At 53.1% G+C, this 69,188-nt stretch overlaps 1 protein-coding gene across 2 annotated transcripts; it reads left to right on the forward strand.

Annotated features, from left to right (window-relative positions):
* Positions 1 to 15,930: 15,930 nt before the first annotated feature.
* On the forward strand, positions 15,931 to 28,179 carry TBX3 (T-box transcription factor 3). Of its 2 annotated transcripts, XM_033076208.1 has the most exons (8): positions 15,931 to 16,454; positions 17,066 to 17,510; positions 19,283 to 19,550; positions 20,781 to 20,927; positions 23,063 to 23,139; positions 24,449 to 24,606; positions 25,930 to 26,633; positions 27,383 to 28,179. In XM_033076208.1, the coding sequence occupies exons 2-8, from the start codon at positions 17,116 to 17,118 to the stop codon at positions 27,827 to 27,829; spliced, it is 2,196 nt and encodes a 731-aa protein (XP_032932099.1). In that variant the 5' UTR covers positions 15,931 to 16,454; positions 17,066 to 17,115; the 3' UTR covers positions 27,830 to 28,179. The 2 variants fall into 2 exon arrangements, with proteins under 2 accessions (XP_032932099.1, XP_032932100.1); XM_033076209.1 differs by lacking the exons at positions 15,931 to 16,454; positions 17,066 to 17,510 and adding an exon at positions 18,860 to 18,994.
* Positions 28,180 to 69,188: the final 41,009 nt, after the last annotated feature.

The raw sequence follows: 69,188 nt of genomic DNA on the forward strand, positions 1-69,188 counted from the left end.
CACGGCCTATTTTTCTAGCCAGGGACTAAAAACATAGCTATTAAGAGGAGACAAGCTGTGAAATCTCTGTCCAGGCATCTGAAGGAGCCTCAAGAGATTGTTAGAAGTGCCGAACCCTTAGATGTTCCCAAAGATTTTAGAGGAATCTCGAGTGCTTGCCTGTGGCTATAACCCCATTCCAGGGCTTGGGGCTGTCGCCATGAGCAGAGGTACCTGTTTGCAAATCCCCACACTTGCCTCATTTGGGACAGGTTCTCTACACTTTCCTAGCCTGGGGCAGTCAAGAGTCCTCCTGTGAGGCATTCCCAGTCTTTTCTGTTGAAACTGAGTCTGTGTAATTGGGAAATCATTGCTGCAATGAGCCTAATAGGGACATGACAAACCTCTGGCTTTTTTTTTTTTTTTTTTTTTTTTTGGAACTGATGGCTTTGGCTTCCTTGCCTGTTGCAGGAGGAGGAATCCAGCTGGAGATTTCCAGCAGAAAGTGGTGGTTAAAAAATTTCAAGTGCAAATGGTTAGAGCAGCTTAGGACCTTGTTTCTTCTCTGCCTGATGTCCCACCCTACACCTGAGCACTTTGCTGCCTGGGAGCTGTCCTGGGAACACGATGGGCATGTGGGCTCCTTCAGGACATCTCAGTTGTGCACTGCCATGTCATGGGGCTTTTCTGTTGGTCTCTTTGACTGGACCTTCAGGCCCCCATGCTGGAGCAGAGCCTCCCAAGGTGCTGCTCAGTGCTGTTTGATGAGGCTGAGTGATGAGATGTCGGGCTGTGGTGCTTGCTCACAAGATGCTTTTGGCTAGGGGCTACTGAAACATTGCAATCCTCTCCAGAGGACCCTCAGCAACACCCCCCTGGCTGCAGCCTTCCAGGCGTGCTGAACGCGGGGCTGAGTGCTCCTGGCTCCAGCAGCCCCACTCCAGAGCTGGCTTTGAGGAGGCTTTCAGCAGGCACTCGGAGGTGGCAACAGGCCCTTGGGGTGGGAGATGGAGAATGCAGCCTTTGTCCTCTCACGGATGAAGATGGCAGCTGGGTCCAGCCAGATTCCAGAGGCATCTGGACAGCCTCTGTCATCGAGGTGGGATGTTTGGGGGGAAACAGGGCATAGGGGGGTTATCTCCTCTCTGCCTTCTTGTCTGGGAGGGGACAGCTGAGAGCTGGAGGAGGTTACAGCAGGAGGCTGGAGTGTGGTGAATGCAGACCTTGGGCACCCTGTGCGACCGACGTGATGCTGAGAAGGGGCTCCCGGGGTCAGCGGGGATGTTCTGGGGGCACAGGGTGGCTGGGGGAGCCTGTCAGTCGGGTCCATCCCCCCGTGCTCCGTGTCGTGCCGTCAGAAGACAAGGGAAAGGGAGAAGGAAGCAGGAGGGGCAGCGGTGGCAGGGGGAGGACAGAGTGAAAAAGCTGCAAAAAAGCCGAGTGAACCTGCTGACTTCCCCAGACTCCGCGGCACCACTGGTCATTTCTGTAGGCTATAGGGGTTGTCAGAGTAGGCTGTAAGGACAGGTGTAAATCTGTCCTGTCATTCCACCCTTCCAACATCTTCTCACCTGAAGGGCTCCCATTTGTTGCAGAGAGCAAGCAAATAAACCCAACCATTGCTTTGACTCGCAGAGGGCATGAAAAGACACCCCGTGCCGCCGGTTAACCTCCGTCCCCTGCCTTTCCCCTCCCGTGTGGAGCTTTTACAGCCAGCCTGAAAGTAAATCCCCCCCTCCAGCTGTTTGTTAAAGCAAAGCAAATAAGGGCTATTACAGCTCAGACCAAAATCCACTTGTTTGCAGTCTGAATTTTAACTGCAGAGAGGGCAGGGGGAGGGCTGCAGGCTGGCCCCAGCCCAGGGCAAGAGGGGCCATTTGTCTGCCAGGAGGAGAGGGGTTTCGGCAGCTTCCAGGGCGCTCTGGGGCAGCCGGGGGGATGCTCCGGGGCTCTCTGAAGCGGGGGAACATCTGCGAAACGACCCCGAAGTGTGTGTCGGGTGGAGACGTGACCTCTGGCTGCGGCTTCACTGCTCAGCCAGGCGAGGCGGCTCCCTTCTCCCAACTCCTTCCCCTCTCTCTCTCCTTCCCCTTGCAAACCGTGCCGCTGATTTTTGTCCTCAGACCTGGAGCGAGGATTCCTCTCCCTCCTTAAGGAGCCATCCGCAGCATCGGTCTCCCCATGGTTTTCATTAAGGAGTGGATGGTGTGTTTCCCATCAAGAACAACTTTAATCTCGACCGAGTTCTGAAAGCTAAAGGTTTGCAGTTTTCTTCGGCCACCTTTGATTATTACTTCTTCTCGTTTTCCAACTCGATATTATAGATCCTCCCTCCTGGCTGAAGTCCTTAATGGCCCGGTCCATCCCCACTCCCCCAAGTACCCATTCCGTGGATGTAGCAAACTCTAATTAATTATAACTTATCTCATGACTTGTCAGCATCACATGTTTGATCCTGTTTAGAAACCATATTCCCAGGGGACGGAAAGACTCGGGAGTAGGTTGATGCTACTCAACAGTGATTTAATGGACGCATTAATGCCGAGACAGATAACTGTGTAGCCATGTTAAGTAATACATCAAGAATCTTTCCAGAGAGGCAACTTTACAGGTCACTGCAGAACTGCTAACTGATATTAACCCGCTTTGCATTGTGCTGTGCATATGGGCGCTGGGAGTTCACACACTTTCTTTTGTCTGTGGCTTTTTTCGAGCAGCCTCTTCCCATTCCCCCCTGGAAGCGATGGAGATATTAGACGCCTAATGACAATGTTTCACACGCGGGGGTGGGGTGAGGAGGACAACAGGCTCGTTAGCCGGCTTGATTTGAAGCACACCCAAGCGCTGGCCCGGAGGAGGCCGGGGCAGAGGCTGCTGCCCGCATGGATGCTCCGGGCTCTGCTGGGCTTCCCCGGGCTCTGCTGGGCTTTCCCGGCCCCGCGGCGACCGCCGCTGCTTCGGCACCTCCCGGGCACGGAGCGGGATGCGCTGCTTTAACAAACGCTCCTCTCCCAAAACCCAGCGGGTTTTGCCTTCCTCCTCCGCGGGAGAGCTTCCTGCGCCGGGGATGCCCTCGCAGCCATCGGGGAGCTGCGACTTCCCTTCTGCCAAGCTCCCAGCCGGGATGGGGGCACGCCGGGGACTTGCACCGGTGGCCCCGGAGGCCCGGGAGGTGGCCGGGAGCGCGGTAGCAGCGCCGGGAGCTGTGCCCCATTCCGGGCGGGCAGTTCGCGTCCCCGGAGGAGGGGTTAGGGCTAGGGTTAGGGTTAAGGAACTCACAGGACAGGGATCACCCTAACTACAGGTAGCAGCAGAGTGCCGCGGATTTTACCGTTCGGCAAGGTCCGTCTGTCCGTCCCTCGGGCTCTCCCAGCCCCACGCGGGACCTGGGACCGGGTTCCTCCCGGTCTGCCTCATCCTCCCGGGCCCGTCCCGCTCGGGCACACGGAGCGACCCCCGCGAGATCTCTCCAGGGGTCCCTCCCCACCTGCGAGCCCGCAAAGCGGCTCAGGGGGGACACCCACACCCAGCTGGGAGATCCCGTGGGCTGAGGGCTCCCCCTCTCTGCTCCCCTCGCTCCATCCCGGCTCTGCGCTGGTCCCGGCAGAACCGGGGAGCCTCAGCGTGCTGCTCCCCCCGCCTGGAGCAACATTCGCCTTCACTGCTGAAGGTTTTCCTCCCGTGGGGTCTCCTCTCCTGACACTGGAGGGAAGGTGCTGCCGGATCCCTCGCTCGTTCCCATCTCTTTCCCCGTGTCCCCTCTTCGGGGCAGGCGGAGAGAGGAGTGTGTCTGGGAATTCACCTTGCTGGGAACGAGGGGAAGCTCCCTGCCTCAGCCCGGGGACAGCCCGGCAGGGCTGCGCTGGCCTGGGGCCGCCGGGCTCCGCCGCCTGCCCGCGGGTGCCAAGCCGTGATTCCTTGAGGAGAGCAGGCCGGGAAGGGCAGAAGCAGCCGGCAGAGCCGGGCTGTCGGCAGCGCGGGCGGGCAGCGGGGACCGCCCCGTCCAGCGCCGCGGGGAGAGCTCGCTGCGGCCACGGGCCCGGCTCTGTGCGGGAAGCAGAACCCGAGGCACCGCGGACACCCAGCCCTTGCAGCCCCACGTGCCCGGCTGGGGACTCGCTGCGGGAGCTGCGCCACCGCCTCCCAGCTCGTGGGACGGTTTCAGCCGCCCGGGAAAGGGGGGTTCTGCTGGTTTTTTCTCTCGGGCCGTTCGCAGGGCGGAGGGAAGGGAAGGTGGTGCGGTTTGCCCAGGTTGCGAGAGGAGGATTGTGTGCCACTGTTGATTAAACGCTCTCCCCGAAAGATGGTATCCGACATGAGATAATGAGGCTCTGTGACCGGCCCCAGGTTCCCTTTAAGTTTTCCCATGGACTCGAGCTGTCGCCAGTTCACAAAACGACAGTGTAAGACAGCACCACGCTACTCAGATCCAATTTACGGCACACAAAAGCTGATCCCCAAATCCCCACTAACAAACCGGGACCCGCAGACAATTCCGATAATGTTTAGTTTTTATTCATTTCTCGACTAATTAACTGGAATCCCACCTCCTCTTCCCCCCTCTTGACAGTGCCCAATTAATCTGCAATGTATGTCAAAGGTCTGGAACCCACTGTAAACTGCTAAATCTTTGCAAAGATTTGTGTGTCTCTATATTGATCTGATTAGGACCGCGATGCTTTTTCCTCGCTATTACTGCGTGAAAAATAAAACTGTCGCGAGTTTGGGTTTTTTGTTTGGTTTGGTTTTTTATTTGTTTTTTATTGTCCCAAAAGCTTTACTTTCTCCAAGTCTAATAGGATTTCTCCAAGGCGCCTTCAAACCTTGTGTGTCCATGACTAACACTGGCTCCAAAGGGAATCAAGCGAAATAAAGTTATCTGCGAGACAGGAGTGGAGCGTGTGTGTGCTCGATGGGGGGGTGCTCGAGGGGGCGTAGACTCAATTTGGATGTGCTGCAAATTGGCTTGTCTTGAAAAATAAACAGGAGCGAGGAGGGATAGGAGTAGGGGAATTTTTTTAAATTTTACTTTTTTATATAAAGTTTTCTTTTTTTTTTTTTTTTTGTGCCAGCGGCTGGGTCGGTGGCGGGCTGGGAGCGCGGCTCCCCGGCGGAACGGAGCGATCCCCGCCGGCCGGGGCTGCCGCCCACCCCGCTCTGCTGTCGCTGGGGCTGGGGCAGCTCCTTTCTAATCTTCGGAGGGAGCGAATATAAAAGAGGAATTTATTAGCTTTCAGGCCATCAGAGGAATAAACATTGATTTTATTGACCTAATTATGGGCCAAATGACTCCTTCCATCGATCACGTAAAATACTTCATTTGGAGAAAACCAGGCGCAGGCGCCCGGAGGCGGGGAGGAGAGCGGGTGGATGTGCTGCAAGAGGGGGAAAAAAGCAAAAGCTCGAAAATGTATGGAGGGGTTTTAATGCAGTTAACGTGCCCGTCGCGCTGCAGCTCAAGCCCTGTCTCCCAGACGTTACAGTGCGGATGTTTTGCAAACTAAAGCTTTTATGTCGAATTCCAATCCGGCCAGTCAATTTGGCTAAAATAGCATTAAACAAATGGACAGCAGTTTATTTATATTCCCCACACACACGCTGTATTTTATAGACAGAAAAGAATTACTTGAAATGTATTTTACGAGCACAGGACAACACGTCGTTTCAGCCCGAGAGCAGCGATTTCTCGTAATTAGAGTAGGCTCGACACTAATAAAGAAGCAAACAGGCTCTTTTTTATGCTTAAACACAGCTACTGTCCCCAGCTTTGCAGTGCGGTGGGATCGTGGTTGGGTGCTGGCAGCGGGCGGTGGGCGCACCTGCCCTGGAAGGGGGCACCGAGGGGCGACCGGCTGGTCTGATAAGGAGGAGTATGGCTCATAAAACGCGATTTCATTTTTATTTTCTTCTTGGCTGGTGGGTGACAGCGATACGTGACTTTGGATTTATTTGCTCGAGCGTTTTGGGTTTTTTTTGGCGGGGGGTGGTCACTGTCTTTCGGGGGAGGAGGTGGTGAGGGATGAGAGATGCTTTTGGCAGGGTGTTTGCTCCCTTCTTATGTCACCTGAAATATTAGATCTCGTACACCTTCACCCAGCCTTCAGTCTGGAGGGGGAGGGTGGATATTTTTAGTCCAGCTGTTTTGAAGCACGGATCTTTCCCTCCCCGGTCTCTAAGTTTGGCTCAGCGCTTCTCTTGCCCCGCCGCGTTATTCCTCCCTCTTGGCGAGCTCAGGAGCTGCTGGTACTGGCGGCCAAACGCTGACAGCCAGCATCTGAACTTTCCCCCATCCCCTTCTCATCCTTCCTCACCACCCGCCGCCGGGACAGGTTATCCTGTGTCACCCGCGGGTCCCCGGAGCAGGAGCAGAGATGCTGTGCCCGTGGCTCGCGTTGTCTCTCAGCCCATAAACGCCAGGCTGTCACTTCTAAAAGCTCTTTTATTGCGATCCGTTCGGATGAGCGCTGCCACTGCTGCAGCCGCTGCCCCACTCCCCGGGCCGGGCCGGGGGAGCCGGGCTGCCCAGGTGAGCCCCGGGCCGCCCAGGTGAGCCCCGAGCCGCCCAGGTGAGCCCCGGCAGCCCAGGTGAGCCCCGAGCCGCCCAGGTGAGCCCCGGCAGCCCAGGTGAGCCCCGGCCGCCCAGGTGAGCCCCGGCAGCCCAGGTGAGCCCCGGCAGCCCAGGTGAGCCCCGCTCCGGCAGGTGAGCCCCGGCCGCCCAGGTGAGCCCCGAGCAGCCCAGGTGAGCCCCAGCCGCCCAGGTGAGCCCCGAGCCGCCCAGGTGAGCCCCGGCAGCCCAGGTGAGCCCCGCTCCGGCAGGTGAGCCCCGGCGGCCGCGGCGCCATCCCGTGGCCGGAGCCCAGGGAGGCTCCTCGGGACGAGCCCGGCCCTGGCGGGACCCCCGCGCCCCCTCCCCGCCCGCGCGGGGTTCAGCCCGCGTTCAGCCCTCCCTCCTTCCCCTCTCTCCGTCTCATTAAGATAGGGCTTTATGCAGAACATCTGTAAGCGAAGGCAAAATAAATGACAACACTTTTACACCACTTCCTACTTCTCTTTTTATGTGGCTGCTCCGGATTTTCCGACGCTTTGTACTGCTCGAATCTTGTTTGGATGTTTGTACATGTAATACTCTGCCTACTCCAGCTCTTGGGACGGGCTTGTCTTGTATGTTCTTTCTCTTTTCCCCCTCTCCCACCCCCGTCCCAGCGTGCACAGGCTTCACAGTTTGCTCTGCTTACTTCGCTGTCGGGGGACGAGCAGCAGGATTTGTGAGCCAGGGCAGGGGCAAACGGCTCCACAAGTGTCGGGCATTAATCACACCTTGTCTTTGCAGAAGGTGAGCTCCAGGCACTATGCACCCACTTATTCGCTCTTCAAATCCCCCCTTCTCCTTCCAAGCCGTCGCCTTCCTGTCTCCACTGAGCAGCATTTTTCCCTGACCCAGGGTCCGGACAATTGTCCTAATGGTATTTAAAGAAAACAAGGATTAAACATTCATTAATGCTTTTCCCCCTTATTTAAACTGTAACATCAGAAAGTTGAGTGCCCCGCGCACGGAGTGTGTGTCAAGCCTCACTCTAAGGAGAAAAAAAGCTGTTTGAGGGGGGTGGCTCCCACGGACCACGATGTGATTTGGGCTCCTGAATACTCGTGATGAACAAGGAACCAATTTTCGGGGGAAATTAGCGCTCCCAACAGCCGCGAGAACCGGTACCAAAAAGAGCAGAAAGCGGCTGTGCTCTGTGAGAGGGCATTTCCTTTCTTTTCCCGAGCATCAGGAGCGGTGTCCCGGCTCCCCGTGTGTTTTATCCTCCCCCATCTCCCATCTACCTGGAATCATTCCTTCCCTCCGCAGCTTTTTCCGAGATGGCTCGTGAGCATTTTTAGCTTCCCCTTAAGCCCATGCCATTAAAGAAGCGGCTGAAGCAACAGGTGAGCCGGGGGTTTCAGGGGTAGGAGGTGGCGGCCGGTGGCCCCGCGGGGGCAGCCGGCACCGAGCCGCCCAGGCGCGCATCGACCGCGGGGAAAGATGCTCCGAGCCCGGCGCCGGGCCGAGCCCGATGGCTCCCTGGCAAAATCTCCTGCGGGAAAACCAACTCCAAACCTTTCCCCTCTAACCCCAGATGGAGCGAGGGGAAGGAGCCGCTCCGGGAAGCGCAGCGAGAGCTGCACAAACGCAGTTTACACCTGCGACGAGGAGCTGGTTGTATTCTGCTCCGCTCGGCTTTAATTGGAAATCTTTTCCGTCTGCCCCAACTCCCGGATCATCTGGGTTTAATAAATATTCGCAACACTCCTGCTGCTCCAGAGAAACGCTGTGGCAGAAGCCGGCTCTGCCCGCGTTTCTGAATCCCAGCAGAACAGTAATTACCGTAGGAGCAAGAGTGGCCTGGGACTTGTTTTTGGGCCAGGGGAAAGGGTGGAGAGACGAGGAGAGAGAAACCTGGCCGAGAAATGGGGGCTGTAAAGCTTAGAGATGTATATACACACACGTACATATATGTACAGAAAAGCAAGGAGCAAGTGCAAGATCGAAAGCAGAGCCCGGCTTTGCTGCAGCCACGTGTGCCATTAAAAGCAAATAATTCAAAGTACTTTTAAACTATAAAAACATGGGATCTTTCCCCTTCTGTTACTTTTTTTTTGCGGGGGGCGGGGGGGGAGAAGGATACAGATCCCGTCTTCCCTTCTCAGATGACCTCGAAGGACCGGTTTTTTCACTTTCCCATGTGTGCGCATTTGCGCTCTCCGGAAATCAATCTGAAGTTTGTTCAAAATACTAAACTAAAATAAAACTGCGCTACAAAACCTCCCACGCCCCAGAGACAGAGAGGAGCCCCTGATTTATTTTTCTGCCCTTTTTTGTTTTTTTAATTATTGTTATTATTTATTTCCATCTTGTCGTGCTCCCCGCGGAGATGATCTCGGGAGGGTTTTGCTGGATCCTGTGCGGATGTGTGAGCGTGTAGAGGAGCTTTTTGCTGAAGCGCAGTGGGAGCCGGTGCCCCGACGGGCTGGGGACTGGTGGCGGAGCTGTAAGCATCCCCAAAGCAGGGGTGAGGGGCTGAACTACTGGGAAGGTGTCCTCTGGCAGTGGGGACACTTGGGAAGCGCTGGGGAAGGAGGAGAGGATTTTCTCCGTCCAGCACACCGTGTGGAGTGGCGCTCCGAGGGAGCCCGCAGCCCCCTGCCCTGCACGTCGGGTGACAGTTTCAGACTGACCGAAGCGGTCAAGTTCTTTAGAGAAATTTGCCGCTACCCAAAAGTTTCCCAGGGCTGAGCTGGCACATTTCGGCTGCCTTTTGCAGCTCCCGTTTGAAGGGAGGGCAGCTCCCGAGCCCTTCGCAGGCAGATGCCAAGGGTCAAACACACAGAGGGGCTCCAGGAGAGGAAAAAAAAAAACTTTCCCAGCCTCCCCCTCCCGCCCCGAACCTCCTAACTGGGACACTGGGGGAAAAATAAATAAATAAAGCTCTTCCTTCTTTCACAAAAAAAAATATTGGTGGAGTTTGTTAATTTTTTTTCAGATGGGGATAGTTTAGGATCTGCTTCACGAGAGAAGGGAACACTGAAATGAAGATGTTTGGGGACACGGTCACGCTGTGGGTGCCCCGAGCTGCTCTGCTGCCCAGATGCAGGGGAACATCCACCTTGAGCAGTTTTGAAGTCCCGCAGCCCGTGAGGGAGGCAGCGGTGCCGGTGCGGGGTCCCGCTCTGCCCGGCCCGGCCGCTCGGGGCCGGGGGGATTCGCTCGGGCACGTCCGAGGCTCGGGGCTGCCAGGAGTTGTCCGCTGCCTCCTCTTCCCTTTCATGTGTGCCCTGCCTTGGGGTGTGCGTGTCGGGGTTACAGCTCTTTAATTGAAACCTAGTAAGGAAAATAGTAATGGATACCAGGCTTCGATGGAGAATACGTGTCCGCGGCTGCATGATGAGTGTTAGTTCAGCAGACTTTAAGAAGCCGATTCTTCTTCCCTGTCATTTCTTTATTGACAGCAGCCCCTATTAGATTTACCATGTCCTTTCGCAACAGCTGGTCCTCCCCCCGCCCGAGGTATCAATCGATGACCGGGTGGCTTGGTGGCATCTTGAAGCAAACGGGAGCAAAGTGTGTGTCAGTGGCGGTGCCCGAGGCTCCCGGCTCCCCTCCTTGACCCGCAGCGCAGCCTCTGCCGTGTGCCCGCTGCTGCTGTGCCCCTGCCGGGCTGCGGCCCCGCTCCAGCCCCGCTCCAGCCCTGCTCCAACGCCGCTCCAGCCCCGCTCCAGCCCCGCTCCAGCCCCGCTCCAACCCCGCTCCCATCCCCAGCCCCGCTCCAGCCCCGCTCCATCCCCGCTCCCATCCCCGCTCCAGCCCCGCTCCAGCCCTGCTCCAGCCCCGCTCCAACCCCGCTCCAACCCCGCTCCAACCCCGCTCCAGCCCCGCTCCAGCCCTGCTCCAGCCCTGCTCCATCCCCGCTCCAGCCCCAGCCCTGCTCCAGCCCCGCTCCAGCTCCGCTCCAGCCCCAGCCCCGCTCCAGCCCCGCTCCATCCCCGCTCCAGCCCCGCTCCATCCCCGCTCCAGCCCCTCTCCCATTCCAGCTCCCATCCCCGCTCCATCCCCACTCCATCCCCGCTCCAACCCCGCTCCGTCCCCGCTCCCAACCCGCTCCAGCCTCGCTCCAGCCCTGCTCCCAGCCCCGCTCCAGCCCTGCTCCAGCTCCGCTCCAGCCCCGCTCCAGCCCTGGGGGAAGCTGTGCCCGCCCCGCGGGGCCGAGGGCGCGCAGGAGACGCCCGGGGGGAGAGTGTGGAGATGGGAAAGGCTCCGGTTCTGGGTTGTTAAAGAACACGGCTGATGGTCAAAGCAGATAAAATCGGTTTCTTGCCGAGTGCTCTCGAGTGCCTTGTTCTACTGGGTCTGTGGGGAAGGGGGGGGCAATGCCGCGTCTGGAGAGCTGCAGGGCTTCTGCGGGAGGAACCGGCGCTCCTTGGCCCTCTTGTTGTGTTGTGTGTGTGTTTAAATAATTGAATAAACGTATCCACTCATTCCCTCTTTCTCCCTCGCACGCAGAGACACAAAGACAGCATTGAAAAGATAGATCTGTTTGACTATAGGAAAGGACAATTAGTGCGACTTCCTGAGTGGCAAACTGGATGTATGGCCTGGGTATTTAAAAAAAAAAAAAAAAAGAAAGAAAAGGAAAAAAAAAGCCTTATCCAAATAGTGAACTCTGTTTAAAATTTCTGCTTGGCCAGCAGTGGTGGAAGCAGGAGGATGGGTGCAGAGAGGGCAAGGGAGGAAATAAGGCTTTCATTTTGCTTCTGCCAGCACCACATTGGTGAGAAGAACAAGACCGGGGGTGGAAAGGGTCACCAAATCTGTGGGTGCACAGGGTGTTGGTTTGTGGCAAGCAGAAGCTGATTGGTGCAAAAAAGGCTCAGAAAAGGTAAAAAGGGATGTGAGCTTGGGAGGGAAGAGGTCCAGCCCCAAACCTTGCTGTGCCCTGACATGCCCCGGTCGGTGAGGCTGGGCCTGGCCTGAGGCAGAGGGGAGAGCTGCAGCAGGCAGCTCTGGGTGCTCCTTTCTTTCCTTTCCCAGTCCAGGACAAAGTGGAGGCAACTGGAGAATGTCAGAGCAGCTGGGATGGGGACAAAGTGAACACAGGTCTTGTGGGGAGGTGAGGAATGGGGCCAGAGCTGAGCACGTGGAGCCCTGATGCTTGGGACTCCCAGCAGGATCCTGAGCAGGCTGTGGTGCCAGGAGGAGTGAGGAGAGCTGGCAGCTGTGAGGGGCTGCTCACAGCACTGCTGAGCCCGCAGGGGCTCTGCCACACTCAGTGCTGTGCTGCTCCACCAGCCTGGGCCACGAGCAGCTTTCCCTGAGGATTACATCCCAGTGAGAGGTGCTGGAGGAGAAACCTCTCCATCTGGTGCTTTTCTCTCTTTTTGTCCCCAGCATTCCAACAAGCAACACTGTCCCTGGGCTTTCCCCAGCCCTGCAGAGCCCTCACCTCGGCTGTGTTGGGAAGGGGGCCTGATCCCCTCGCTGGGGATCTTGTGTTCAGAGAGATGGGAACGGCCCCTTTGATTGCAGTGGGACACGATGGGGCTGAGCCTGCTCAGAGGGTGATATGGGGGATTTAATCCTTGATATCTTTACTGCCTGACAATGCTTTTTGAAACTCTGGCAGGTTATTTTTCAAAGTTTTTGGGCCGGGCTTTCCATGAAATCCAATTTGCAATTGGAGGAAGTGCTCTGCCAAAGGGCAAGGCAAAGAACTGCTGCAGTGATCCCCCTTCTCCTCACAGCAGTTTGTATAATCCAAGTGTATAGATGAGCTCCCTAAGGGACCTGCTCCATTACACTTGCGGCCTGCAGTGCCACTCGGGGATGGATCTGTGTCAGCACGGCCCCCATCTCCTGACACCTTTTGTGGGGCTGGGGAAGGGCCTGCCCAGGGCTGGGCACACTTTCCCTCGGCAGAAGCGTGTAATCACCGCTCCCCAGATGCCCCCCGTGCTCCAGCCAGTATTTACTGCAAACCTGCCAAAGTAAACCAGCCTGCTGCGTTTTATTTCGGATAAACACAGCGTGGCCACGCTGGGGTGTTGCCTTCTGAAGGGCTGGAGACAGAGCAGAGGCTGCATCGCCGTGGGAAAGGGAGGGAGGAGAGGGCTAAATCCTGCAGGATGCAGAGCTGCTGGCAGGCAGGATGGGTCTGGGCCCCTGGGGATGCTTGGAACAGGCGGCGCGATAAGGAAATGCATAGATAGGATGCAAAACCGCACTTAGGCTGTGCACGTTGGCCCTGCTCGCCATGCACCGAGGCTTGTTCTTTCCTGCAGAGCACCCAGCACATGGAGGGGGTGTCGGGGACACCTCAGGGGCTTCTGTCGGAGCAGGGATTGGCGGTGTGCTCCGGGGCACGAATCCCTCCCGGTGCCACACACCCACAGCGCATCTCCTCTCCGCAGAGGCCGTGGAGCACACACAGCCCCTCCACGCACGCACACACGCCTCGGAGCTGCTCCCGCAGGCCTGGGAGAGGACGTGTGGGCCCGAAAGCTGGGCTGCCTTTATTTTCCTCTTGCCTCCTTCCTCCAGCTGGCTCTTCAGGCCACCGGGAGAGAGCCAAAGCCTCTCTCCTCCCACACCTCCAACACATACGCACGGGGATGGCTCGCTGGAGCGCCGAGCTCTCGTGCAAACGCTAAAAGTTGCTTAGGAGGGTGAAATCCGAGGAAGCAGAGCTCTCCCAGCCGTTCAGCCACCACAGACCCGGGGAAAACCCATCGAGGTGCTGGCGATGGTGGAGTGAAGAGCTGGGGAGGGTGGGAGCCGCTCCCCCCGCCCTGGCCTTTAGCTCTTGTGCTCTGAGATTAGAGAGCCCCGGCCTGGCCGCTCTCCGGGGAGACAGCGGAGACCTTTCATGCCTCTTTGAAGAGCCAAGATAGTGTCGGCCTTGGTGCAAGCCCAGGCTGCAGACAGGCCGGGAGGCGCGGGGGCAGCCGGCTATCTCAGCGTGCTATCACCCTGGCTCCCCCCGCCACCAGCCCCATTCCCACCTCCACCCGCTCCCGGCACTTCACCGTCAGCCACCCTGATCTCTTTTTTTTTTTTTTTTTCCCCCCTCTCTTTACTCCCGTACCATCCCTTCGCTTTGTCATTCATTTCGGCGGGTCTCTTTATTTATTTACTTCTGCGCCTCGCTTATTTATTTCGGGCAAAGAGGAGGCTAACAAGTAGCTGGAAGCACTGGCCAATATTTAACTAAGATGGCTGGCCATCAGGTCCCTTTTGTTTGCTTGCAAATTAATCATCCAGCGCGCAGTCGGCGCCAGGGTAGATTTATCACACACAGAAGGGGGAATGAGGCGGCCGAAGGGAGACAAAGACTGTTCGCACCTTCCCGCTTTTGATCTTAGATTAGTGCAGCCTCCCTTCATAATACGAGTCTCCGGGGGGCTTCGTCGGGGAGGTCACTCGGAACTGGCGGAAGTTTGCACGCCATTAGCCAGACGCTGGAATTGGAAATCATAAGCGGCAAACATTTTATTTTGCTGCGCGGGTGGGTGCGGAGCGCGGCGCAAGGTGCGGGGCCGGCGCGGAGGGCGGCAGCGACTCCGCTTTGAGCCGCGGGGCCGAGGGCGCGCTCCGGAGGGGCGGGTGCGGGGCCCGGGGCGCGCCGGGGCCGGGGCTGGCAGCGCTTGTCCCGCGGGAGCCCGCGGGCACCTCCTGGTCGCCGTGAGAGAGCGGCGGCCCGGTTGGGGTAAATTGCAGCAAACTTCTTGAAGCCGCCGGGTGTTTGCTGTGGGCGCTGATAAAGGGAAGGCATAGGCTTTGGGGGTTTCCACCGCGGCAGGAGCTCGAGAACCGGTTCTGAGCAGAGGTTGGGAAGACTCGCTCTCTTGGTCGATAAGCAGCTGCACAGCGCAGCCGAGCGCTGCGCGGGTAACCAGGCTCCTGGCTTCGTGAAACACATCAGACGTCCCCCCCCTCATCCTCTTTGAACGCATTACTCCCGCTTCCTTTCCTCCCTCCTCCTCTTTTCACCCCCACCCCCGACCAAAGGGGAGATATTTTGGTGAATGCAAAGCGATCCTAGACGCTGGTTACTACAGGGACTTCACCAAGCTGGCGCCAAGCGCTCTTAACCATGTGCGTCAAAAATGCAATGTTAGAAGAGCTAATCACTTTAGAGGTTCCGCTCCCATCTGCGCGCAGCCAGCGCCGAGCCCCCGCGCTCCCCCGCTCCGCTCCCGGAGGATTATCCTCCCCTCTTTAAAGCAGGGTGGGGGGCGTCAGGAGACTCCCTCCCCAGGGCAGAGATTCGGCACCTCCCAGCGCTGGGACACCCTGCCTGACACGCGTGGGCGCTCCGTGCCCACAGTCACCAAGCCCCCTCTTGCTGCCCTGCACTGTCACACAGCCACAACCACACACACCCACCCCCAGAGGAATATATCTCCCCAGAAACTTCCCAGGAGGATCCTGCCCGGCTCTTCCCTCTCCGTGGGGTCGGGTCAGACCCACGCGTGACGCTTTTCCCGGGGGGTGGCTGGCTCCATGCGAGCCCGGGTTAACCCGGAGCTGGGCCCCCCCGCCCGGCGCTGCCCCGGCCCGGGCGCAGGGAAAGCCGCACTTCCCGTCTCCTCCCCGCGCACCTCGTGGAAGAGGAGGGGTGTGGGAGCGTAACCCTGTCGGCGCCGGTGCCAGCCGAGTGGCCTTAATCCGCAACGCCAAAGAAAGAAAGAAAGAAAAAAAGGAATAATAAACACATTAAAATCCCATTTTCCAGTGGCCTCCTCCCGCTTCCCTGCGCGCACCCGCGTCTATCAGCAGCCGCCGGGGCCGGAGCGGAGCCAGCAGCGGCCGCCGCCCGCCCGCCGCAGCCTCCAGCCGCCCACCACAACAATAACAGCGGCGGCCGCGGCCGCTGGAGCCGCCGGAGCCGAGCTCTGTGCGGGGGGAAGAGCCGCAGAGCCGCCCCAGATCCGCGGGGGGAAGGAAAGCGCCCGGCTCCCGGCCCGGAGGTGTCGTTTAAAGAAAGCAACTTTGCCGGGGAGGGGAGAAGCGGCGCGGGGGCGGCGGCAGGGGGGTGACACCGAGCCGGCGGCCGCGGGGACCGGCGGGGATGGGGTGCGGAGCGCCGGCTCCCGGGCCGGGGGACACAGGGGGTGCCCCCCTACGGTACCGGCGGCGCTCGGGGAAGGGGGGCTCGCAGCTTGGGACCCCCCCGGCCGGTGCTCGGGGAGCTCGTAGCGGGGAGAGCGGCCGGGCAGTGCCGGGGCTGCGGAGGCCGGGCCGGGGGCGAGGCGGCCCCAGCACCCCCCCAGAGGCGGGCGCTGCCGGCCCCTTCCCTCCGCCCGCCCTGCTCCCTCCCCTCTGATCATGTTGACATATTCACACGGCCCGAAGTACTAGTGATGCTTTGCTGCAGCGTTACAGTTTCCGACACCTTCTTTTTATAACTCGGCGCTGTCCCCCTCCACCCGAGCTGTCAGAACCCCGCCTATGGAGCCTCACAATTGGTCCGAAAGCGTCAAAGAGCCAATCAAGGCGGCTCCAGCTCCCCTGTAACCCACAACACATCCCTACGATCGGGTGCACGCAGAGCACAGACTCACAGGGAATTCTCAGAGCCGAGAGGCTCCTTCTCCCTCTCTCTTCTCTCTCTTTCTCTTTTCCTCTCTTTCTCCCTCCCCCCTTTTTTCTCTTCCTTTCTCTTTCCCTCTCACTTTCTCTCTTTTATGGAGACAACAGTATAATTCTCCCAGATTTTTTTTTAAAGCATAGCGAAAGAGAAAGAGAGGGGGAAAAATAAATTAAGGAAAAAAAAAAAAAAAAGGAAGAGGGTGAAAGAAGGAAGAGATCCTGATGGAAATCAGGGCACCCTGACCAGCTCCTGCTTGGGGAGCAAGGAAGGCGAGGCGGAAACGAGATTTCCCTACAAGTTTTTGCTGCTGAAGGTTGCTCAGGAGCCTTCCTCGGCCGGCGAGGGGGGGTGGGTTTGTTTGCTTCTTTCTGCTTTCCCTCCTTTCCCAGCCTCTGCTCTGCAGCCTGACCGTACGGAGGAAAGGTGGAGGGGTGGGGGGGAGGGGGAAGAGAGCCAGCCACCCAAAGAGAAAACCCAGCTTCGAGCCGTCACCCTCCGCCACGGAAGAAGAGAAGGGGCACTGGGACTAAGAGAAAAGAAGAAGAAGGAAAAAAAAGGATTTCGGCTTGTCCAGCCCTTCTGCGGCAACAGGAGCAGACAGCGAACCCGGTGGATTTTTTTTTCTTCCCTTCTTCGGCGTTTCTTTTCCAACGCAAGGACTTCCACTCAGGAAAAAAACGCAAACAACTAAAAGGCAAAACAAAACCTCAGAGACCGAACACGAGAAAAAGCAAGACTAATAATGAACAATCCTGTTAATCCGCTGTCCCGAGGGCTGGGGATGTGCCCCGGCTCGGGAAGTTGTAGGCTGTAGAAGTTCTGCCTCTCCCTCATGTACTGTGCTGTTTAGAGCTTGTTTCCCCCGACCCCTTTTTTTTTTTTTTTTTTTTTTTTTTTTTGGTGCTTTATTGCTGTTATTGTTATTATCTTAATTTTTCTTCTTCGTGATGTGCTGTTAGAAACCACTCCGGGACTACTCCAGCAGTAGGAAGACGGAGGAGTGGAGTGGATGAATTTACCGATGAGAGATCCAGTAATCCCTGGGACAAGCATGGCTTATCATCCTTTTTTACCGCACCGGGCACCGGACTTTGCCATGAGCGCTGTGTTGGGACATCAGCCTCCCTTCTTCCCGGCTCTGGCTTTGCCTCCCAACGGGGCAGCCGCCCTCTCCCTCCCCGGGGCTCTGGCTAAACCCATCATGGATCAGCTAGTGGGGGCTGCAGAGACTGGTATTCCCTTTTCTTCCCTGGGTCACCAGGCAGCAGCCCATCTGAGGCCTTTAAAAACTCTGGAGCCAGAAGAAGAGGTAGAAGACGATCCGAAAGTGCATCTGGAAGCTAAAGAGCTTTGGGAACAATTCCATAAAAGAGGCACGGAGATGGTGATTACCAAATCGGGAAGGTAGGTCTGGGTCGGGGGTTCGTGCCTTTCCCCCCCTGTCCCCCAGCCCTCAGTCTGTGCACCCCACCAGGGCAAGGCTCTCTCCCCGGCGGTTTCCTCCATAAATCTCCTTTCACCTGGAATTATGGGGAGCTGAAGATCCGAGCCCTTCTGGGGCACCAGGCTGCCGGGAAAAGCCCAGGCGCGACCCGGCCCTGCTCAGCATGTGCGTGTGCAGGGGGTGAGAGGGTCCCTTCATGGTTCAGTAGCTTAATGCTTGCTGGAGAAGACTGGGAGCAGGAAGAAAATAATTTGGGGTTGGCGAAGAGGCTGGCCTGGTTTTCAGCCTCGCTACACGCAGTTTTTTCTTCCTTAAGAAAGGGGAATGAAGGAAAAATCCTGTGGAGCAGCGTTTGGCTGCCGGTGGGGCAGGAGGGTAGATAGGCTCGGCGTGTCAGGCTGTGCCTCTCTCTGTGCTGGGGTCTCGGCTGGGTTTGTGCTGGCTTATTATGTCTGGAAATGTGCAGAAAAGCTGACAAAACTCCCCAGCCGTCCTGCAGCCGCTGCTGGAGTGGCAGGGAAGGGTTTGCAGCTCCGCGCTGCCTGTCCCTGTATTTATGTAACCTTCACGTGGGAAATGAATGAACACACACGGCGCGTCCACGCTCGGCATTTCTGCTTTTTATAGGTTTACCCGTCTGAAATCTCTCTCTATATTCGCTACTCATTGACATCTGGACTCTTTTACAACTCTACCGATTGCTGTGATGATACGTAGGGTGAAAAACCTCCTTTGCCACCCGGGTGTTTTTCTAAGGGGCTCTCTGAGAAACCTCCCAAACTCCCCACATGTGATTTGCCAGGAGAATTACTCGAGGAAGCCACTCCTGAAAAGTCTTCTTAGATGGCCTTGCTGGAGCTTCGCCTATTTGCAAAGCACCAGTTGCAGGCTACAGGCTCAGGGGAAAAAAAAATAAATACAAGCCCTAAAAGCAGCAAGGAGGAAAAAAATTCTCCTCTTCCATTTTACTGCTTTCCCGAAGTTTTTTCTGTTAATTGTGGTCAAAAGTTTTTGCGTGAAAGCCTCGGCCAGTATTAAGAGCTCTTACATGTTGCAAAGTCATGTGTTTCCTTTTAAGTTGAGATTTGCTGAATGCCAACCACTCGATATAATAAACAGCAAATTTGTGGTATCCTGTTGCAGTTGGGAGCCGGAGCTGGGAGCGGAGGGAGCGGGGTTTGCAGGGAGCCCTCGGCACACGGGGGATCCCCGGGTGGCCGGAGCACGGGGAGAGCCCCGCTGCCCTCGCTGGGGGGTTTTTATGCTCGTCTGTAAAGTGTAAAACTCCGCACTTTCTCGGGAGGTTGGGTTGGAATAGTTCACACGATTTATTTTATCGGGGTGCGATCAGCTCCCATGTCTTTGTTTAGCAGGCAAAAAGGAAACTAATGAGAGATCAGAGAGCCCCAGATGGGCCTTTGCTGTTTAGGAATGGCAGAGAGAGGTAGGAGCTGCTGATTTCTAGGGAATGCCTACCTTGCCCATCCAGGGACCATTTTCTCCTGCAACTTTTAAGCATTTGAGAAACCTTTTCGCTGGGGGCGCGGGGGGGAGGAAAGCTTTTTGCTGGACACAGACTTACTCTGCTGCTTTTGAGAGCTGAAGTAGTTGCTTGGTAGACGCGCTAGCAAAACTCAGAAGCTTATTTAAACGCTATAATTAATTTTATTTTATTTTTGTCTTGTCTTTTCTGCCCCCCCCCCACCCTCCTCCCTCCCCCCTCTGCCCATAGGAGAATGTTTCCTCCATTTAAAGTGAGATGCACTGGACTGGATAAAAAGGCCAAGTACATTTTATTGATGGATATTGTGGCGGCTGATGATTGTAGGTACAAATTCCATAATTCCCGGTGGATGGTAGCCGGCAAGGCTGACCCTGAAATGCCAAAGAGAATGTACATCCACCCGGACAGCCCGGCCACCGGCGAACAATGGATGTCCAAAGTCGTCACCTTTCACAAGCTGAAGCTCACTAACAACATCTCTGACAAGCACGGATTTGTGAGTGCCTTTTACACCTTCCTTTGCGCCCCTTTTCCCGTCCCTCGGCGCCCGGGGGTCCCGCGGGGGGTGTGCCCGGAGCACGGCGCTGCTCGGCCGGGCTGGCCCCGCTGGCAGCTCCGGCGGGCGCCCGAAATGCGGGGAGAACGGGGCACAAAAACCTCCCCACGCACCCGGGAAAGGGCATCTGCCCCGTTTGTAGCAGTCCTTGATTTTCCTTCCTGCTGGGGTCAGGATTAAAGCCCGGAGTTTACTCTGTAACCTCCCCGTGCCATGCAGCGTTAACTTTAGGGATACATTTCCAGCGCAGCGCAACTCGATATTTCTCAGAGCTGCGGTGACTTTATATATCTATAGATATTTTTAATAAAGTCGATCACACTTTCTAAGCGTAGGAAAACGATATGCATATGTGTATAAAGGGCTTAAAGGCCTAAGTACGCAAACGTTTAAATCTATATTAATCTGGATAATGTAAAGCAAGCCGGAGTGAAAATAAACAGGGACCAAAAGCAAGAGGTCAAGTTGGCCATTCATGTCTATCCACTCCTTTACATTTACCGGGTGTGCAGAGATAAAAACTTACCCTGAGAGCGAAATCAAACAAACCTGCTGATAAGTGCTCTGTCGATCCTGGCCATTTCTTTCTCTTCCTGGGAAAGCCTCCGCCTCGGAGCCGGGGCTTGCTGCTGGTGGCCGCGGCCGGGGGATCTCTAATGTGCCGAAGATTGCATTTGCTGCCTGTGATTTGATTAGACGATACATTTTTGCCGTTCGCAGAAGGCCTTAAGTGAATTGGGGCACGCAATTAGACCGAGCCGAGGCTCTCATGGTGGTGTTGCATGTAGCTGCTGCTGCTGCTTTGACTTGATTTTATTTTTTTTTTTTACACTTTGAAATCAAAAGACATTGCTGCCGGAGCCCAAGCAGCTTGTCCCCGTCTCCGAGCAGAGCTCTGGGGGGATTCTCCCCTCTGTCCTCTCCTTGGAGAGGTCCAGCGAGAGCCTAACCCCGGCGAGCTGGAGCTGTCAGTACTTTTAGCTGGATGCTGCGAGGCGTGTGTGTGTTTGGAGTGTGCTTGGCGGGGAGGAGGAGTGAGGGGAGGAAGGAGAGGGAAGGTGAATTAGGAGGAGAAAGTGCCGATGGCTGGGGGAAATGCTGCTCCCACTGACCGTCTTCTTTCCCCCCCTCCTACCCTCTGTGCTGCCGGCCGCTGTCTGCCCCCCCCAGACCATTTTAAACTCCATGCACAAGTACCAGCCCCGGTTCCACATCGTCCGAGCCAACGATATCCTCAAGCTTCCTTACAGCACGTTCAGGACCTACGTTTTCCCGGAGACTGAATTCATCGCAGTGACCGCATACCAGAATGATAAGGTAAGGAGATTAAGAGAGGATTTGTTTTACGTGTTTTGGCTTTTAAGAGAACTTTTACTCTGCATTGTTCCCTTAAAACTCACGAAGCCCATCCCGCTCTTCTCTTTCTCTCCCCCCCTCATCTTTTCCCCCAAAACCTCCTTGATCCAACTTCGGGAAGGCGCTGGGGGAGGGGGTCGAGCACTCTCCTAATACCGACCTCGGGGAAGGCAATTAAAAGGAGGGATGAGAGACAGAATGTTTAGGAGTTTTCTACTTTTTTTTTCCCCACAGTGTATCTCCCCACTATGAGGAAAGGGATGGGGTGGGGTTTGCTGCTCTTAGTGTGGATTTAATCTAAGATGCATCACGAAAAAAAAAAAAAATTAATAAAAAAGACTCGGCTCCGTGTGTCGAAAGACAGAGTGGGGAGAGCAGCGGGGCTGAGATTTTGTAATTCTTCCTGGCCTTTGTGCTGTTTTAGCTCCTTTAACAGCAATTGGCAATAAGGCTGGAGCACACGTCTGGTTCCTATTATTATTATATTATGATTTTTTTTTTTTGCATCCTGCAGTGTTTTATTATTTTTTGTGGTGCAGAAATATGCTCTGGTCAGAGAGGGGTATCTCGCTTGAATTTAGCTGGAAGGGCTGAAAAAGCCCGTGTGAGAAAGTTTTGCAGCGCTGCAAGCGCTGCCTTTCCATTGCTGCTGGTTTATTGTCGCTTGCGATGAAGGTGGTATATTTGGGAGAGTGGCAAACGGCGAATTTACGATAATTAAGTCAAGTGGAAGGAAGCGAAGGAGCCAAAAAGGGGGCTTTGGTTTTTTTGTTGTCTGTGAATTCCAGCTCTGCGTTCGCGAGCGTTGAGCGCAGAGGCTCTGGATGCGCAGCGCCCGCTCGCTGCAGCTGCCCTGTGCCCCTCTCTGCCCCTCACATCCTTCACCGTAAAAAATTCAGGGCTGAAAAGGGAGGTCTGTACCCTTTTGCCCCCGGTTTCCAAAAAGCCGCTTCCCCCTCGGGGCTCGGGCTATTTTCCCCTCTCTCTGCAGCCGGGCACTTGCAAGTAAAGCGAAAGAAAATGAGTGTACAGAGAGCAGACTTTGCTTTGGGACTTATCAGCAGGGCTGGCCGGCCCGGTCTATCAGCTGGGGGCGGCTGGGCTGAAGGACAGCAATGAGCATTTTTGTGTGATTGCCATGAAATCGGCTGGGAAGCGGCGTGCGGAAGCGGCGGGGAGCCCTCGGCTCGGCGCGGGGGGAGCAGAAGGCACGGCCGGGAGCACCTGGATTAAAAGTCCCGCTGGTTGTAGCAGTGGGGTTTTCCTGCTCTCTCCTGATCCCGTGTGTGCAGCCGGGGGTAACTCGGGAGCCAGAGCCGCTCCTGCCCGCGCTCGGCCGCGGGCGGGGTTTCCTTCTCGGGGTCATCCTCTGCTCCTAAACTGGGGGGTTGCTGTGCTCCCAGCACGGTCCGGGCTGGGGAATGCAGCGGAGGGGAGCGGCGTTCCCGTTGCCACTGCTCGCATCCTGTTCCAGCGGGGTGAGCCCCGGCCCGGTCGTGATTTCAGCTCCGTGGGCACTCGCGGGATGCCCCGCACCCCATCCCTCCCGACAGGCATTCCCTGCCAAAACCTGAACCCCGAGGAAACCCAAACCGAAAAACTTCCACACACACCGCCCCCAAAAATACGAACTGGCTCCTGGCACCCCTGGCGCCCCAACACACACAGAGCATAATACGATTATATAAAGTATTTTATTATAGCAAGGGGGTGGGTATGATTCCTTTGCGGTTTAATTATGGTATTTAAAGAGTTTTAAGCACAGGCATAACTTGCATGGATCTCATTGCGCGGCTCAATTAATTCCGATGTGGTGGCAGCAACACGGGGCTCTTTCATTGCCACCACGGTCCGGGGTCACTGGCCAGCCCGGCGGGGGTCTGGGGACGAGCTGCCTCCAAACAGCTCGGGAAAACACACGGATTCACCCAAAATCCAGGGACCTTTGCCCCCTGCCCTGTCCTACCCCTGCCAGGATCCTGCCAGCATTGGGGAAACTGGGAAGAGTGGGGTTTGCTGTTGTTTTTTAATACAAAAATCTCCTAATTCTGCCCCAAACCCCTGGCTATTTTTTTTTCTCTCTCTCTATCCTATAGATCACGCAATTAAAAATTGACAACAACCCCTTTGCCAAAGGTTTTCGGGACACCGGGAATGGAAGGAGGGAAAAGAGGTGAGTCTGGCTCGATTCTCTGCAGGCACCTCGTTTGGTTTTCATGTGTTAAGCTCAGCACACGAGCAGAGGTCAAAATCACCTTGCCTCGCCTCCAAACCACACATCCCCCCGCCAAAATCCATAAGGATCTTGGCGTTAATAACGTCAAACGGATTGCATGGGAATTCTTTCCTGCTTTCCACGTTCGGTGTTCACGTCGCAGGGGGTGACTGGCCAAAGGGAGTGCAGCACATTAAGCAAATATTACCGGAGAAAAAAAACTTTCTCTTAAAAATTCGAGAGGGAATATTAGTGTAGTTTGGATCTGGGACTGGAGAAGAGGGACGAGTGAGGGCTCAGCACCGCTTGAATCTCCTCTGGCATTTTTCTGGGGACTGCATGGAAAAGAGGAAAGTGTGGAGGAGAAGCATATAAATAAACTTAAAATAAACTGTTTGGATAGAGGTATCTCATGAATATGGAAGTAATTAATGATTGAAGATTATTTTTTCCAAAAGCAGCAGGACACAGTTTGTGCCCCAGGTAGGCAGACAGAACTCGTTATAATGGGACTCAAGACTTCTATTTTTAATATAAGAAGAAAATATAATGAGAAAAAAGGGACTTTTTTTTTTTCTTTGACGGGGGATATGTCTGTGTTGTTGTGTTACAGGAGACAGGATATTTTAGCCGCTTGCACAGGGGGTTAGATAATGAATAAATCGATCTGTTCCTCTTTTTTCAAACAAACAACAAAATAAAAAGGTGGAGGGAACGTGGTGTAAACCAAGAGGCCTCTCTCCCTGCCCAGCACACACACAGACATGCACACGCCAGCTCCTCTTGTCCATCAGTGTGAAAATAAAGCCAGCGCTGGAGCCACAGGACGGAAATGATTTGTAATTTCTCCAAATATAAATAGATTTTTTACTCGGGGTTAATTGTTGGTGAAAAGATTACATAAAGTGCCTAACAAAATAACCACTTCCTAGCAATCTTAGCAACCATTAAGATGGCTCATATCTCTGGAACATCCTTGCCTTTTAAAAGCTAATCTCCAGGGAATGCTTCCCTCTCCCCTCCGCCCCTTGTTTTTAATATCAGCCCTCGCTGAGGAGCTGCTCACGCTTCCAAGAAATCTCCTCTCATTAGCAGCCAAGCCCTGCCTGCCAGAAACGCGCTCTCCTCCTCGAGGGGACCGTGGCTCTTAACTCCTCGTGCCCGAATAGGAGCTCAGGAGGGGCTGGGGAGGAGGAGGGGTCCGGGGGTCCCGGGGGGGTCTCGGGGGGTCCCGGGGCCACTCGCCCAGCGGGTTCTGTGCCCGCAGGAAGCAGCTGACCCTGCAGTCCATGCGGGTGTACGACGAGAGGCAGAAGAAGGAGAATCCCACCTCGGACGAGTCGTCCAATGAGCAGACGGCCTTCAAGTGCTTTGCCCAGTCCTCGTGTCCGGCCGTGCCTGCCGTGGGCACCTCCAGCCTCAAAGGTGAGAGCTGTGGCCCCTGGTCTCCGCTGGGAGAGCCTGGGTGCCCGCTCTGTGTGCTGGCACATCCTGGCTGTATCACTGCCCTCTGGCACTGGCCCGTTTTCCTTCCTTCCCTCTTGCCTTCCTTCCTTCCCTCTTGCCTCCCTTCCTACCTCTTGCTTCTTTTCTCACGTTTCGTCTCTTTGCTCTCTTCTCTCTATTCTTTCCGTCTTTAGTTTTTCCTCCCTCTCTTTCCTTCTTTCCCTCACTCTTCTTCTTGTTTCCTTTCTTCTTGTCTTTCCTTCTCCCTTCTCCCCCCTCGCTCTCCTCTCTCTGCCTTCCTCATTCTTCCTCTCCTTCTCCCTCTCCCCCCCGGCCTCCCTCTCCCCTTGCTGCACATTCATCCCTCCCCTCCTTGGTTCAGAAAGGAGCCAGCTCCGAGTCAAGGGAGCAAAGACAGACCACGGGGCAAAAGTTCAAAACTGGAGTCACTCCATTAATATTCCTCACTGAATCTGTTACTAGAGGAAGGATCTTTCCCCTGGATACAGTCCCGAACTTTGTTATAGAAAAGTCACCCTGGGTTTCTCCGTGCGGGGTTGGGAGCTGTCTGCAGCTCTCTCCTATGTATTAATCCATCCCGGGCCGGGGGGGCAGGGGGAGGAGGAAACAACCTCTTTTTGTAGTTGCTTTACTCTTTTTTTTTAAAGGCCTGCCGAGCTGAGGGGAGGGGAGCTGGGAGGGGACCCGAAAAGCAAACCAGAGCTTCGCACCTGGGGCGCTGAAATTAGGAGATGAAGTGCAGAGGAATCCAGCGAAGCCGTGCATGTGCTTGGGGAGAAGGGGGGCCCAGGGGCTGATGAAGACGGCTGCGGGCTGTCTCCGAGTGCGTTTGCAAAGTTTGCCCATTGAAAGGGATGAAAACTTAGGAAAACTTCGTAGGAGCCACATCCCCAAGGCCCTTCAGCCCTGCCCCGAGGTTGCTGCTGTCCCGTTGCTCCTCTATCCCCTCTGCAGCCGGGGAGGGAGGGGGGTCCCTGGGGGCTCCCGCAGCCCCGGGGAGCGGAGCCGCTGGCCCCGGGCCCGCCCGGCTGGGGGGTCGCTGCTCCGGGCCGCCGCTTTGTTTCGCAGCCAATTTTGCTGCGTTGTGTAAAACTCGGGCTGCCTTGGACGCGGCGGGCGGTGGGAGCCGGGGGCTGTATTTATTTATATAATAATAAAAAAAGGGAAGTATTTCCACACAAACCTCTGGCCAGGAAGCGTGTCTGCCCCCTCTCGCAGCCAGGTGGGGATTTCGGGATGTGCAGTGCCGGATCCCAGCCCCGGGCCCCCTTTGTCTTGCAGATCTCTGCCCCAGCGAGGGAGACAGCGACGCAGACAGCAAAGACGACCCCTTGCTAGAAGGCAACGAGTCGGGCAAAATCAGCACGACCACCGCCGCCACCCCAGCGCCGGCCAGCTCCGCTGCCACCGCGGGGGACGACCCCCGGGACAAGGGCGGCAGCCCCTCCAAAAGCCACTTCTTCCCCGGGGACTCGGCAGGGAGCCGGAGCCGAGAGAGGACTGAGAAAGCCCCTCCGGACTCCCGGCACAGCCCGGCTACCATCTCTTCCAGCACCCGGGGGGGAAGCCTGAGCGGCGAGGAACTGAAAAGTCCCCTCAGGGATGGCCCCAAAGTAGATGAGAACCGACTGCTGGGGAAAGAGCCCTTCACCCCCCTGACGGTCCAAACCGACAGCACGGCCCACCTGAGCCAGGGACACTTGCAGAACCTCGGCTTTCCCCCTGCCCTGGCCGGCCAGCAGTTCTTCAACCCTCTGGGGAACGGGCACCCGCTGCTGCTGCACCCCGGGCAGTTCGCCATGGGGGGAGCCTTCTCCGGCATGGCCGCGGGCATGGGGCCCCTCCTCGCCACCGTGTCCGGGGCGTCCGCGGGGGTCTCGGGACTGGACAACACGGTCATGGCCACGGCGGCGGCCCAGGGACTCTCGGGAGCATCGGCGGCTGCTTTGCCTTTCCATCTGCAGCAGCACGTCCTGGCTTCACAGGTACTGCATTCCCTGCCGGCCCTGGGGGCGCGGGGGCAGCGGGCACCTCCTTTAAATTCCCCGCTTCGCTGTCCCTCTCAGGGGGCAGTCACAGCGCTTGGCACAAAGTCGGAGGAGGGAAGCTGTGGGCGGGGAGGGTGACCCAGCGTGATCTCCCTGAGCTCTCCCCCCGTCCCCGCTGTCCTCCAGAGCCCCGCAGCCCCGACCCCACCGGGGCAGGAGCAGGGCGCAGCTCGGCGCTCTGGGGCGCGTCCCGACCTGCGGAGCGGAGCCGCTGTCCGGGGATGTGCCCGGGGCTGCCCTGCGCAGCGGAGCCGCTGTCCGGGGGTGTGCCCGGGGCTGCCCTGCGGAGCGGAGCCGCTGTCCGGGGATGTGCCCGGGGCTGCCCTGCGGAGCGGAGCCGCTGTCCGGGGATGTGCCCGGGGCTGCCCTGCGGAGCGGAGCCGCTGTCCGGGGATGTGCCCGGGGCTGCCCTGCGGAGCGGGAGGGGGGCTGGACCGGCGGGTAAAGGGCACAAGAGAATCACCCGGTGAGGGGGAGAGGGGGGCAGAGACCCCTCGGCCGTTGGGTGGGAGCGGGGCCGTGCAGGGCAGAGCCCGGGCAGGTGTGCCCCGTGTCCCTGTGCTTTTGGCCAGGGGAGCTCAGCTCTCCACGCCGCTGTCAGGACCTGGAGCGGGGGTGCCGCGCAGCATCCCCGCGCTGAGCGTGCGGGCCGGTAACCCTTTCCTCTCTCTCCTCCCCTCCCGCAGGGCCTGGCCATGTCTCCTTTCGGCAGCCTTTTCCCCTATCCCTACACCTACATGGCAGCGGCGGCCGCCGCCTCCAGCGCCGCTTCCAGCTCGGTGCACCGGCACCCGTTCCTGAGCGCCGTGCGGCCGCGGCTCCGCTACAGCCCCTACCCGCTGCCCGTGCCCCTGTCGGACGGCAGCAGCCTCCTCACCACCGCCCTGCCCGGCCTGGCCGCCGGCTCCGGCGAGGGCAAGGCGGGCGGGCTGAGCGCCAGCCCCGGCTCCGTGCCCCTGGACTCCGCCTCGGACCTCACCAGCCGCTCCTCCACCCTCTCGTCCGGCTCCGTGTCGCTGTCCCCCAAGCTGGGCGCGGACAAGGAGGCGGCCACCAGCGAACTGCAAAACATCCAGCGCCTGGTCAGTGGGCTCGACCCCAAGCAGGACAGATCCCGCAGCGGCTCCCCGTAACCCCCGGCTCCGGGAGCTCATTTCAAATCAGTCTCGCAGTGCACTTTGTTTGAAAGAAACCACATCCTCCACCCCGCGAGTGTTTGTTGGTTTTTTGTTGGTTTTTTTTTACCCCCTCTTTTTTTTTTTTTTCTCTTACTCTTTCTACTTTTTTAAACATATAAAATCATGCGGCGTGCTTAACAACAAAAAGGTATCTGGTGGAGCAGGGAAAAAGGGGTAGGGGAGCGCTGGGTTGGAGGCTCCTCACAGGGAGCAGAACTGGCCGGATCGAGGCACCGGTGGGGTTTGTGGCATCCTCCTTTTATTTTTTTTTTATCAGTGTAAAAAAAGAACTCAAAACCAAAACACCCCGGAAAAAAAAAAGGAAAAAAAAGAAAAAAAAACCTAAAAGAAAAAATAAAACAAAAAAAATAATCAAACAGACTTATGAATAAAAATTAAGAAAGAGAAGTGATTTTTTTTCTCTCCGAAAGAAAAGTGTGTAAGTAACTCACGTATTGGTTCTTCAACAGTTGTTTCCTGGGCGGGTTGTTAACCACAACCCCCTCAGTCGATATTAAGGGAAGCTGTGTGTTTAAAATATTATTGTGATGTCTGAGAGCCAGTTGTTGGCTTTTTTTTTGCATGTTCCAGAGTAGCCTGCTTTTTTTTTTTTCTTTTTTTTTTCTTTTTTTTTTTGAGGGGGGGCGGTGGTATTTTTTATTTCAGTGGGGTTTTGTTGTTTATTTTTAATGATCGTTTCAAATCCCAGGGAAAAATTATTATTAATAATAATAAAAACAAAAATAAGATCTTTGTCCCTCTACCTTAAACATCCTCCCTTGTAGCAACAAAAATAAGAAGTGTAGTTGGAAAGAAAAAAAAAAGTGAATTTATTTTATCTAAAAACCTCTGTAGCTCGACTGTAGGTTTATCACAGCTTTCCCTCTTTAATTGTATATGCAATAACAAGGTTTAACATACTGAGAAGAAGAAAAGAGCGGACACTATTATTAAAACAAAGTATTTATGTAATTATTTGATAACTCTTGTAAATACGTGGAATATGAATACTCGAAATTAAACTTTAATTTATTGACATTGTACATATCTCTGTAAATACGACTGCAGCGGTCTTTTTTTTTTTTTTTTCTTCTGTTTTTATTTTTAGTCGTTTTCATTTCAAGCTGGTAATTCCTTTAAACATAGATCCTGACCCAGAGGAGAAATTCCCCTATTTGTGAGGGCTCAGTTTTTAAAGCAAAGCTCAGCCCAGGAAAACCTCGTCCTTTGGTCAAGGAGCCGAATGCAAAGGCAAAGCAGAAAGGAACCAAATTAATCAAAGACCTAAAAAAAAAAAAAAATTCAAAGAGAGAAAAAGACAAAGCAGTGTGCCATGGTAGCTTTTAATCCTCGATTTCTTCAGTGTTCAAAATGTCAACAACCACAAAATTATATATGCTTATACACGACAACAGGCTTCTCCAGTGGCTTGAGAGAAAAAAAAAACCAAAAAACAAAGTGAAGATTCTAGGATTTTCTTTACTTTCTATTATTTTGCCCGTTTCCTCGTTGTGTCAGAAAACAACCTCGCGATGGAGTTTTACTACTGTGCTTATTGTTGTCTTTGTTTGAGTGAGTGCATATTTTCTTGGGTTGAAAGTCAGGTGCTCAGAGCTGGTTCAAAGAAAAAAAAAATGAAGGTATATTTTGTGTTATATAAATGTTGAGAAGTTCTTGCTATTTTTTTTTCCTGTAATTTTTTTCTCCCCTTTTAAAAGTCACTGAAGTTTCAATAAATTTTTATTGAAATGTCTTGGGCGTACTGTGAAATGCCTTCACCCCAACCCTCCCCGAAGTGCCTGGGAGGATGGAGGGGTTGAAAGATATATATCCCTCTTCTGCCTTTCTCCTCCACCCCCTTTCCCGCTCCCAATATTAAGATATTTCCCCTGGAAGGAGCTAGTACGAACCAGTCGAGATGGTGTCATTTGAATCGTTGGGGGGGAAGGACGGGTTTTAAGCAAGCTGTTTAATGTACCTTTTCCGTCTTTATTCCTCTCGCTTTTAAAGTCGATCCAGAGGCTACTAAAGTCACCTCTTTTAATGGAACAATATTAAGTGGCGTTTGAAAAGTTAATGAGAAAGGCTCAGCTATGCTTTTATCTGTCATAAATTAATAACGCAAAAGTGAAGAATTAGAGAATAGATCGGTTAAATTTTAATGCAGAGCCCTCCTTCAAAGTTTCCAGGTAAAGTGTTCAGGAGTTGATGCTGTCGCTGGGCTCGTTTTCCTCTCCTGTCCGGGCTGGGGATTTGGCTTTCCCAGTTAGTAATCACCTGGAAATACACGGTTTTCAAAAATCTATTCCCCCCCTTTTATTAGAATCGCCCTTTCTGACCCTTAGGCTCGTGATATATCGAGATAAAGCTGAAAAAAGGCTGGAAGGGGACAGAGATCCAGGCTGGACCAGTGGCCTGGGAGGTCACTGCGAGGAGAGCTGAGAGCTGGCAGCCCCTGCTGTACCTCTGCCAGTCCATGAGCACATCCTTTAGCAGAACATATATATTTCTTGTTAATGAGATTTTTTTTTCCCCCATCCCTTCAACAGTTAGTGGCCCGTATATTGAAAAGCGATTCATCCTCCGCCAGTAATAAATATTATAAGGATGTACTTCCAGCCTGTATCCTGTTTTATGCTCTGCCTGCCCCTCGGCCCGCGGCCCCCGGTTCCTGCGCCGGCGAGATAAAGGCAGATCCAGGGGGTGAAAGTGGCGATGAAATTGGAGTTTTCTCCTCCTCAGTTTTTTAATTTAAAAATCCCCTCACGAAAACCAAACCGTTCCCCTTCGTGGGGACCCTTCCCATTTCAGCTTGGGGATGGAATTTGGTTTAAATCCGCACTGCCTGAGCGGCAGGAAGGTTTGGGCTGGGCAGGAGTTTGTCTGTCCCTCTTCCCCCACCTTCGGATGGCCCGAGGTGACGGCTGCTGGAAATGTCACTTGAGCTGATGCTCCCCTGAGCTGGCCTGGGCGAGGAGGGGCTTTTAGGGACAGAGGTGGCGGAGGGTCTGCCTAAAGAAATGAAAAAAACCCACGGGAAGAAGAAGACAGAGGCTGTGCAGCCCGCCCGAAGGCTGCAGCCCCACGAACCGCTTCCCACACGGATTCTCCACGCGGGTGGGAGCCGGGGCTGCTCCGGGAGAGGAATTCGGTGCCGAGGGGAGCAGCTCGGTGGGACATGGGCATCCCTGCCATGGGGAGCAGCTCTCCCCTCTGCTGCTCCGGCCTCAGCGGAGGGGCTGGACCATGACAGACCCCGGTCCCCTCACTCCCGTCTCTTTGGCTTCAGCAATCATCTCTGGTTTTTCCCCTCTCTGGTCCCCCAAATGGCTCTTAGAGGGGGAAAGCCGCTATAATCTGTGTAGAGTGGGGAAAATTTCCTCGTTGGCGAGGAATTCACTGCTGATGGTCAAGAGGAAAGCAACAGACACCCAGCCCCAGCTGCCCCTTGCCTATCTGGCTTTTCTGCCAGCCCAGGAGCTCGGTGGCCGCCCCGCAAGCCAGGCAGGCACCGGCAGCCCCGGGGCGCCTCAACCCTGAGCTCACCATTTATTCTTTTTAAGGCTGAGGGTGCAGCCTGTTTGCTTTTAAACCCCCCTTTTCCACGGGCCTAATGCTGACCTCCCCCTCGCCATGCCCTTGCAAGAAATCCGTGTACCGCAGGTGTAACTCTGACTTGCAAATGGCTTTATCTCTTGTGTATCTTATTTGTATATAGTAACGTTAATGAGTAACTCTTGTGGCGCTTGTGGAAGGAGGTAAACAGCGAGCAATCTCTGTGGATTATCCTGTCTATTACTCACCTGGCGCCTGTCTTGATATCCTCAATGGTTTTATGGCTGATGCAGGCGACCCGGCGCTGGGTGGGGGTGGCCGGCGGCGGGGGGGCTCCGGCGAGGCGCCGGCGCCACCTCTCGGGCATCCTGGGCAGCGCCCCGAGACCCCCCGAGGGAGCCACGGCCCGCGGGAGGGGGCACGGGACACACCGAGGGGGATTCGGGGCGTGCTGGGGTGAGCCAGCATCCTACACCCCGCATCCCCCATCCCAACCCCGGCCGCGCTCTGCTCGCGGCCGAGCCGCGCTTTACCCACGGGAGTTTTACCCCGGGTCCAAAGTCTCTGGGAAAGCGGGGCTGGGGCTGCGGCCGGAGCTTCCAGGAGCACGAAACGCTCCCCGGAGCCGCAGCGCCCCGGGGGCAGCGCGACACCGACACCCCGGCGGGACGGGCACCCGCCGCCGCCGGCGCGCTCGGCCCACGCTCCGCTATTAGTTAATTATTGATTGATTACAAGTGAAAATTTATGACCCTCTCTCTCTCTCTCTGCCCCCCCTCCCACCCCCCGCAGCCTCCCGGCCCCTCGCACGCACACACGCTCCTGCCCTCTGCAAACACTCCGGGGGAGGCGGGAGGCGTGTTGTTGTTTTTGGCCTTGACAGCTTCCAGGAATATGAAATATTTAAGCCCTTCGGTCGATCTCCCGTACCCTGGACGTCCTTTTTTTACATTTTTTTCCCCCCTTTTTTCTGGGGTTTGGTTTTTTTTTTTTTTTTTCTCCCCTTTCATGTCCCGGCTCGGAGGCTCCCGCGGCGGCCGAGCCCCCTCCCCGCACACAGCCGGCGTGCGGGCTCGGAGCACGCCAGGCCTCGCAGATCAAAGGGACCTCTCCGGCCTCTGCACAAGGGAAGAGGGGAAAAAAAATAAAAGAAAAGAAAAAAAAAAAAAAAAAAAGAAAGGTTGATTTCTTTAACGATTGTTCGTAAAAGTCTTGGAAGCAGGGACCATCCCGCCTCCTCCCTCGCCTCGGGCTGCGGGATTGCACCGGGGAACGATTTTGGCAGAAAGGGAGAAGGGAAAAGAAAAAGGGGGAAAATTAAAAATATATAGAGGAGTTGAAATTCAGCAACCGTGTGTGTGCAGGAGCCCGAACGCCGTCCCGGTGCCCTCGGTGGGCAGCGGGGTCGGGGCCACTCTGGGACAGGCGCTTCCCTAACTGGGGCGAACTCCCTGAATGTGCCCGTGGGTGTGCGGGGGACACTCCCCCAGGTTCTGCCGGCACGCCCGGGGCTCGGGGGGCTGCCGGGGACTGACCGGAGCGCGCTGCTCCACGCGCGGCCCTGGCCAGGGCTGAGGGACGGACGGACGGAGCGGGTGTTTGCCGTCTCGGGAGGATAAATGGGCCGATGTGGCGATCGCCTCGAGGCGCTGGCGCTTGGCAGCGTGCGGGGACCGCCCCCTCCCCGGTCCCTGTCACCCGGGCCGGGAGCGACAGCCGGCCGGGCGGATCCGCGCTGGAGGCGCCGGGACGGCGGGGCTGGAATCATCTGCTGGGGGAAACGGGGCGGGAGAAACTCCCTCCTTCGGCACCTCCAGCCGCGCCTCGCCGAGAAACCCCCGTCCACGGGGGCAAGCCCGAGCCCTCAGCCTCTTCCCCACGGAACAGGCACGTCCCGGGGGAGTGAAGAGACCCCCAGCAGGACATTCCAGCCCGGGGGGCTGGGGGTTCGCACCGCGGAGCCTCACCCGCAGCCCGCCCCGCCGAGCAACCACCTCCCTTTGCACCTGAAGTTTTTTGGTTGCGGGTGGGGAGAAAAAAACCAGCGGTTCCCAGGCAGGCAGCCCCGGAGGGTGATGCCTTGGGGGTTTTGCTTGTTGGCGTTTTTGTTTTGGTGTTTTGATTTTTTTTTTCCAGCCAACCCCAAACTTCCCACGTGCTTCTCCCCAAACCCCGCATTATTAGGGAACAATTAAGGCGTGTAAAAACACGGCGAGGCGAAGCCCTTGAGTTGGAAGTGGTCGTCCAAGGCACTATTTGAGCTCCTGGCCCCATCCTCTCGCCCTGACGAGGGGGCTGCTGCGGGCAGGGTGAGCCCGAGGCCGGGCCGGGGCTCTGGAGCTCCTGCGGGGCTCTGGAGCTGCGGTTTCCTCATCTGCCACCGCTCCTTGGTGGAAGCTCAGCCCGCAGCCGCCTCCAGACACCACCTTTGGGCTTTCCCTTTTCTAATCCATCTTTTTTTCTTTATTTCTTCGGTTTCTCGCTTTTGTATGATTTGATTATTTTAGAATAAATATTTAATCATTATTATATTTCTAAACGCTCTCAGCCGAAACAGAAACAGCGCAGGTAACCGCGGCCATAATTCCTGCTGAATTTCACCTTGGTCTCACCAAACTAAGCTTTCCCTCACTCTCCCACATAAAAACCTTTCCAGAGAAGGCACTGAAATAAAAACCAAACCAGCACCGAGCGTGCTGGGCTGTGCGGAGCCGAGCCGACCCCACGGACACCCCGACCCCCTCCCCTCCCGGGGCAGCCCCCCTCTGCCTCCGGCTTCTCTCCGTTCCGAGGTCCTTTCAAGCTTTATTTCCTTTCAGGCTGCCCGAGTGCTACTCACAAAATAAAATTATCGAGGAAATAAGCTGGAGAGAAAAAGCCAGTGGTGCTATCCCCCCCGGACCTGTTCCTTCCAGTGAAGGAACGGGCGGAGCGGCTCCGGGGAAGGGGAGCCGGCCGAGGATGGGGAGCGGGGTCCGGCTTGGAGCATCCCCTGAGCTGGACAGGCGGCTCGCTAAAACGAGGAGGTGTTCGTGGGGCAGGGAGCGAGCTGGGGGGATTTCTCCAGCTTTCGTGGAGTCCCGTTTTTGGCTTCTCTGCTGCAAAGGGGTCCCCGGCACCGCGCTGCCCGACCGCGCTCCCTTGGGAATGTGGCACCGCGATCTTCCGCCAGGATTCTGTCCCTTCTGCCGTGAAACTGCTCCCGGCCGCTCTCGCCTTTATTTTCCATAGGTTTCTTGAAAATGCGTTTTTCCAGCTCTCCCTCGCTGTCCATTCGTGGCCTTCCCCGTGGATTTTCGAGGGACGATTTTTCACTCCTCAGTTCTCCCGAGTCCTTTTTCAGCCGGTTTTCATTTCTCCGGTCTCCGATCTAAAAAGCAAGCAGAAAAAGCCCCTCCAACCTAAATACAATTATAAACCAGGTCAGGCGGCTCCCCCGCTCCCCTCGCTGGAGCGGGCGGGGGTAGAGGCTACCCCTAGGAAAAGTGAAAAGCTCGTTTTAATGGGCGGTCATTGCTAAATCTCACCTTAGGGCCAAAACGACTCGCGACCCATTGCCCTCCTTACGATGTATTTATTTGTCTCAGTGGCACCAGCCGTCAGTCATTAGTGGGGGGGTGAGCCCGAGAGCCGCCCCACGCTGGTGGCGGTGGTCCTGTGGCTTTTTTGGTTTGTTTCAAATATGATTTCTCAACAAGAACCCTTCCAGAAGAGGAGGAATAACCTGTCCCTGGAGGGCTCCTTGCCGAAACACGGGGGGAACACGCGTGGGAGCGCAGCGAGCGCCGACCCCTCCGAAAACGCTTTTGGTCCGGCTAGCGGGGTTTGGCTCGCACGCCCAAGGGTTCGCTCCCAGAAAAGCGGCGCTTGGGCCAGCAGGGACATTATTTAATGGATAACAACATTTTCCAACAGAAGCAGTAACGGAGGGGCAAAGCCATGCAGAAGCCCGAGCTGAGCAGCAGCCGCCCGAGCCCTCGGGCAGCCGGGCGAGCGGAGCCGACCCCGGACCGCGGGGAGCAGCTCCGGACACCGCCCGGCCGCAGCTCTGTGCTCACGGCCGCTCCGGAGCTCACATCCAGGATGTCACTTCATGTACAGCTTTCTGCGCACATGGTATTCAGAAAGCGCTAAGTTTTATATACATTTCAAATATTTATATAGCTCAAATACATGTGCGTGTGCGTGTCGTTATATAAAGTTGATACAGAGAAATGAGGCTGTGAGCGCGTTTTTTCTCACTCCACACAAGATGCGTGCGGTGTGGGACGCCGGGCACAGTGCGACCTGTCCCCGCTGCCCGCACACATCCCCTCCGGCCCCGGCTTTGCCAGGTTTAGTCCCGCCTGGCCGAGCACAGCCCGGCTGGGATCGGAGGCTCTAACCGGTGAATTTGGGATTTATACCTGAATTAGTTTAGCGATACTTTCGCTGTCGCGTGTTTTGGGTAAACCCATCTCTGCCAGCAGCAGAGCAGTGCCAGGCTGCCCCTTCACCCCCTGACAGCTTTGGGGTCCCTGACCACGGCCCTTCAAGGAGAGGGAGCCGTGTGTGAGTGTCCCCGGTCCTTGTGTTCACTCCACTTTCACAGCGGCTCTGGTTTGTTCCCTCTGCCAAATATTTAACCAGGGATAGGGACGGGAGAGAAACCATAAATTTCATTTTCCCCCAGCTCGCCATCCCGAGGCTCCAAACTTCTGCTGTCAGGAGGCTGGAGCGGCGGTGCGGGAGTGCTTGGCCTGGCTGGCTCCGGGCAGGGAGGGAGAAGAGAGGGATGGAGGAAGGGATGGATGGATTGCGGACGGGGTCGGGATGCGGAGGGAGAAGCTCCATCCTCGTGCTACAGCTCATTTCGTCCTGAATTCGGGAAATAGGGAACCAGGCAGGACCGGGATACCCGGTGCAGGAGGAGGACGGTGCTCCTTGCTGCTGGGGGTGCTCCCCACCATCGCTCCCTGCCCGGGGCCGATCTCTCCGGGGCCGGTGTCGCCTCAGCCGCTCCTGGAGTGCCACCTGGTGGGAGCAGCCCGGCAGCACGGGCAGGGCTCGGCCCCGGGTCCCGCAGCCCCCGGGAAGCGCTCCCCGAGGCTGGCAGGGCACAGGGACAGCAGCGGGGTGAGGGGGTCCTGGGCACCCCCAAGAGCCCGGGCATGAGGAGTGAAGAGGGCAGCAGCACCCGGAAGAAAAGATCGGAATTGAAAGTGTTCCTTCTTCAGAGCCGAGAGAGAAGAGAAGCTGCTGGGAATCCTGGGAACCCCCTCCCTCTGTGACCTGTAATTGGGGAGGGGGGAGAGCAAGGCTGCCTCCAGCAGGACAGGCTGGCTCCTGGGCATGTCCTCACACTCCAAACGAGAGCCCTGGTGCTGGACATTCGGGGGAAGCAGCTTTGGGCCTGGCATTTTTGCAGGAAATGTCCCAGTGTTCCAGGTGTGTGTGTGTGTGTAGCTGCACTCTGAGAGCAGGAGGGGTTTTACAAACGGAACTGTCACCCTGCTGGCCCTGCCATGGGCTGGTTTGGGTGGCAGAGCCTCCTTGCTTTGTCTCCTTGGGTTTCTGATGCCCTCCCTCACATATCCACATCTACTGAATTATTTTGCTTGTGTGGTTTTGTCTTTGCTCGCTGCCTGCTCACTCACAGACAGGTCCCAAGGTGAGCAAGCACAAACCCAAAGTGTTTTTGTTTTATTTCATAGTTTTATTTGTACTCCTCCAACTTGCCTTAAACTTTCTACTCTCTTACACACAACTATCCTTTATAAGCACTTTGTCTTATTGTATCTTTGTTATAGCCCTGATTTCTGCCTCCTGCCTCAGTACAAAACCATTCTGCACCTGAAGCTGCCATTTCACACAAAAGTCTTCCCTCTGGGCCAGAGATTAACTGGCTTTGATGAAACTGGGGGGCACAAAAATGTGAGAACAAGGGTGTAAAAGCAGGAAGACTTGCATCAAACTTCAGGGTAAACAATGGGAATTATATTGATTGCCTTTTAATGTGCAGTGGGTGCACAATGGGGAAGAAAAAAGACACTTGCTCCACCTTAGAAGCTTGGAGCAGAAAATGAAACTTTGGGATTAACTCAGAGGGGACCTTGTCCCAGGGCCTCTGTGGGGCAGTGGCTTTCCAGGTCTAGCACAGTTTCCAAATGAAGTGCTGCCCTACTTTCTGGCTGTGTCTACAGAGTGATGAGAAATGCCCATTGTCTGTGCCCAGGCTGTGCATGCTCTCATTAAGGCTCTGAATTGTGTGTGTGCATGGCGGCGTCAGAGCTGTTTGGAGGGCAGGGACGGGCAGGGCTTTTCTGGGAGGTAATTCCCGGGTTCCAGCAGGCTCAGAAATTTCTTCAGGAGTTTTAAACTCTTGGAGGCTCCCTCCAGGAGTGGTGGGAGAGGAAGGTGGTTGCAGGTGGGATGGATGGTGATCCTGCACCACAAATGTTTAATGAAGCTGTGTGAGCAGCTCTGGGGAATCCACCCTGTAAGGGCAGAGCCTTGGCTGGGAGCAGCAGGGCTCATTTGAGGTGTAGCCAAGTAACCCCACTTTGCTCCTTGGGTGTCAGGTTCTGATCTGAACTGACAGGGGTTAGGAGACCTGGAAAATGGCCTTCCCTGCTTCCCTTAATGAGTTACCTCGAGTTCAAATCCCTTCATACTCAGTGAGGATGGTGTAACAAGAAAAAGTGTCAGGAAACATGAAGGCACAGCTGTTCTTTCCACTTGGGTAGCTGCGATTGGTTTGAATAATGGATATTCTGTTCAGCTCCTTCCAGGGGAGCTTGGAGTCTCCAGCTCCTCACTAAGAGGAGACACGCTGATTTATCATTTATTTATTGGATTATAACCCTGTTTTACGGGTAATCAATCGCTGCTTTTTCAGCTTCCTCTTAAATCACATCACCCTGGTGCAATCAGGGGGTGAGGCCACTCCAAGGTTTCCATTGGAACAAATATTTCCATCAGATCTGGAGATGTTAATCTGGGCATTTGATGGGGGAAATCCCAGGCAGGGTCTGACTTGGCCGTGTCCTCTGGGGCTGGGTGAGCACCCTGGTGGCCCTGGGGACACACTGGTGGAGGGTGCTGCTTTCTGAGCTGCTTTGCAGTTTGGAGACCCTGGTGTGTGCATTGAAATGAGCTGTGACAGAAACAACACCCATGTTGGGGTTAAATCCCATTTACCACAGAAATGGTGGGAAAGCACAGAGGGAGAGGGCACAGTCTGCAAACTCAGACAAGAGCTTTGAAAATGGCCATGTACTCTTTGCACATGCTTCCCCACCACTGAGTGGGACCCAAGACATCTCTGGTGACAGCTTCACACAAATTTTAGTGCCAGGACCCCTCACTGCCTGCCTGGAGTGGTGCTTCCCCTCCTCCTGTGCCCAGGTACAAGCAGTGCCCATCAGGATTAATGAGAATAAGCTGTGGCCAATAGAGAGCTAATTAAAGTGTGAATTTGCTGCACGGAGGAAGAGGGCACTGAGTTTTTATAGGCCTGATTCAGGCTGAGGAAAGATGGTTCCTCAGAGCTGTGGTGTGGAAGGATCTGTGATGGGGAGCTCTGGAATCCTTCTGAAGGTAGGAAACTGTGAGAAGTGAGGGGGACGTGGTGTAGGCACAGGATGGAAATGGTTGCTGTGTGATTTCCTGGCTCCCCTCAAGAGCTGGGGGGGTTGTTTCCCTGGAGGGAATTTTGCTGTGTTAGATGTGCCTTCCCTGTGACTCAAAAGGGCTCCAGGGTCTTGGAACTTCTGGTTTGTGCTTCTTTGGGGACTGGTGGGATGAGCAGAGACAGAAGCAACGTGATTTACATGCTGAAGGGTGGGGGAGAAAGCAGCTGCTCTGTGCAAATCTGAAATCTGAGTGTGTGAAAACGTGGGAAGGGCTCCCAGAGGTTCCCTGTGGTGCTGCTCCTCCTCCCTGCCTCCATCCAAGGCTGCAGCTCCCAGCCAGGCAGAACATCAAATCTCAGGGGTCTGAGCTTTGCTGTGGGGCCTGTGCAGGTATTGAGCTGGCTTTAGTCTTTGCTCAGACTCTTCCAGACTCACCCTTGCTTGTCTGTGGGATTTGAGCTCGACCTAAGCAAGCCCAGCCTGGTTTTGGGTCCCCAGGTGCCAGTGTGTCCCCACAGAGCTTGTAGCCAATCTGCCCCTGCAGGGAGATGGTTTGGGATGTGTGTGGGGTCCTGTCCTATCAGTCCCTGCACTCTTTGATTTTTGGAGTTCCTTGGCTGGAGAACAAAGGAGGCACCCTGGGTTTGGGGAGGATGTTGAAACTCGGGGATGAGCGTGGCAAAGATTCTGCTCTGGAATCAGGAGCGTAGCTGGAAGGGAAGGAACTTGACAAACAAGTGAAATGCTGCCTCTGGCTGGCCTGGCAGCCTTTTATCATCCTGCACTCATCTGCCAGCCTGGCTGGGCCCTTTGACACCTGCTTTCTTATGTGAGAAGTCCCCAAACTCCCCACAGTGCTTTTCCTTTTTGAGGCCCTCAGTCAGGTACAGCATCAATGTGTAATTTTGCACTCTTGGCAAGGCACACCCCAGGAAATCTGGGACAGCCATCTGCTGATAATGACTGTTCCTCGGGGTGCTGCAGGGCAGACACAGGCAGGAGCAGCACCCAGGAGGAGAGTGGAGCTGTGCTGGGAGCTTCTGGTCCTGGTCAGGCTGAAATGGAGTAGAAATAAATGCAGGTTTTTAGAAACCATCCCCAGGAAGTGTGATCTTTTGGCTTTAAAACAACCTGTTACCCCTCTAAAGGTTTAATGTAGGAAAAGAAAAATATTGGAAGGGTGGGATGCCACTGAAACCTTCAAAGCTGCAGATACTTCTTGTGCCTATTGTCCCAACAATGTGCTCATGTTTGCCACAAGACAACACCAGGTATTTGATCATTGAGGGAATATTGATTTTCCAGGAAAATTACTGCACTGAATTAATTTTTCATTTGCTAGCAAGTGAGATCTTATACATAGGAGTGAACACAACAACATTTTAGGCTGGGTTATGTTCCCCAAAGTCTGCAATCTCCTGAAGTCTAGAAGCTTAATAATACTAATATATAGATATATAATATCTAGGGGCTTATTCTCCTTGCAGAAGGCCACGAGGAAGGAGCTGCTCAGCTGTTGCCAATCCACTGTAGGAATGCTGCCCTCCCTCTTTACTGGTGCTCTGGCAGTCCCAGGTGCTGAGGAGGGTGCTCACTGTGGCCATGTCTTACAGCTGGGGGCTGAAGAGCCACTTACAGGTTTACAGTGGGTAAATAGACACAAAAAAACCTCAAAAAGTGCCTCTGTCTGGGCACTGAGAGGGCAGGGCAGTCAGGACACAGCCCTGGCTGGTTTTGGGTTCTTGGTCTCCTCTGGTTGTGCCCAGAAAAATGGTGTTGTTTCCCTGGTGAGCTCTGCCAATGAGAGTTTTCTAATCCCTGCTGCCATCTCGTCCTGCCAATGATGGGCAGGCCTGGCTGCAGTTCCTTGTGGCATCTCTGTGTGCAGGAGCAGGGCTTCCCTCATCCTGCTGGTCCCTGTGCCATGCTGGTGGCACACCAGTGAGGGCTCTGTCCCTATGCGGAGGGAAAAAAATTAATTATTAATTATTTAATAATTTAAATTATCTGATCTGATACTGGTGCAGTCTTGTCTAGATCAGAGAATGCTTTTCTAGGCTAGGATGGGATTTGTAGGAAGCACTTATTTAATTAAAATCTCTTTAGGCAGAAGGTCTGGGGTGTTTTGCAGGGTTTAGTGCATGGGAACAGCTACATGCACCTTTAATGCCAAACGTAATTTGGTAAAACTCTGGGTGTAGAGGCACAGGTGTTTAGGTCCTTAACTTTAATGGGGATAAAAATCCCCAACTCTTCTAGTCTTGATTATTCTGACTTCTTCACCTTATTCTGTGAGGTGCCAGGCTTTGAGACACGGATGATATTCTCACCATTAACCAGCCTGCTGCCCTTGTAAAAGCACTTTTTTGGATTAAAACGTGCTGTGTTCATGAAGATTTTGATCAGAGGGAGAAGGGAGCGTGTGTGTCAGAGGAAGGGCTGAGGAGGTGGCTGCGCTGGAGACGCTGCTCTGTGCAGCAGGGCTCAGCTCAGGCTCTCAGAGCCCGGTTTGCATAAACCCCAGGTGAACGTGCGGTGTTTTAGGGACGGTATGAAAATGTGCCGCTAGATGGCCCCAGGAAGAAGGCGGAGCGGGCTGGGGGCAGCAGCCTGCAGCAGGCACCTGGGCCGGCCCCGGGGCACTGGGATGGGCTGGGGGCAATGGGAGTGTGCTCCGGGCTGCACGGAGCCTGCTGCTCCGGCAGGGACTGCTGTGGGCTCCCTGTGCTGTGTCCCCAGGACTGGTGTGGGCTCCCTGTCCCTGTGCTGTGTCCCCAGGACTGGTATGGGCTCCCTGTCCCTGTGCAGTGTCCCCAGGACTGGTGTGGGCTCCCTGTCCTGGTGTTGTGTCCCCCAGCTGCTGCTGTGGGCTCCCTGTCCTGGTGTTGTGTCCTCTAGGACTGGTGTGGGCTCCCTGTCCCTTTGTGTGTCCCCAGGACTGCTGTGGGCTCCCTGTCCCTTTGCAGTGCCCCCAGGATTGGTGTGGGCTCCCTGTCCCTTTGCTGCCCCCAGGACTGGTCTGGGCTCCCTGTCCTTTTGTTGTGTCCCCAGGACTGGTCTGGGCTCTCTGTCCCTGTGCTGTGTCCCCAGTACTGGTGTGCACTCCCTGTTCCGCTGTGCACTGTCTTGGCACCTGTCCATGAAATGAGTGACAGCCCAGCAGACCTGGCACATCCAGGTGACTCCCACCTGTGTGTCTGGGTGTCCTGACCACGTTGCAGAACTAACCAGGTGTGTTGGAGCCCTGGTAACTCACAGTCCTCACCTTCCACGTGCAGCCAGCCTGGCAGCCATACCCCAAATCACACATTGGGATAAACGACAAAATGTCCCCTGGGATGAGCCAACCCCTGGCTTGGATGGTGGGACTTGGGCTCAGGGCTGCCCTGATTTGGGATCAAGGTGCCTTTCTCTGCCCTGCTGTGTGAAGAAGCCTTAGTTTTAGAAGGGAACACAAAGGCCAAGTTGGATAGGGCTTAGAGCAACCTGATGTCCCTGCCTGTGGCAAGGGGCTGGAACTGGGTGGGCTTTGAGGTCCCTTCCAACCCAAACCATCCTGCACTTCCAAGTGTTCTGTCACTGCTGCTGCTTCAGCTGGTGTAGGGTCACACACATTCAGATCTCCAGGAGCTCAGGAAGGCAGGGTGGTGGCTGTGCTCAGGGAGCACAGGGTTAGGAGGGGCTGCGGTGTGCTGGGCTCACAGCCCACACCTGAGCTATGGGAAGCAGGAAGGATGAGAGGCTGTGCAGCGCTCCTCTCTGGTGTGCTGATGAGCTCCTGTGGAGGATTTAATGAATGGAGCTTCTCTGATGGAGCAGATAGGAAAAATTGCTACCTGGGGAGCTGAAAAATAGTGCTGGGCCATGTCACAGACTGAGTCTGGCCTGGTGGCACTCAGGAGGGGACATCTGCTGTGTGAGCCAGCTTAGCAGGGGAAGCACAGCCAGGGAAGGAGCCGGCTGGGCTGTCACCAAGCCACAGCTTTCTGGGATGTGCTGGCACAGGTGTGCTCTGGAATGAGCTCTGGGAGGCTTTGCAGCGCTGCAGGCAGGTGTGAGCAGTGCCAGGGAGGGCTGCAGGGCAGGCTCCCCCGGGCTGCTGCCCTGCCTCACACCTTGTGCCAGCCGGGGAAGTACCTGCTCTCCTGCAGACAGGGAAGCTGTCCCTCTTCCCTCTGATATGGAATTCTTGTGGGGCCCCAGGCGAGTGGCACTGCTTTTCCAAGCCAAGCTTTGCTCCTGAGGCAAACTGGGATGAGTCCAAGGGCTTGTCTGGTTTCCTTTCTAGGTTTCCTCCCTGTTTAGTGGGATTAATAACACCTAAGGGTGTCAGAGTTAATTACTCATCAGGCTTCAAGCGCTCTGAGAAAACCCTGTGCCATCCATTGTTTGAGTTTATGACACGCTGCTGCCTCCTGCCTTCAGAGGAGTGACTGAGGTCCCTCCTGTGACTTTGTTCTTTGAAGGACACCCTAAAGCCCCTCTGTCGTGGCTGCTGATGCCAGCACAGATTGATGGGGCACAGGAGGGAATCAGAAGGTTCTCAGGAGCAGTTTGATTCAGGAATGGGTCAAAGAGAGAGGAGGTGGCTCCTCCACAAGACCCCTTGATTTAAGGAGCAAACCAACCTTCAACTAAAAACCTTGGGACAAGCTGGAGTTGTGTGGCATTGGCTGCCAGGACAGAGCTCAGGTCTTTCAAGGGAGAAGAGCAGATTTCTATCCCTGTGGTTGAACTGGCAAAACTGAATTGACTCAGTTTGGGACATTTTATGCAGATTGGAGCCACAGGACAGATATCCCTTTTTTTGGTCATGATATAACCAGTATGAGCTGAAAACACATCTGCTAGGAAGTGTCCCTGTGAAGCCATGGAAAAATCCAGTGCAGCATGGCTCAGAAAGGGATTGACAAGGCTGGGTCACCTGGCCTCTGTAGTCCAAAGCTTTTTTCCTGAAAATCTTTTTCTTACCCCTCCCCATCCCTAAACATCCGTTCAGAGCCTTTTTTCCCCTCCCAGCCCCATTTCTAGAAAGCATCCTGTGGAAACAGCTGTTCACTGACTAAATTCCTTCTGACAGGTAAACTGAAAGCTGCTATTGAGCCCTTTTGGGCTGGGGATTGAGCAAGGCTGGGATGTGCAGGGTTTTGCTGCCTTCCTGTCAGGGAGGTTTAGTTCCAGCTGAAGCATGGCAAGTACCTGCTGAGTCAATCTGTCTCTGCTGCTGTGTGTCATGGGAAGTGCAGTGCCCTGTCTGACACCTGCTGATGAGCTCAGCCAGGATTGTTTTACCTGTGGGAGGAGGAATTCCTGGAAGGGGAAATGCAGAAGGGAGCAGGAATGACTCCTGAGCCCTTGGAGTCAAGCTGAACCTGTTCTGTGGCACTGGGATGGCTGCTCCAGCCGCTGCTTTTGTGGGAGCAGGGAACTGAAGCTGCCAACACATCCCTGAGGATTTCATTCCCAGACTTGCTGGGTTCATTAAGTGGCAGCAGTGGAAGGTTTGGGTCCCTTGTGATCTAGGAACTGTGGAGGATGTGTGCTAGGAATTCATCCAGCTGACTGCAGGTGCATCTTGAGGCTTTGTCTTGAATTTCAGGCCTTTTAGCAATGTGGGGAATTTGGGAGCATGGTGTGGTGTGTGTGATGGATGTGGGAGGGGGAAGTGGATTTTCAGTGGGCCCTTTGGGATGGAGGATGGCTGTGCCTGGAGGAACCTGAGCTCCTGTTGCCTTAAATGGCTCCTTTTATTATTCCAGACTGTCATTCCCACCCCACAGGACCAGCACGATGGCAGCTGTGTCTTGTGTCCAGTCCAGGTCGTTGCTGCCAAATCCACAGAGCCACAGAATTGTCTGGGTTGGAAGGAATCTTAAAGCCCATCCAGTGCCACCCCCTGCCATGGCAGGGACACCTTCCACTGACCCAAGCCCTGTCCAGCCTGGCCTTGGACACTTCCAGGGGTCCAGGGGCAGCCACAGCTGCTCTGGGCACCCTGTGCCAGGGCCTTGCCACCTCACAGGGAACAATTCCTTCCCAATATCCCATCCAGCCCTGCCCTGTGTCCTGGCATTCCATGCCCTTGTGAAAAGTCATGGAAACCCTTGGAAATTCCATAGCAAGGTGGGGAGGAAACTCTTGGGATGATAGAAATGAGAAGATTTTTAAATGCAGCCAGGCCCCTGTTCCATGGCTGTTGGTGCCTTGTGCTGGGTTCTGCCTTGGCAGCTCTGGGGCAGGGGAGGAATGGGCTGTGCTGCCCTCTGGGCTGCAGGAAGGAAGGAATGCTGATCCCTGCCAACAGCACTGCCAGGACCACACTTTCCTCCTGAGCTGCTCCCAGCCTTGGCTCTGCTGCTCTGGAGCAGCTGGGGAGGAAAGCTGGTGCCTCTCACCTGGGGGATCCCACCTGGCCCTGGGTGGGTTGCTCAGGGGGATGAACCCAAACTCTGTGTACCCCCAAACTGCAGCCAGGGCTCAGGGCAGGGGGAAATGAGCCCTGCCTGCCCCTTCTCCCCTGCCATGGGTGCAGAGGGCTGCTCCACCAGCTGCCTGTAAATCAGAATGCACGAGGAAGGCAATTTTCTGCAAGTGAAACCTGCCCTCACCGAGCCCTGGGGGAGGGAGGAGAGCTCCGAGTGTCAAGGTGAGACGGAAGAGCAGCAGAATGAGATTTAATTTCCTTCCCAATAATTTTCTCAAGCTGTATAAACTTTCCTTATTTAAAACAAATACTCCCTGAAAACACATTCTGTGTCAGTGGCCCTGTGAAAACAGCCCCAGTCACAGCCTGTGCCTGTCCCTTGCTTGCAGCCTCAGCCAAAAGCCAGCAGTTTTACATTTTGCTCTATTAACTCGAGCTGTAAATTTCCTTGTGCAAAGACTCCCAGGCTGGGGAATGAATTTAAGTAAACAGGGTGTACAATAATAGACTTGTGTTAGGGCAGGTTTTTCAAGTGGCCTCTAACTTTAGGAGTAAGTTGGTCTAAATCTTGCTGTTATGGTGGAGAGTGTGTGAGTTTGTCCAGAAGGTGGAGGAAGTCAGGGAAAAGTCCTGGCTGGCAAAAATCCCTGGATCCAGACAAGAGCAAAGAATGCAGGTGAATCTCTTACCTGGCCTGTGGCAGAAGGGTTGAACTAAGGGATTTTAAAAACCTCTTCCAACCCAAACCATTCTATGATCCTATTATCCATTATGGTTTTTGGTTCAAGTCTTCCATCATTTATTTTTTTTATCTCTCACTGACAGCATCTATGAAATGCGTATAAGGAGACTGAGACTTTTTTTTCTTCCCTTGACCTACAAAATCCTGAATGCCCACTCTAAAATCAGCTTTATTTGCTTTGGTGAATAAATGAATAATTCCTTCTCAGTATCTTCTGTGGAGAAAAGACAAGAGGAGTTTCTCCTGGAAGTGTGATGGAAACCAATACTCTGTTTCAGCTTTGTGGGCATCCTTGCTCTGAGACTCCTGAAACTCTGCTTGGTGTACAGCTGTGCTGGATCCATTTCTGGCTCATACTGCCAAGGAATCTGAGGGATTCTGGGGATGTTATGAGGTGTTCATGTTTCCTGCTGCTCCAGGAAATCTCTGCTGTAAATGCAACCTACTTATCTCAGATTGTTGTTCAATCTCTGCTAAAACCAGGCTCAAGGTGAACATGATCTAGGAGGCTGCAGCTGAGGAGAGACTGATCCCATGTTGCAAAATAAGCACTTTTCTTGCCTGATACTTCTGTAGTAAATGATTTTATTTTTCCCCATGAACTTGCAGTTAAAATGCACATCTGGTCGGTGTCTTTGAGCAATCTTTTAAAGGGAACTTGATCATTAGATAAAGAGGAAAGGAACTTCTGGCTTATAGGCAGCCCTCTCCTGAAAATAAAAGGAAATAATTTGGAAATAATTTGTTATAAAAGCCCATGAACTGGGGTTTCTTTTGACTCTCCTGGGTTTGGGAATGTCCGGTTATCCAACCTTGCTCCAGCTGGGTCTGGTAAAACCACAGCAAGGTGGTTCTGACTTCTGCTGGGGAAAATAACAAGGAAACATCTTTCAGCCCTTATCCAGAATTCAGTAAAACCAATGGAAAACCTCTGAGTCTGGGGGATATTGGATCACTTCCAAAGGGTGGGAAACAGTAGAGAAAGGTTGAGCCCAGCTCATGTTAGATCTAGAGGCCAAGGGAAATTCTCTGCTCCTGGGAATGGGGAAAAAAAAAAGTCTTGGCAAAATCTGGATCTTAGTGCTGGAGGAAGTGATTGATCCAAAAATGGAAAAGGTTTGGATTTATGGGATACAAGGAGGATAAAGCTTTCTTTACTGGGGCACTTGAGCAGTTTCTGAACTAGGAATTTCCTCTTGGTCCCTTTATTAGATAAAAGGAGAGTGCAGGGTTCCTGCTGCTGCCACAGCCTCTGCTGTGATTCATCATTTCCTCTCTTTGAAACAAGTGTTTGCACCCAAAATTCCCTCCTGCTCCCAGCCAGGGGAATGATCCTGCAACAAGGCTCAGCCCAGGTGTTTCTGTAGCCCCAAAAGAATCTCACTTCTGTGGGCCTGAGGGTCCTGCACCTGAGGTGTAGCTGGCAGCAGAAGGACAAATTTACCCAGCTGAATGCAAAGACTTTTTAGATAAAACCAAGTGTTTGCTTTGGCTTTAGAAGCTTGGAGATACCTTGGATGGAGAGCTGCCAGCTGGCTGCTCCCCAGCCACTGACTCAGAATGTAAAAGTGTAGTGTGAGTCCCTGGAGTTTTTTCCCCCCACTTCTTGACAAACTCTATAACTGGCTTGCTCTTTTAATTTTTTTTTTTTTTTTTTGGAGGAGGAGGGAATTCTCATGGTTTTAAGCAAATCACAACTGACTCAGCCTAAGCCCAAGGGTAGAATGGCAAAGGCTTGATGGATTAAGTGTCCTGGAACAACTGGCTGCACAGCTCTTTCTTGTTTTCTGGCTGTGAGGATGATCCTTTTGATCAGATCCATTTCCCTGCCACTTTCCGGGTTGTAAATCCAGATTAGTCATGGCAGGGTGGCAAGCAATGAATATGGAGAGGAGGTGAAGCCCAGGGAGCGTGTGGGGGGCTCTGGGTGCTGCTTACACCTTGGTGCCAGCTGGGGAAGCAGGGACACCTTGAGGCCACCTGCCTGTAAACTGCAAGGGTTAAGAGCCTGAGATTGCAACAGCAAGCTGGATTTCTGTGACCTGTTCAGAGATGTCTCACTGGCCTGCCTGAGTGTCTGACCTCACAGCCTTGCTGTAATGCTCACATTTGTATTCTAAATCCAGGGCAAGGAGCTGTGTTTGGCCACTGACCATCTCTTCTGTGTATCTGACCTTCACAGCTCCTTGTCTGTGCTGCTGAGGTCACCCTCACCCTCAGCTCCTCCTTATCCTGTCCCTGGATAACTCTGAGAGCATCAGCCAGCCCCTGCTTGTCCCAGGGTGCTGCTGGTCCCTAGGAAGCAAACCTCCTTATTTCTCTGGCCAGACAGCAAACTGGGCTGGTTTATAGACCCCTGCAACTGGGAGAAAACACTCAGGGACCTAAAACCAGGGTCACCAAGGCTGGAAGGCCCCTTTAAGATCTAATCCAACTATCAACCCAGCACTGCCACTGTCACCCCTTGTTAGGGACTCTGGGGACCATGGGGATGGCAAAAGCTGGGAGTGGAAGGGACAAATGTCCTGATTGCCAGTGAGTGTGCTGAGGGCTGAGCACAGGAACACCACAACCCCTGCCTTGTCTCTGGCTGAAATCCCTCCCCTGCTGCTCCAGGCTTGTTTTGAAGGCCAGTTTGGGTTATACTGCCCCACACAGCTCCTGCTGTGGCTTCAAAATGATGCCTGTCCAAAGGTGAGGACTTTGTAAGAGATGAGGTGCCCATGCCTGAATGACTGCCATGTCCAAGGCTGAAAATGTTATTTTAAAGCAATACTTTGAAACTGAACTTGCAACACAACCAGTTTGTAGTGGGGTCCCAAAGGTGGAGCTAGCAAGGGCTGCTGTGTGAATTTGCAGATTTATTTGCAATAAACTGATTTGCCTGCTTAGGGTAGCTTATGAACACAGCTGCTGCTTGGTGCACAGCTTCTGACATCAGCACTGTTATACCAGGGGTGAAATTGGCCTCCCCTGCATTGTTAGCAGTTGCAGGAATTTATCATCCACCTGTGCTCTGATTTAGGTGTGTGTAAATCCCAGGTAGCTGCATTAACATCAATAAAGCTGCTTGAATAGATCTCTATCTGAATTGCTGCTGAAGACTTCTCCTGTTGCTGTTGGCTATGCAGGTGCAGGGATGTGGTTGGCTTCAGCTGGGAAACACGATGCCATCCAAGTGTGTGTCTAGCATGCAAACAAGAAAATGCTGAGTTGAAACCACAATACTAATTTAAAAGCAGGGGGAAGATGCTGTCAGGCTTTCAAGAGATAATTTCTCTTTGCCATCTTGAAATATTTGAACAGGCAGAAATTTTCTGGAGAATGTTTGCCTGGAAATGTTTCCCTTGGAGGAGGAGAAAATGCCCTCCTCCTCTGTGGTGGACAGAGGAAGGTGGGCTGGTTCCACATTGTTTTTGATGAAGTTGGGAAGAAAAATGAGTGGTTTTTATTTCTCATTTACCTCTTCCACCATCCCTGCACCTCTATCCTCACCAACTGTATAAAAGGACAGAGAACAGTAGCTTGCTTTTCTGGCAAATGTTTATTTTGTGGGCTTTTTTAAATGCAAACTTTGGAAACTGGAAATGTAGGAGAAAACATTGAGGATGTGGGGTAGAGCAGAGCCCCCTTGCACTGGTGAATGGATTTGGAGTCAGTTGTCTTGTGGCAGCAGCAGAAATGAAAAGTCACCTGGAAAAAATGACCCAGAGAGTTTAGCCCTCAAAGAATTTCTCCACTGAGCTGATGGCTACAAACCCAAAGGGTTTGGGAATGGCAGCTCTTCTGAACCACTTGTGATGTTACTAAAGGCTCCCAGATAAATTATCTGTACAATTTCTGAATGTCACTGACCTCTTTGACAGCTCCCACTAAGGAGAGTCTGGGATTTTTTTGGGGGGGTATATGGCAACTTCATGGATAAAGACACAAACCAGTATCAGTTTGGTTTTTCATGTGTGAAATGCAGCCTTTTTTGGACTGGAATTTCATCTGATTAGCAGAAATAGAAGGACTGGAAATACTGTTCAAGGCAGTTCATTTTTGGGAGGATGTGCTTTTATTTGGGGGACTCCAGCACTGAGCTAACAATGGGGATGGGCAGGGGAGGAGGAAAGAGGATTATTGGCAGCTTGTTGCTTTGGGGGTTTTTTTGTGGTTTTTTTTTAATTAAGATGTTGTCCTCTTGGAGTGACAGGTGACATCTTATTGAAGGAAAAGACTGCTGGTATTCTGGAGTTTTCCACTGCTGGTCAGGGAGGGGTGTTGGCTGGTGCCTCAGCTGGTGGCACTCTGGGCAGGAGGAAGGAGGTGCCAACCTCAGGCTCTGGGGACACTGGGCACTGTCTGTGCTGTGTGTCACTGTTCAACCCCTTGGCCAAATTCCCACTGCATTCAGGCAGCTGGGAATGGTCAATATTGGGGTGTGTAACCTGGCTCTGTTTTTTTACCACTGCTCCTCTGAGCTGGAAGCAAAGACAAGACAAAGCCAAGCACTTTAACCCCCAGACTGCACCATGCTCCTCCTCATACTCCTCATCTCACAGAAAACTGGAATTCTGCCTTGGGAATGAGCAGAGAATGTGCTTTTGGGTTGTAACCTCTGCAGCAGGGGGTCTTTAACTTGAAGAATGATCTGAAAATATCAGTTTGGATCTGATCCTCATTCACCTTGCCGGGCCCCTGAAGCAGCTGGGGCAGGAGTTGCAGTTCAGGTGTCTCATGTCCTGTTTTCCATGAACAGGTTTCCCACCTGGGCCGTGTCTCCCATGGCAGGTTGTAGCTGGAGGTCCCCTTTGGGAATTCTGGATTTTTCCCACAGGCTAATGCAAAGTACCACAGGGGATGGGAAGTGGGCAGGAATCTGTCATTCAGAGGGAAGCAGAGGCCTTGTCTGCATCTCACCTTGCAATGGTTTTTGGTAATAATGTTTTCAGCCAATAATTCCTCTTGTGTTGGTTTTTATTCATTTGTGGGGAGTGAGTCTCAAACAGCTTTCCTTGGGGACTGGAGCGACTCTTTGTAGGAATGCCACCTGTACAGCGGTGTGAAGAAGGGGGCTGTTCAAATGAAGAATTCTTTCCAGCCTCAGTGCTCCTGTAGGTGTACCCAGGTTTGCTAAAAATAGGCTCCTGACTGAAAATGGGCTGCCCCAGGCGCCTGACTCTGTGCAGCTCCCCTCCTCCTTCCCCTGCTTTTGAAGTCGAATGCTTATGGATGTTTTTTAGCTTATCACAAACCCATCACAACTGGCAGCACTCCACTGTTCCAGGGCTGAGGGTTTTCTTTCTCAGCCTCCACCCATGCCTGTACCTCTGGGGAGCAGATCACGTGAAATGCTCTGCTCTCCAAGAGGAGCTTGTCACTTCTCCATGCCTTAGAGATCATGCTTAGCATTTCTTTCAGCGAGGATTTCCCACCTTCTGAAGGACCTCAGACACTGGCTGTGCCCTTGATCTCGGCAGTTCCTGTGGCAGATTTGTTCTTGTGGCCTTTAGTCTTTGCTTTGAGCCCTTAGGCTTGTCCTGAGGGGCTGGATGAGCTTGTGAAGGGGATGCTATTTCCAGGAGTCCTCCTGTTTTAAGTGTTTCCCTCCCAGAGATCACAGGGAGAAGAAAACTCTCTGTTGATACCTGCTGAGACAGAACCATGGACTTGTTTGGGTTGGAAGGGACCCTACAGATAATTTAACTCCCCTGCTATAAGCAAGGATATCTTCTACACTTCCCCCAGATTTGAGACACTTTCCACCAGATTTAGGGAGTTTTTGCACCATCACCAGCAGCTGGAGGTGTCTGGTACTGATCTTGTATTTGTGGGGCACATTACAGGACAGGTCTGGCTGAGAGGGAAGAAGGAAAGGACATTTAGGAAAGGTGGCCCTGTCCACAGCAGCTGTTGGCACCAGGAGCAGGGAGGCAGAGCAGCTGTGGGACTGCAGGAGATGTGCTGGAATGCGTGGGCTGGCTGTGCATGTGAGCCCTGCAAGAGCAACCACAGGGAGCTGCAGGCTGGGAAAACCCAGTGGGAAAGGTGTGTGGGCATGGTTCTGGCTAAAGCCAGGCTGCTCTTCTCACCTTGGGCCTGCTGCTGGAGCCAGGCTTAGGGGGCTGTGCTATAAACTGTTTTAAAGGGTTGGGGGAACAGGTTTGTGCACACCTGTGGGCTTCCAAGTGGCTCTTGCTGAGCCTGGAGGGGTGTGCAGCCTCCAGCTGTGCTGGGCATGGCTCCACAGCTGGAAGGGGTGTGCAGGGGCTGCCCACAGCTGGAATGAGCTGCTGGGGATGGGGTGCTCCCCCCACTGCTCATGCCCCAGTGCTGTGCTGGTCAGCAGGTCTGAGCCAGTGCTCATTTGTGTGCTGAACAGACAGAAGAGCACCCCGGGTAGGCAGCAGGATGGGGGTGCTGCCTGTGCAAGGGAATCTGGCTGAGCAGGCCATGTGGGTGAGGAGCTGCTCCTTCCCCTTCCACCCCAGCACACGTTAACCCTGCCACAGAGGCTGGAAAAGAAGGGAATAGGGTTGGAAAGGAATAGGGTTTCCTCCTATCCCCTAATGCAAGCATGATTGCCAGTCCCTGCACACCAAGCATCCCCTATGAAATCTTTCCAGAAGGTTTCTACCAAGAAAACTATTCGTTTTAGGGAGTATTCTGTAGGGTTTCTTCAAAAATCTTCCCGAGACAGGGAGAGAGTAGAACATGTAGGGATAATTAATGAGCAGGACCTTTTTAGAAGGTTTAATTCCAGGGGGCAAGGGTCATCCCTGCAGTGCCACCACACATCCTACAGGTACATCTGGGACAAATCTCAGAAGGTCTGTGCAGGTGGAGATGGACCCAAATCTTGCTGAGTTCCAATGCTTTGTGACATCCACGCTGCTTCAGGTCTGTGTCCATGGATTGGAGCCAGACCCCATGGCTGTGTCTGCCCTGTGGGGTTTTAGATGTGAGGTTTAAACCCTTTTCCTGCTCAGGCCTGGTGCTGACTGACTTTTCAGGGGTAACATTGCTGTTAGCTCTTGAGGAACCAGGAAAATTCACAAATGTGCTTGGGAACAGTTTGTCTTCCTAAGAGCTTTGCTCCCTGGGTCAGGCTCTCTGATAATATCAGTGCCTGAGCTCAGGGAGGGATGGTTTTGGTGGCTGGTGCACTGCAAACAAGACAGATAAATAACAGCAATCCGTGTAGACAGAGGTAATTAAAGTGACAGCCCCACTGACAAATAGCTGAGTAAATGGATGGGGCGATTTGCTAATGAAATGAGGATAAAGGGATATATGGACATGCAGCATGGGGAAAATGACAGAAATATGAATTTGGCATATTCCCAGCAGGCACTCTCAGGGCTGCTGTGCAATGATTTAGTCAAACAAGGCTTTGTATCCTAAATCATGAAGTTGTTGCAGAGACTTCTTTTTTTCCCCTATGGTTAAGTGTTGGATTGATCCAGACCTGGAGGAAGAGTGCAAATTCTTGAAAGAGGCAAAGCTGGACAATAATCCCTGTACTGGGCCAATGACTGTGGGTTAAAGTATAAGGCAAGGAGATGTGCAAGCAATTTGATGGAAAGTCCAGGGAATTTTCTGTTCTTTAGTCCTTCATTTAGTGATGGTGCAAGGTGCAGGGGTGTTTGGAAGTGTTAGTGTTGGGATGAAGTCAAAATGAGAGAAAACAGAACTAGGAAGTCCTAATAGCCAAGCTATGCTCTCTGCAAACCCCCAGGTGTTGGAGTGGACAAAGTCCTAAAGGTGGTGGAAGCACTTATTGAAGGCTGAGGATCTGACGTGTATCAGCTTCTCTAGACCCTGATTAAGCTCAGCCTAAGCTACTTTACACCTGGGACCAGTGCAAGAATGGCTTAGGCTCACTCTTGGACAATGAGGCATCTCAGGGCTGTGGTTATACACAGCTTGGCTGATAAATAGCTTCTCTTGGCTTTTTTCCTCCCCTGTGCTACATGCTGGGAAATCCATGAGTTTTTTGGCAATTTCAGTCAATTTTGGAGCAGGATCTAAATAGCCAGCTTGTTATCCTACTGGTCATCAACAAAATACTTGGAATAGATAAATATTAATCTATTAGTTGCTGGTTTTTTATCTTATTCTGGTCTCTGGTGTTATTTAAAGTGTTATCTCTACCTTTGCAGCCTCTTGACACCCTACAGCACCCTTGCACATGCAGCTGTGTCTGGGGAAATACCATGGAAAAAATCAGTTGTTCCACTTTTGAAGTGAAGCTTGGAGTGGTTTCCCTGGCTTTAAGGGAACAGGCACCCAGTGCTAAGCAGCATTTCAACTTCATGTGCTCAGGGTGGGGAAAAATGCTCCTTTAATATGAAAATGACGTGATGCTCCTTTTCCAGAAATAGCATGCAGTGTGTGTTTGGAGGGTACCCATTAATCTTCATTAAATTAGTGTCCTGGAAATTGGGGTGAACAGAGGTGCAGCAGGGAGGAGATGGGGCAGCTCTGGAGCACGTGTACCCTGCTGCTTTGTGCAGCTCAGAGCGTTCAAAGCGCTGCCTGTCGGGACTTGAAGCTGGATTTTATGGAGGGCTAAGATGGAGGAGGCAGCGTAACTCCCCTGGAGGCAGCATTTCTGCTCAGAGCCTGCTTTGTTTTGCTGTGCTCTTCCTTCCTCGAGATGCATTAATTTGCAGTGGTGGGGAGGTTTTGAAGCTGCCCATGCCACAAGCCACATGTCCCTGTGTGTCCTGCAGGAAAGGCAGAGCACACAAAGCTGTCAGGCTGCTCTGGAAATGGAGAGCTGCCTGCCTGCCAGCCTGGGTGGTCGTTTGGCCTCCAGAGAGGGAAATAGCAGGTGTAAAGCACCTTTTGATGCAGAGCTTTCAAAGCATTGCCCCTGTGTGGAGCTGGGCTGTGCCTGCAGCCTGCTCTGCACCCACAGTGCCAGGATTCCCTTCCCAGGGCTGGAGCCAAGCCCTGGCTGTGCTTTTGCTTTGGTTACTCTGTGCTCTGGCCTGGTGGGTGAGCAGCAGCTACTAAATATTGCCTTTTGCAGAGGGTGAAGAAAAGCAAGGGAGGGCCTTGCATCTGCCTCTGAAGTTTCTTTGCTCTGTCCCTGGGCTGCGCAGAAATGAGGAATGATGATTTGCCCAGGCCAGGAGCTCCTCTGCTCCCACTCAGCCTGTGCAGGATGCAGTGCTGTTCTTGAGGGATGCCATCTGAGCAGAGCCACACTTCTGAGGCTTTGTATTGATTGGCAAAGGCTTAGAAACACTTTTTGTCACCAATTGAAATTTTTCTCCATTAGTTTTGCTCTACTGGTTCCTGTCTGCACCCAAATCTAAGTGTTCAATGTTCCAGACAGGTTGGATTCAAGGGACAAAGCAAGGTCATGGTTCATGATTTTTTAAGGATTTTGCAATATATCATTCAGAAAAGAGAGTTTACAAAACCTAGTTCTGTGTGACTTAAAAATATTCCTCCCACATACTCTGTTTATTGTGATTTTGTCCTCAAGATACTTTAAAGCTTTTCTACTTCATGATTCAAACAGAAAGAACTGGATGCTATTTCTTGTCAGTCTCAATGTGTTTTATTATTTGTCTTGAAGTGGCAGGTAGAAGCCAAAGCTGAGTTGGGAATTTTTCAGCCCACAGCTTGTATTGCTGACACTGAGAAATTGGATGTGTGTGGCTGGAAGAGTCTAAAACTCACTTTTCCCACAGTAGCTGGACCTCCTCAGGTTTGCTTTCTTCTCCTTGGTGCCTTTTCCAAATTCCTCTTCATGCTGAGTAAAGGGAGGTTGTTGCCACAAGGCTTGTTAACAAAGCCTGAGCTTGGAATTTAGGAGTCTAATCCTCATGTAAGGTGCAATGCCACAAACCACTCCAATTACAGAGCAAACTGGTGTGCACATGCTCCATCCTGAGCCCAGCTGGAGCCTGCCTGCTGAGCTGGCACAGCCTTTTATTCCAGACTACTGGGGGTAGCAGCAGAAAATCTGTGGGGTTTATTCAGTTTGACCATAAAGTGAATATTAAGAAATTCAGGATGCAAATTTTGGCTTCAGTGGTTCGGGGTGCCCCTGAGATGGATCTGATGCAAGCAGCCTGTCCTGGCTTCTTGCTCTTGTTAAATATCTTTCTCATGCTGTTGTACAGTAAAGGGGGTTTTTGTGCCAGGCATAATAAAAATATAACCTCTGCCCCAAATCCTGCTGCTTTCATGTCAGAGCACAGTAAATGTTTGCAGATTTTGCTGCCCCAATGCTAGTATTAAAGCTCCTGTCAGCTGTGCTTTGTAGTGAGGGTGAGGTTGTTTATCCCTTTTTCCTCTCACTCAAGCTTGTTTAGGTGTAACCTGTTCCTGTAAAAAAGGAATTCATCCCACTGTGAACTATTTTTTAGTGATCAAATTGAGCAGTATATGGAATTTTTCACCTCTGTATTACAGGTATAGCAGTCACTGGTGGTTAAGACTATTTTTAAGTTGCTCTCAGCTGAATTAGGTGTATTTTACCTCTGCATTTTGGGGCAAGTGTCTCTGGAGAGCTCACAGCCCTGGTTAGTGGTGCAGAGCTTGCCTGCTGTGGCAGACTCTTGTCCCTAAGAGGCATTGCAGGGCCATAAATGAGAAACCCTCCCCTCCACCCATGGGATTTCCCATCACTTGGGAAGAGGAGGAAGGGCTGGCATGCAGAAGATGCTGGGAAATGGGGCTGGAGAGGCCAGGAACTGCTGCCCATGGCTGAGTGCAATAGGGGAGAGAATGGGAATGCTGGGGTGGGTCCTGTTGAATTCCCTGCCCTGTCCCAGGCACTGCTAAAGGCTGCTGGCTTCATGGCACTGCCTGGTTTTGAGTCCTCTGTGCCACAGCCTGTTGGCTGCAGGTGCTGGAAGCTTTAGGCTGCTCCCAAATCACCAGATCAGAGGGAAATGGGATCAGGAGTGCAAATGAGAGCAGCAGGTTTAATGTCTTGTGGCATTTTCCTCAGTGCTAAAGCAATTAGCTCAAATATGGAGCCTTGGGTGAGTTTTCTTTCCCTTTAAGGAGTGTTTTGAAGGTTTCTTGCAAACCCAGCACTCAGGTGGCATCCCAGCTTTCCTCCAGGCTGGTGCAGTGTTCCATGCTGGGGTTTGAAAGGAGCTCCTTGTGGGAGTGTGAACATGCCAGCAGTGCTGGCACTGAGCTCACCTGGGAGCTGGGGCTGTGTGCCCTTCAGTGGCAGCTTGTCACTGGTTTATTGTCTGGAACTGGGATGGGCAGCTGCTGGGGAATTGTCAAGGCTCAGCAAAAATCAATAGTTTTATTTTCCTTTTAGCAGAGCCGCCTCTGAACCTCTCTTGAAGGTTGTTTTCGTGTCCAAATGCAGATCCCAGCGCTCCTCAGCACGCTCCACTGGCTCTGAAACGCCTTCTGTGGTGGGCAGCGTGTCTGATGTGACCCCTGCTGCTTCCCTGGGCTCCAGGGGAAGGAAAGGAGCTCAACTGCTCATGTCCCACTTATCTCCAGCTGTTGAAACATCATTTTCCAGGTGATGAAGAAACATATTGTTAAGACTTGAGGCCTTGCTCTTTGCCAAGGGTATCGTGTCCATTTATCTTTCCTTAAAACGTTTTTGTGTTTAATCTCTCAGTTCATCTTCACAACACCCACTGCTCTGACAAACAACACCCAGCTCTAAACTCAGCAGTAGGGGATGGAAAACAGAGGAGTGCTCTGCAGCAAAGTGACTCCTTGAAGCTGGGGTTTATTGCAAGTTAGTAATGAATCATAAAATTAAAGCTTTGCACAGAACCACTGCTCCCATGGAAATGCTGGGAGTGCTCTCCTCAGCTCCAATCTCATTTGTGGTGCTTGATTCTTTTCATATTTACTGGCACTCCAAGAGGCTTGGCAAGCTCACAGGAATTGACAGGAGAGTCTTTAGGGAAATGTGGACCCAGGTGATGTCTTCAGTCTGATTGAGTCATGGACTGGGGCAAAATGCAATGGGGGAATCTCTGCTGGGATAGAACTGGTTGTGCTGTTACTGCTTTGAAGGTATCTCAGAGAGGATCCATGGCCTAGGAGCTCCATCCACAGTTGGAGGAGCTGGGTGGAACAGTTTATGACAAGGTGCTGGAAGGGAAGCTCCCTCTGTGTTCAGGAGAAATTGAGCTGTCAATGAGAAGCTCCCAAGGCTGGATCAGGGTTCAGCCTGTTGCTCTGGAAACCTTAAATCATGTTTGAGGTGACAACAGTGCTAAATCCCAGTAAATATCATCTCCTGTCAGGTGCTGGCCTCATTTGTGAGAGGAGATAAAGCTGCCCCAGCCTGCTCACCTTGCTGGGGGAAAGCAGATCCTCACTTTGCCTTTGTTTCCTCCTGCGTGGAGCACTCACCGCTCGTTTAGAGGGATGGGGAGATATCATTAGTGTTTATGAAACACTTGGGGATTGTGTAAAACAAATCATAAAAAAGGGGAGCTCTGCCAGAGTGCTGACAATATTTACACAACATCTGAAGCCTGCCTGTGTTGGACTTTATCAGAAGGAAATGCGTGCAGGTGCCAGAACTCGAGCAACTGTTAAATGCATCCTTCTGCCATCCCTGAGTCCTGGGGGAGGGCTCAGCCCTTGGAGCTCAGCTCTAATGTCCTGCTGGTTATCATCCAAAGCTCTCTAAGGGAGAGACCACCTCACAGTGCTGGGCTGCAGGAGGGATGGTGGATCCCCGGGGAAGCCTGAGGATTGAGCTCTCTCTGCCTTGCTCTCAGTTTTCTGCTCTTGGCTTTCCCTCCTCCTGCTCTGAGGAGTGCTGGGGTTGGGGAGGGTTTAAACCTTCTCCTGGAACAAATTCCAGCGGCTTCCCTTCACTGTGTTCTCATTTCAGGTAGCACCTCCTGCTCTCCAGGAGCAGGCTGCATCTTCCAAGTGTTAAAAATCTAAATACTGAAGGTTCTTTCTGCTTTCATTTAAAATCTGGGACTGGAAGGCTGCTCAGGGATACCAGCAGCATCCCAGAGCTAATTCCTGCCCATCAGGATGAACTCTTGGATTCAGCACCCTCAAGGTGCTGTTGCCTGGAAAGCTGACCTGAAACAGAGACTAGACAGCTCAAAAGGAATAAAATAGTTATTTATTGAAAGGATGCACCTTGGGCAGGGCAAGAGCCTGGCTGGGGCTGCACCCAAATCAAATCCAAGCTAGATCCTGATCATCACCAGTCTTTACACTTTTATAAGTTTTGGTTCATCCACACTTTGGGGTCAATTGTCCAACCACAGCCCCAGACCATGAGTCTCAGCCCCCTGGCTTGCCCCCTTCCCTTCAGCATTGTTTGATTTTTGGGCACTGGGTGTCCTTGATTCTCTGCCTAGGAAGGGATTGCTCTGTCCAACTGTCCTGTGAAGAGAACTCACCAACACCCAACATGAACTGTCAGAGCCACACACCAAGCAGCAGAGAATCTGAAAATATAAAAGTTAAACCCAAGGCATCTGTCCAAGGGGATTCCTGGTCCCCACCCGGGGGTTGTGCCCAGTGACGGGTGAGGCACGGCCCAGGTTCTTCTAAAGGAGCATTTATGGACTCATTCCTGCCTGAGCTTCCTGGGGTTTGAATCTCCTGTGTCACCTTGCCATTCCACAGGAGCCAGCTGCTCCTTTCCTTTCCCAGCTGCTCCTTTCCCAGCTGCTCCTTTCCTTTCCCAGCTGCCAGGCCCCATCTCCTTGCAGGGCCCTCCCCAGGAGGGGCTCACACTGCAGGATCAGCCTGGCACCAGGAAGGTGTCCCAGGGAGGGTGGGTGATGGGATTTTAGGATCCTTGGGGAAAATGCACCAGGATCAATGTGTTACTTGTTTCTTGTGCCTGAGCTGCCCAGAATTCCATCTTTTTTCCCTATTCCTGTGCTCAATGCTGCTTGCCTAGATCTGACACTCAGCTCTCTGCTTCAGATATCAGCTGAGTGTTATCAGTGACTTCCTCCACCCAGGTGCACATTCAGGGTGACTTTCAGATGAGGGCTGGCTGTCAGCCAGGTGAGCATGGCACATCCCTGCCTTCTAATAGCATTTTTGGGATCAATCAGATCCTTCTCAGCCCTAGCATGCTCTTGTGCAAATGCCAGCAGGCCAGCACCAAAATGTCCTTCAAAAAACATCTCTCAGATGGAAGACAATCCCTCTGCTCCTGAAAGGTGGAGTTTTGAGACTTGTCAAAGGCCACAGGAGATGCTGGGATGGAGGGAAAGGGCTGGTGCTTGCAAATTCCTCTGGTCTTTGAGCTCACTCCTAGGATTTAAATGTAGGAATATGGTTTGGTTTAGCTGGAGGAGATTTATGGCTTTTGGAGGAGATGGGCTAACAGATGGATGGTGAAACCCCTTTTGAATTTCAAACAAACAAATGCTGAACATATTTTATTATCTTTTAATTGAGTGATGTCCTGTATCTCCCCTAGACTGCAGGTAAGTGCCTGGGATATTGAGGCACTGTTGGGTTATATTGATCACAGGGATAAATCATGGGGAATGTGGAATGAAATAAATTCATTCCTTCTGTATGTTTTGGTATATTCCTTAAGAATGAGGAAGCTCTGCCTTCCTGGAATTTCACATGCCTTTGGATGTTTGATCAGATCCCATGTGAGACCAAGTGGTGTGTTTTGGCTCTGCATTCAGGCTTTTTTTGCATTTCTTGAAGTTATTAGAGAAGCACAAAGTCCTGGCAAGCAGTGGATTTCTTTACATCCTGCCTAATGCTGAAACTCCTGTCTGGGTTTCCAAATTTTAGTGGAAACAAGAATAATGTCCTTTTTAACAAAAATAGAAGTTGGACTAAGGCACTTTCTGCTCTTCTGGGTATGGGGAGGGAGGGAATTGAGAGGGAAAAACAAGTGAGGCTCAGCAGCATTTCTAATCAAATCCATGGTCTGATGATTGTCTTAATTTCAATTAGTGAAAATATCCTGCAGGAGGCTTGAGGCCAGCTGCAGATGCTCCAGGGAATTCAGAGCTCCTTCCCCCTGAGAGCTGGAAGGAATCTGCTGGAAGCACCAGTCTGATGGATTGTGCTGGGCATGTAATGGCAGTGCAGGCTTGCAGTGGGAATTGCTGATAGATGGTGCTTAAATGGACTTGAGCAATCTCTCACCCATAGCTGGATGGCACTGTTAAAAACACCAGAGCCTGAGTGACAGCTCCAGTCTATTTTGGACATGCAGGCAAAGCAGGAAGGTTTGAACAGAGCAGACTGAGCAATGTTTGTTTTATTAGTCAGGATTTGCTGTTAGAATGGTTTTGATTTAAAATTTGTGGCCTTTAACTTCCCTGGAAGCTCAATGGGAATGAAGAGATGGGAAAATCCCCCCAAGCTGTGAAACTCAGGGGGCTGCAGCTCCCAGCATTGAACCCTTCCCTCAGCAAGGCACTGGATGATGTTTGAGTCACTAGCCAGGGTACAGCAGTGGTTCTAGAAGGTTCAGTGTGTGGAAGGGCTGGCTCACCAAATGAGCTGGGATTGCAGGCCAGGAGCTCAGAGCACATCTCTGTTTCTGTGTATGGCTCAGGCTGCTCCTGCAGAAGCTGTTCTGCTTCTGAAAACACTCCTGGAAATGTTTCCAGCTGCATCAGGAGCTCCTGTGTGTCAGCTCAGGAGTTTTTGGATCACAGCTTTAGGTTTGACTGACAAGCTTCTACCCCCCTCTTCTCACAGAACACTGGCAATGTTGTTTGTCTTGGTTAAAAACAATCAGTGAAAACTTTGGTGGTGTGCTCTTAGGCTCTGGTTTAGTCCCTTCAGCTGAACTCCCACAGCTCCCTGTCAGCAGCTGCCTCAGGGACTCACACTTGGTAGAATTTGTGACAGTTCAGAAATTCTTGTGTTGTTAATTTTTCAGGCAGAAGGGTTTTTTCGACACTGGTCTACTGCTTTATCCATCCTTCCTCACCTTGAAGAGAGGGAAAATCCCAAACCAAAACAATATAATCCCACAGTTCTACAGCAGAAGTGACACCTGAGACACTGAATGTCACCTGTGGGTGTCAGTTCTTGCAACACACCAAATTCAGGGGCATTTCTTAACAAGAATGGGGATAGAAATGTTTATGAATGATCACACAGCAGTTGTGTTAGCTTAGAAATGGATTTCATTCTGTATGAAACCCTGTGAAATATTAAGACAGTTTCTGAGCTGGTCTTCCTTGGAGGAAAAGGTGGGAGAGCTTCACACTCCTACAGGAATTGGGATTTTAGTTTTTTCACTGACATTTATTGCCTTTATGTTCTCTGGTTCTGTCTCCTCCCTGACATTTACTCTGAAGAAGCTGTAGCAGTTTCCACATCTTGTCTTGAAAATCTGCTGCTGGTTTATTTAATAAAGTTTTGGCTTTAATTGAATTAAACCCTCATGAATGAAGAATTGGATGAAACCTTCACTAAGCCTCTTCCTATGGCAGGGGGTTGGAGCTGGAGAGTCTTTAAGGTCCCTTCCAAGCCAAACCATTCCATGATTATTCTCTATCCTAAAAGCCTGGCACCTACACCTGCTCAAGCAGGTGCTGCCCTCTGCTCTGCCTGGATAATTGCATTTCAGCAATCTCTACAGCACCCTGAAATCCCTTAATACCCTTCACAGCTTTGCTGTGCTTAACACCCTGAGTCCCTGTGTGCCTGTAATGATCTCCTCACCTCTGCCATGCTCATCATTATTTATGAGGCTCATGGCAGGGGTGTATTGGTATTTTCTAGGTGTTACCCAAGCTCCCAGCCCTGCAGGCCATGTTCTGATCTCCTGACTTAGAGCAAGGAGCGGGAATGAATTGCAAAATGAGTTCTGTTCAGTGAGATCAGTGATTTACTGTTCTGTTTGGGAGCTACCTGGGCTGAAAGCATTTTAAAAATAAAGTGGGCTTCAGGAGTTGGGCTTTGTGGCACAGATAATTTGAATCCATGAGCTAATCACTGGTTCATTTTCAGATACCCAGACAGACTGTGTTATTAATGTGGAGTGCAGGCAGCAACACTCCTGGTGCTCTTAGGACTTGTTGCTGTAGTTTTGTGACAAGGTTAATTAAGCACCATAAGAATTTCTAGGCTGTTTAAAAAAATCAGGGTTAGCTATATTTAGAGATGCTTCCAAACTGCGCCTCCAGAGGTGAAAGAGCTGGGGTGTGATCCAGCTTTGTCTCAGACCTGAGTTCACAGAGGCAGAGGGGTCTCTTGGCTAATTTAGAGTAATTGATCTGTGAACATTTTGAATGGTGAAGGAGCTGGAAAAATGAAGCTGTAAAGCCTCTGTGATGCCAGTATTTTAAACAACAAAAAATACTCACCCAGGACATCATGGATGGGGAAAGTCTCTGTCCAGAGAGAAGCGTCTTTCTTGTGCTGTGCTCTCTTGCTTGTATTTGTCTTATTCACAGGCAGGTTTTGTCCCTGTCAGTGGATTTGTCTTTTCCTGCTGGTTTAGCAAATGCTTTTGTGGGGCTGCAGCTTCCCCTGAAGCTTTCTGGGACCTCCAGATGAAGGCAGAGGTTGCAGCAGAGCTGTTGCAGGCGGTGGGGTGGAGGCTTGGCCTGGGTGCACTAAAAGCTGGGTGTGAGCTCTGACAGGTGACTGCTCACCAGGAGCCTGCCCTGCTCAGGGGCTGTTAATTGATTCCCCTCCCTCCCCAAAATGAAGATGGGTGCATTAAGAGAGCAGTTGGCTCTGCCACTTGACCCAGAGGAGCATTTCCATTAAGTTGCAGGATCTGTATCCCTGGAGGAGCAGATGGTTCCTGCCTCCTGCCAGAGCCTGATGCAGAGAACAAAGAGCTGAGACAAATGCAATGGGCTGAGCCAGGTGTGTGCTGCTCTCCATGGGGCTTTGCCTCTGTAGAAGAAGCAGAGAAACACTCAAGGGGCTCTAAGGAAGAGCTGTACCCACACAAGATGCTTTATTTGTTACCTGACTTCATTGGGAGCTCTTTTCTTGCCTTTCTGTCTCAAGGCTCAGTGCTGCTGGGGAAAGACCAGATGCTCCCTGTTTATACACGCTTTACTGAAGTGTTTCCTTTTGTTTGGAGGATCCTCTTTGAAGCTAGAAATGAAAATAGCTTTGATTGCTGCCTCTTAGATTATTTTGAAGCAGTGTGGTTAGGGGAAGATATCCAAAGTTTAATCTGTGGGTCCCATATCTCTGTCTGGAGAGCTGCAGGAGATGGGAATTCACTGTGGGAGCAGCTGTGGGTGAGAGGATGAGGGAACTGTGCTTTTTTGTGTGTCCTCTAGAGAAGCACCATTTGAGAAACACCCTGCCAAAGTGGGGTGTTCAACCAACTCTGAGTCTCAATAAGAAGCTTCTGGACCTTTTAACATTGAATTTTCTCATGTGATTTAACAGTAGAGCTGAGATGAATTGTGATGCTGCTTGCACCCAAGCCACCTCTTTAAATGAAACCTGTCCCTGTGTTTGTACCTCTGCTGTGCAGCCAGGGACACCTGTCCTGCCTTTGGTGTGGACTGCACCTGGAGTCTGCTGCTGCTGGTGGTGTTTCCTCCAGCTGCAGCAATCCTGGGAATCCCTGCTCTGCTCACAAGTCCAAGCCATGAGTCACAGAATGGGGTGGGGAGAACGGAGAAGTATTGAAAAACATGTAATTAAAAGCAGAGATGTTCAAAGCAGCTGGATGTAAGAATCCAACTGCAGTGTCCTGGTATTTGTGCTCCTTGTGCTGCATCCATGGTCACTGTGATTCCCTCTTCCATGGATGCAGTTTATCCCTGGGATTGTCTTTTGTCACCATTTGGGTCCAGTCTGCAGGGATGGCAGCTGTAATGGGAAGAAGCCAAGTGGGTGCTGTGTCCCTGGTGCCAAGGCTCCTGCTGAAAGCCCCTCTCTTTCAGTACCAGTTCCCTTTTGGGAGCTCTGCCTTCACAGGACTCCCATTCCAAGCTAGTTTAAGGTGTTTGCTTTTCATCTCTCACCTGGGAATTCTGTGCTGGCAGGGGAGATGGAAGGGCTGTGGGTGAGCTTGGCATGCCTGCCTGGGAGGAAATGTCTGCTCCCTCCCAGTTTGGGAGGAGGCAGAGAAAACACCTTGGCCTGCCTGTGCCAGCTGCCAACCTGGCAAAGTGCTGGGAGCTGCAGGAGCTGTGCTCTGTGCAGTGCTGGGGAGGAGCCCTGTGCCAGGGCTCTTCTGCCCCTGCTTCCCTCCATTCCAGCCTCACCAGGCACCTAAAAGATGTTTCTCCTCCTTCCCAAGGTCTTCACCAGCTGGCTGGCAGCAGGGATTTGCAAACAGCACGGTGTTAACTCAGAAGTGATCCCAGGTTGTTCAGGCTGGGCATTGGCAGGTTCGAAATCTGGGTGGAATTCAGGGTGAGACAATCCCTGTTGTGTAGGATTTGCTGGGCACTGGCAGGTTTGAAATCTGGGTGGAATTCAGGGTGAGACAATCCCTGTCCTGAAGGGTTTGGTCTCTTCTCACCCTCCTGAGAGTCTGGTGACACAACAGGGACTCGACTGAGGTCACGTAGCTGCTTTTGCAGAGGAGGAACCTGTGTGCAGCAGGAGCTGGGGTTGCAAATAAAGCATCTCATTCCTCCTGCCCCCAGCATTTCCCTGGCAGGTCAATGGCTTCAGGCATTCCTGGGAGCACCTCCTCTCCTCCCTGCTGGTTTTGCATGGCTGGAAAAGGCTCAGGGAATGTGGCAGTGACAAGCAGGGCTGTTTGAAGCCAGGTTTCCCTGGGCACATCCTCTCACTCCACCTCCAGCCTTCACTGAGGCAGAGCTTGGGAACAAAGCACATTTTCTGCCATTTGCAGGGCTCTGCCTTGCACAAGAACAAGCTTGCAGAAACCCATGTTCCTGGCAAGGGCTGGGAAGTGGGTGGGATAGCACAAACAGGCTGGAGATGGAGAAATCCAGCCTCAGAAAGGAACTTTCACTCTGTCCTGCGCTGCCTCAGGCAGGGATTTGGATCTGAGGAGTAGATCCTGCATCAAAGTTTGGAAGAAATGCATAAAACTGGGAGATTTGGGGAGCAGTGAGAGTGTAGCCTCAGGCTCAGCTCTGTGCAGAGGTGCTGTACAACTGGCATTACAGGTCTGCCTCTGCAGAGTTCTTGTTCTCCCTCCTGCTCCTCCTGGCTGGAATTTCTGCTGGCTGCAAACAGACTCAAGTCAGGGTTTTCCTCTTACCCCCCAAGCAAACCTGGATCTTGGCTTTGTGTGGCTCTCCAGAGCTGGCTGAAGGGTTTTCCACACCCCCAGCTCTGAGTCCTGTCCTGCATTCAGGCCAGGTGCACAAGGTCATTGTCCCACCCTGTCTAACAGGGGATTCTGCATTTCAGGAGGATTTTGGGATGCCAAAGTGTTGCCAGCTGGCAGAAGAAAGACAAGGATGTGATGGCTTCCCTGTTTCTTGCTTAGAGTCAGGGGTACAGGAGAGGGAAGCTAAAAATAATCCTTCAAATAGTCGAATTCCAGGGATTCACTCCTTCCCCCAGTCTTACAGGACCAGAGCATGAGATGACAGGCACAAACCCAAACCCTAGTCCCTTGTGCAGGATTTTGCCTTTCAGCAGGAGCCAGAGCAAAGCTGACCTGTTCCACACTGAGAGGAGGATGTCAAAAAAGTACTAAAATAGAATCAAATTCACCCTCATCCTTTCTGGAGGAGCCAAGAATGGGGGCAACCAAAAGGAACTGAAGTTTTTTGCTTCTCCTGAGATTCCTTGGGGTCTTTGGATAGGAAAGCAGCTTTGCCTGGGGTGGCTCCCACTCTCTGCTCCCATTTTTCGTCCCTTGGCATTAATATAGATTATTTCAAAGAGTAAATTGCAGCTGTCATGAATGCAAATAATATTTGGGAATATAAGACTTGAACTGCAGAGAGAAATTCTGATCTGTATGTGTGGAAAAACCATGTCCAGGGGAGATGGGATCCCAGCATGGGATGGTTTCCAGCACGGCAGCTCCTGCTGGGTTAGAATGGGGGTCTGCTCTTTCTGGGGGTAAATCTCGAGTCTAACACTTCCAACAGAATGGGGTTAAGTTTGGGTTTAAGCTGTTCTCGTAACATTTAGTCTGGAATTACTCTGCCATGAATCTGGAGGAACAAAGGGATCATTTAGAGTTGAGGATCACACAATGCTGATACTACCAGAATTAAATAGAAATTCAGGGGCAGGTTATCTTTTCAGGCATGCCTGCTGTGGAAATAGAGAAAGTCACCCAAACAGGCTGAAAGAACAGGCACAATCCTGCGTGTGAGAGGCTTTGAATGCTGCTGCAATCCCTGGGAAAAGGACTGGGTTGCACTGTAGGTCAGCATCCAAGGTGGTTATCAACCCACACCCAGATGTCACTTGAATGTGGTGCAATGGTGAAGGGGTCTCTGGGTCTTAGAAAACCTCCTTGTGCAGGGAGGCAGATCCTGAGAGTCCTTCTTGCCATCCATCTGCCCAGAGCAAACCCTTTTTAAGTTCTGTATTATTTCATCTCCCTGCATGTCCAAGCTGTGCTTCTGAGCCACCTATCAGATCTGGCAGGCCTTGGGGGAGACTTTCACCCCTGGATCCCTTCCCAGCCTCTCCCTTCAGCCAAGGCAACACCTGGCTGTGCCTGCAGGACCTGCTGTGCTCGTGGTGCTCAGCACTGACCTCCCTGGGGAGCTCAGGGCCTGCAGAGGGGAAGGTGGCAATGCTGGCAGGGCACATTCCCAACCTCCAGATCATTCCTGCTCCCCTCCCTCACAGAGAGCTGCTCCTCCAGGTGGGGTGCCTGCTGTGGCACTGGCTGAGGGGACACAGCCTGGGGTGAGGGTTTTAAGGGCTTGGCTCATTTTTCCTGCCTTGAGGATCCTGGTTTGTGCCTGATGAAATTCTCACTGCTCAGGAAGGGGTTCACAGTACAAGTTTTGGCTCCTTGGCGCTGTCAGAAAGCAGGTGGGAAGGAGACTTTAATGGGAGGCTTAACGAGGTGCCAAAAGTCACTGCTGCGGGAGGTGAGGCCCCAAGCTGGTCTGAAAAGAGATGAGCCCGCTCAGAGAGGAGGAATTGCGCGGGTGAAGATACGGGGCAGAATCCAGACCGTTGTGTCGCTGTCCTGAAGCCACACTCGGGTCCTGGAGCATCCCTGGCTGTGCATTCCCCGTGTCCCCCCTGGAGCATCCCTGGCTGTGCATTCCCCGTGTCCCCTCTGGAGCATCCCTGGGTGCTCATTCCCCGTGTCCCTTCAGAGCATCCCTGGCTGTGCATTCCCCTGTCCCTCCGGAGCATCCCTGGCTGTGCATTCCCCTGTCCCTCCGGAGCATCCCTGGCTGTGCATTCCCCGTGTCCCTCCGGAGCTGTGCATTCCCCTGTCCCTCCGGAGCATCCCTGGCTGTGCATTCCCCTGTCCCTCCGGAGCATCCCTGGCTGTGCATTCCCCGTGTCCCCCTGGAGCATCCCTGGCTGTGCATTCCCCTGTCCCTCCGGAGCGCGGCCACGAGAGGGCACTGGAAGGATGCGGATCCTGTCCCGAGCCATCCCAGCTAAAAGAGCTTTTTCTCCTCTCCCCCTCCATTTCAATCATAAATCAGCGCACTGGAGCTTGAAGCAAGGCTAGAATGGCGCACACACAGCGTGCCTGCTTTATACTGTTTTGTTTTGTTTTTTTCTTTTTCCCTACCAGGAGCTTTTTTTCCTGCAGCTTTCACAGGTCTGTGGAGTTTTGCTCATTTTCCTTCAGTCCTGTTAAGAGTCCCAGGGAACAATCTGGTTTCTGTACCCTGAATTCTGGAGATAAGGCCCTGAACTGAGACAGAAGGGACACGCAGAGGAGATAATTTCAAAGTTGTATTTTGTACTGGTTGAGAGAGTACAATTTCTGTCTCATTTCCCTGAGTTTATTTAGAGCAGGGGAAACTTGGTTTCCTGGTCCCAAAGTGTGACAGGGAGAGTTTCCCTGAGAATTACTGTCTTGCCTGTAGTGGAAGGTGCTGCAGGAATAAATCCTCCTGCTTCAACTGAGTGTCACAGGAAATTCGGAAACAGTTTGAAACT

This window comes from Catharus ustulatus, chromosome 18 (assembly GCF_009819885.2).
Source record: "Catharus ustulatus isolate bCatUst1 chromosome 18, bCatUst1.pri.v2, whole genome shotgun sequence".
Taxonomy (NCBI): domain Eukaryota; kingdom Metazoa; phylum Chordata; class Aves; order Passeriformes; family Turdidae; genus Catharus; species Catharus ustulatus.

What these genes read in the sequence shown, in the direction of transcription:
- TBX3 (XM_033076208.1), top strand. Translation starts at nt 17,116, where the DNA reads ATGAATTTACCGATGAGAGATCCAGTAATCCCTGGGACAAGCATGGCT. An exon ending in GTGATTACCAAATCGGGAAG is followed by an intron (nt 17,511 to 19,282) that starts GTAGGTCTGGGT and finishes CTCTGCCCATAG; the next exon opens with GAGAATGTTTCCTCCATTTA. An exon ending in GGGCACCTCCAGCCTCAAAG is followed by an intron (nt 24,607 to 25,929) that starts GTGAGAGCTGTG and finishes TTTGTCTTGCAG; the next exon opens with ATCTCTGCCCCAGCGAGGGA.